The sequence below is a fragment of the Artibeus jamaicensis genome, unplaced genomic scaffold (genome assembly GCF_021234435.1).
Source record: "Artibeus jamaicensis isolate MK-2021 breed Jamaican fruit bat unplaced genomic scaffold, CSHL_Jam_final contig_729, whole genome shotgun sequence".
NCBI lineage: Eukaryota > Metazoa > Chordata > Mammalia > Chiroptera > Phyllostomidae > Artibeus > Artibeus jamaicensis.
In genome coordinates, this window is record NW_026521939.1 from 701,272 (window position 1) to 753,004 (window position 51,733).

Consider the following 51,733-nt stretch of genomic DNA (forward strand, 5'->3'; position numbering starts at 1 on the left):
ATCCACTTTTTAAAGATGGCCTTCAGAATCCCCTGAGTGGCGGAAATAGATAGGAGAGTATGTCCTTCCATCCAGTCACCTCCCTAGCCCGACACAGGTGCTCAACACACTTCTTTCTGCCTAGTCATGCCACTGTTACCTTGGTTGTCAGGCCAATACACACTGGTTCGCACAGCCGCACTGAGGCTGAGGCTGCAGCTCATACCCAGTGGTCTGTGCTTCCCAACCCTCCCCCTAGAAATTTCTGTGGAGTTCCCCCGTTACAATCGTGGACAATTAATTTTAAGTTTGTAAAGTTGTACCTTTTTCTAGAATCAGAGAGAAGTGTATAATTATAGGTAATCATCAGATGAGCGTTTTTAAGGCTCCTTGGCTCTGTTGAAGCCAAGGGGAGGGTGTATGTGTTTTAAACTTAAAAGATATAAAATTATTTCAAGCTATCCTGCATCCCACACCCACAGAAGGAACCACTGCTAATGATGGTTTTGCTCCCCCCAAATTACAATACATATTCAAACAGATATACTTATGTGAATGTATAAAATATATATTTCTGAGCTTCTCCCTTTTTTCTCACATCTTGAAAATCTTTCCCTGTAAGTATTCACCACATTCTTTTTAATAGCTACATAGCATTCCATTATATTAGTATGTTACAAAACTCAAGGGGTTCACTGCTTGGAGTTTCTATTCCAGAACAAGATGTAGCCCTGGATTGGTAGCTCAGTTGGTTTGAGCATCATCCCAGTACTCCAAGGCCCTGGGTTCGATCCTGAGTCAGGTCACATTCAAGAAGCAACCAACAAATGCATAAATAAGTGGAATAACGAATCAGTATTTCTCTACCTTCCTCTCTCTCTCAAATCAATAAATAATTTTTTAAAAGAACAAGATGTGGTTGTCACAAGGTAGTTTTACTTGCAGGAAATAAAGGAGACAGGAGGTTCACATTGGAAGCTCTGTCTTGCTGAAGGGACCCTTAGCTCTTCCTTATATATAGTGTTTGGTTAATTACATGTTGATTTCTTTTTCTATTTGAAAAAATATTTTCAACAGATTTTTTTCTAATGACTTCATGTCTTAGAGCGGTTTTAAATTTATAGAAAAGCTGAGAGGCAGGTACGAAGATTTCCCATACACCCATTACTCCCCACAAGCATAGCCTCCCCCCATTTACCAACATGCGCTACTAGATTGTATATTTGTTACAACTGATGAAATCTACATTGACACATTGGATATGCACTTTTAAAAGTATGATATATAACTAAATCTCCTCTCCCTATCCCAACCCCCAAGAAACCAATGTGCACCGACATAAGTGCAACCAACAGTAAAGTGGAAACAAACAAAAAAAGTGTTGTCTGCATAAAATCTAAAATTGAGAAAAGGACTAGGAAGAAATTTCAAGTAGTCTGTCAGTCCCAATACCTAGAGATAACACGTGCCCATGTGGTGAACTGAATTTCACTATTTTGAAGTGGATGTAGAATAAAAAGAGAAAAGTGGTAAAAGAGAAAGTACAATAGTTATACCAATAAATTAATTCATGGTCCTCTTTCCCACGAATCTTTATCCTGTCGGTGATGGGAGAGGAGTTAGTTACAGAATAGTCATGGGGAGTGTAAAGTACAGCACAGGAAATACAGTCAATAATGTTGTAATAAGTACTTATGATGTCAGATGGGTACTAGATTTACCAGGGTGATCACTTCATAAGTTACATAAATGTCTAATCATGGGGTTGTACGCCTGAAACTAACATTGTATGTTGGCTGTAATTTAAAATAAAAACAATGCAATTTTTTGAAAACCACACTGTCAGGATTTTTGAAAGAGCAATTTAGCATTCTCACCTCCATAGCAACCAAAGGCACTTCTCCATTATGGAGAAGTGATTGATATGACCGCACCCAATAGAATCTTTTCACTTGCAATTTTTAACCAATAGCGTGGAAGCAGGGGCGTTTCCACCACTGCAAACCAGGGTGGCGTCTTTCTAACGTGTGTCGTGCGTCATCAGTCTGCGCTAAGGGCATGTTTGTCCCTGGTCACTCCAGGTAGTGGTTGCTATTTGGTCCCAGCAATGAGCTGTACCCAGTTAATGGGGTCTTGCTTCCCGTGGCGGCTGGGCATGGGCGCCCCGCGGCACCTCTCAGGTAAAACAGGGGCGTGGCCCCAGTACTGCGCTGGGCGGGCTGGCCTGGGAATTTGTTCCTGGGGTTGAGGCCGGAGAGGTCACGGAGAAGGTGTTTGCGTACGTCACTGGGCCGCGACGGAGCGTGACTGCGAGACTTGAAACCCTGGGGCGCTGGCGGCGTGGGGGGGGTGTGTCGTGCGCAGCGGGAATGCGAGGCGAGATTAGGATGGCTTTCTGCGAAGACTTTGTAGGGCAGCCACTTAGGGTAGACGCATTGGGAAGTTGCACACAAGCCTTCACGTCACTGCAGGCGGTCGGAGTTCCTGGCAGAGGACAGTTGGCGACTTTGAAAGTTCAGTGCTTCGTGGGTGTCCTCGTTGCCTTCGCTCAGGGTCTTGGCAGGCAAAGTAATCACGCGACCAGCGTCTGTTCCACCCCCCCCCCCCTCGCCGCGGAGCTCGTTGGAAACGCAGATTCTCAGGTCCCTCCGCTGACCTACCGGGTCGGTATATCTGTCGTGTTTTAACAGCCCCTGGAATAAGACGAATACATTAGAAAGTTTGAGAAACACCACAGTGGTGGAAGGAACATCGAGTTTGGAGTAGGGAGACTTGGGTGTGGAGCCTGGCTTTTTAGCTCGGTTTATCTGAGTTGCCTCAGAAAATTGTAACGTCGTTTTCTCATTGTTTACGTACCACCTTCAGGATTTTGCTTTAGAGCAATAGCGCTTGTATATACTTTTGATTATTAAATGTGTTTTTTTCTATAACCGTTTTCCATTTTTAAGTTAAACAGCTTCAGGGAAACTAAATCCTTACGGTGAACACCACTGGCACCAGCATTTGCTGCCCCAAGTAGAGTAATCATCAAAAATCAATACGCTGAAAACAAAAAGTTATTGAATTGTTTTAGGTACTCTTGCCTACCAAGGCTTGAGCCAAAGACCATCTTTTTTTCTTCCCTTCCCCTGGGGAAAAAAAAAAAAAGGTTAGCTAATTTAGGAAGGTGTTCAAGATCTTTCATTTCTAAACAGACCAGTCTCCTTGATTGAGTCAAAAGGATTGGAAGAGAATTTAAGAGAATAACCCCTACTGCATGAATGTTATTTAGTGTACATTCATAAGCCACTTAAGATATCCCCATATACCACTTAAAATCTTACAGGTAAAATCATTAGTGTAGGTTTCCCACTTTGGAAAACAAATATAAAATGATACATTTGAGAGTTTCTAGTACTGGCCCTCAAGTTTATTTTTTAAAGTATGTCTCAGTACAGGCAAAACTCACAGGATTGTTGAACATGAATTTTCATGCTTTCTTGAGCAAATGATTACAACAGAGTAACAATCTTTTTTTTTTTCATTTATAAAGTTACCTTGCTTCCTATATCTCATTTTATCTTCATGATCCTCAGTAAGAAAGGTTTATTATGGTTTCTCTTAAAAAGGAAATAAACTAATTATTACCAATATTATATGTAAGAAATGGCAGTTCTGATTTGTCTGAGATTACATTTGAGATAAGACACAGTATCTGACTAGCTCTGTGCCCTTTCTGTGGTCCCTCCATAAGAGATTGTGAAAAGATAGAAATGGCAAATATTATGATAACTCAATCCTCCATATTACCCCCCATCCCAAATCATTTATTAGGTGCCTGAATCTGAAAAGGTGGTGTAGTGCTGGGGAACAGTCTAGCATGGTTCTAATATAAATATAATCCTACCCATCAAAAGTCAGCTGTATGTTTGAACTCATATACTCAGTAAATTTTTCAGTAAATATATATATTTTTAAATGAGTACTGTGTTGTTTTTTTTGGGGGTGGGTTGTTTTTAAAGTTCTTTCCCATTGACATATTTTGGGGTGGGTAACAAAGAAACAAGATTATTATAAGAAATAGAGCCAGCTGGTCATTTTCCATTTTAATTCTTGGGTTCCATCTTTTTGCAAGGAAGTGAGATTGATGAAAGCACCAGTCCTTGAACTGGGAGGCAAAAACTTGCAAGAGGCTACCTTGATTTTGTCAAATGTCTCAAATTGTCCTTTATATAAAAACATAGCCACAGATGATAGTGACTCATTGTCTAAAGGCACAGAACTGGGTGGTACTTTATACTTGGCAGAACTTGGAGTCCTCTTGAGTCAAATATGCTCAGTGAGATGGAGCAGGTTGTGCAGAGGAGTAGATCAAAGCTGGGTCGTGGTACTTCACACCTCCATGTCCTTAGCACAGTGTTCAGAGAGAGGCACTTTAAACTTGACCAAAAAGTTCAAATGCAGAACAACCCCAAATTCCACTAGGTCTACCCCATCACCTTGTGTCCAAAGCACTCAAGCCTTTTTTTTCTTTTATTTTTGATGTTTTATTGTTTGTGCTGTTATTACAGATGTCCTATTTTCCCCCTTCGTCCCCCTTCACTTCCATAGTCAGTCCCCACTCCATTGTTCATGTCCATGGGTCTTTCATGAATGTTCTTTGACTAGTCCCTTCAATTAGTCCCCACTTACCCCCTCCCCTCTTACAGCTGTCAGTCTGTTTCATGAGTCCATGCCTCTGGTTCTATGCTGCTCATTAGTTTATTTTGTTCATTAGATTCCTCTTATAAATGAGATCATATGATATTTGTCTTTCATAGACTGACTTATTTCACTTAGCAGCACTCAAACCTTTTTAATGAAAAAACCACAGATGTACCCAAAATGAAAATTTCCACACATTTTCTGGGTGTTGAAGTTAGTCTAAATAAAAAGTATCTATTAAAAACATGGTTGTCATATATAATCTTTGGAACACATCTCAAGATGATATCAATACAAGTCAGAGTTCATGTTATAAACTAAATAGTCTCAGTGTCCATTTCCATATCTGCAAAATGAAGTTAAAACACTTTACACACCTAGACACATCACAAAACCCTTTTCTTAGTGGACAAAACTTTTGGCATGCTATCATACAAGGCTCAGAGAATACAGTCCAGGTGCCATTAGCAGATTTTTAAAAACAACATTGAATCTGTCCTGAAGAATTTACATTTTGAAGGCAAGGATAATTGAGCTGAATTACTTATGTACCATAATGAGATGAAACCCAAGTTCTAAGGCTTATTTTTCAAAATAAGATACCCGTGCATGCAGGTGTTTCAAGAGAACTTCAACCTATGGTTCTCAACCTTGACTGCAAAGAAGATTTGTGCACAGAGCTTTTTAAAAATACCAGTGCCCCCCTCCCAGAAATTGACTGAGGGAGGAGCATTCATGGTTTTGAAAGCTCTCTACTGTGCAGCCAGGGTTGGGAAGAAGGTCAGGAGGGACGGGCGAACTGGAGAACCATGCCTAGACCTAGAGTCTGCTGCCATATTAACTGCCTGGAGAGAAGGCAGGCTCAGAATTTCCAAATTTTCATATGCTTAAAGTGAAACCAGAAATCCAGATATAGTATTTAGCTAAACTCTTCTGTTTTAACTGTAGGTAACTAATTAAAAACAAAATCCCCCGAAACACTGCAAGATAAACAACATACTTAAGGGCATGTTAACCCACAGGGAACTCATTTGCTACTTTTGTTCTAAGGTGCCCCTTCTGTCTGTAAAAGGAGACATCTCAGTTTTGCTCAAGAGTAATGAAGAATAAACACTTGCATTGCAGCTTATGGAAGAAGAATCAGTGTCAGATTTTGCAGCTCAGGAATGACTTTAGACAAGACCAGTCGGGCAGCTGTAGATCGAATCATACGGGTGGATCATGCAGGTGAATATGGAGCAAACCGCATCTATGCAGGACAGATGGCCGTCCTGCGTCGCACAAGTGTCGGGCCAGTCATCCAGGTGGGTGCTGCTTTATCTCTTTCAGCCTGGTCTACTGAACAGGGCTTAGGGGGTAAGGACCCAGAGACCTTCAAGTAATAAATTACTTTAGGTCATGCATTCTCAGGGGATTTACTCTTTGTCCTCCAAACAAGTGGAAATTGGATATTGGGGAGGGAAGAGTGAAAAGTGTATTCTTTCTATGTATGGAGCACAGGTAGGCATCTAGTACATAAACATATACACAGTATATCTATGGTATTAACTTTTCATGTGAAGATGGATGATCATGAAAATGGGGTTGAGAATCACATTAGGTAAAAGTACCAGTTGCTGAGAGGTTGCCTCCTGCCCTCAGTGCAGCTCAGTGGAGATATTTTATACTGAGAAGCAGAGGAAGATACCTGGGCTTTATAATCACACAGACCCAGTTTCACATTCCAGCTCTCCCACTTCCTCTGTGACCTTGGAGAAGTAACATAACCTTTGCACCTTCATTTCTGCACCTGCGAAATGGGCTGATAACACCCACCTCACTGGGTTTTGGTAGGTGTTATGGTGAAGAATAAATGAGCCAGTGTAGAGCAGCTGATACCATGCCTGGCATGTAACAGACGCTCAGCACAAGTTAAATTGCCTTTTCTGAGTACTCAGGCAAGTTGCTTAACCTCCCTATGCTTTACTTTCTTCATCTGTATAATGAGGGTAACAGTTTGTCCTTCACAAAGCAGTCGTGCAGCTTAAGTAAGTTGCCAATCTGAAACCATTTGACGGCGCCTGGCACTTAGGAAGTGCTGCATGCTAGCTGTTACCATCATTCTCTCTTTCTCCTTTGATGTAAATGATACTTATATGCTAGCAATCTGGAAGGAAATCATACGATAGCTAATGTTCTGCCCTCCTAATTTTGAAAAAGCTAAACATCACATTTCTCATGAGTATGGAGCCTCATCTTTTAATAGGCACTTTGTGGGTCTGTGGCACTTCTGTCAGAATCATGGTTCATGGATGGGGCGTGTAGCTTCTTTGGGATATAGCGGGCGGTGGCCTGCATAGAATGCTTACATGTCTTTATTGTTATGTTTCTTACAGAAAATGTGGGATCAAGAAAAGGACCACTTGAAAAAGTTCAATGAATTGATGGTTGCGTACAGGGTCCGGCCGACGATTCTGATGCCCTTTTGGAATGTGGTGGGGTTTGCACTGGGTGTGTGTCTGCCCATAAGGGCTTGTGGGAGCTGAGAGGTCGGGGACGATCATATTCTTTAAGTGCCACTTCACAAGTTTCACTGTGTCCTCCTGCAGCCTTTCTTTATTTACTTAGTATTTTCCTAAAGTTAAATTGGCTGACTTTCTTTTTGCTTAAATTTATTTAAGATAGAACCTTAAAATCAATAGTTTTATAAATAAAAGGTACAGTAAAAACAGATACAACAAACACAGCTAGACTAATTCAGTTGTAGCCAGATAATATTTCCTGACAAAGGTTCTCAACCTGGGATCTCACTCCTAAAAAAGAGAATAGTAAATACTATGCAAGATTCAAAGACATACCCCAGTTAACGACTTTCTCCTTGCCGTAATCAAGTTAGGGAGATCATTGAAAAGAGAATAACATTCTATGTTAATTAAGCTTTAATACTGTAACCTGGCACCACCTAAAATAGTGGTTTTCAGTGGGGTCAAGTTGTTAATGAGCACAGTTGGCAGTATCTAAAGACATTTTTGGTGTCACACCTGGGGATGCCATCAGCATCTAGTGGGCAGAGTGGGCAGAGTAGCCAGGGATGTTACTAAACACCCTGCAATAACAACAAAGGGTTATCAGCCCAAAGTTTGTAGTGCCGAGGTTGACAAGCCCTGACCTGACATGCCGTTCCTTACCACTGGTATCAGTCCCATCCTTGACTGCTCTGGGTTTGACGATTCCAGGCGCGGGAACCGCCCTGCTTGGGAAGGAGGGAGCCATGGCCTGCACGGTGGCTGTGGAAGAGTCCATAGCACATCACTACAACAACCAGATCAGGGCACTGATGGAGGAGGATCCTGAAAAGTACAATGAGCTACTGCAGGTATTCGACTACCCTCTGAAAAGGGCCTGATAAGGGGGAGCGGGGCAGACATGCAATTTAGTAAAAAGACACACAAAAACTAGAATGTTAGAGAATTATGGGACCTTAGAAATCTAGGTCAGCACCTCATGTCTTTGAAGGCATGCAAACTAAGGCACAGAGCTGAAGCTGTGTGCCCTGGTCACATGCTCGAGCAGAGGTCAGGAACCTGTGTCTTCTAAGCCTGGGCAAGTGTCCTCTTCATTTTCAGATTTGTGGTAGGTCTTGAGCAAACGCTATTAGCATGAACCCTTCAGATTAAATAAATGAACTAAAAGATACCCTCGGATAATTTTCTACAGCAGATAAGGGAACAGATATGGACTTGACTTTTTTTAAAGCCTAAATCAGGTTGATAAACTATGGCTTGTGACCGACCACTTGCTTCTGTAGAGAAAAGTTTTGTTGGAACTCAGCTATACCCATTTGTTTACTTGTCTGTGGCCGCCATCCCATCTACAATGGCAGAGTTGAGTAGCCGTGACAGGGACTGCACACCCTTAATGCACTGACTCTGTCTCTATAGGAAAAGTTTTCCTACTCCAGTCTTAGATAATAATATGAGTCTTTAGCCCAAAATAAGACGGAATGCCAGGAAAGTTAGAATGCTGACTTGCATTGATTTCTGTTTGTTTAACCAGGTGATAAAGAAATTTAGAGATGAAGAGCTTGAGCATCATGACCTAGGCCTTGAACACGATGCAGAGCTGGTGAGGACCTACCTTTACTGTTTGCGTGTGGTACTTTGGGCACCTGATGTGGCAGATGGAGGGCTGGGGAGGTTTCTGTTCCCAGAAAATAGGTTTCACAGGGACTGCCAAAGAAAGAAGACCAGTACACTGCTTTGCCAAAGAGCAAGCTCCCAATTGGGAATCTTGGTCCTTGCTTCCACCTTTCTCCCTTCCCCAGCAGCTCCTTTCCCACTGCAGTGAGAAACCAGGTGACTCTGTGCTTTGGCAGTAGCAGAGGCATCCTAATTCCAGTAGGTCCCCCCTCCCCAAATTAAAATGAACTGTTTCTTAGATCTTATTTCTTATTTCTTATCTTAGTGATGAGACTAAGAAGTCTCGTCACTGCCAGGCCTCTATCTCACCACCAAAAGTGAACATAGAACGTGTTTGCTGATTGTTGTCTTTAACAGGCTCCAGCTTATGCTGTTTTGAAGAGGGTTATCCAAGCTGGATGCAGCGTCGCAATATATTTATCAGAAAGAATTTAAGGTATGTCCACTGTACCCTGTTTATAAAGATGATAGTAATTTAACAAGTGAAATTGACAGAAAAGGAAAGGTACAATTATTACTGAGCAAGGGCTTACTGCCCCATGCGCCATGACATCGTCTTTGAGAAAAGAAAAGGTTTTAATTGCAAGGTCCACCAGCAATGAAGCAGGTGGCAAGGCTCAAATCTGTATCCCTACTGAGGGGTTTTGGGCTAAATTTAAAGGAAGAAGCAGGGGAAGTTGGGTATATTTAGAGTTACATTGATTCAACATGGGAGCCTAGTGCACGGGTTTGGGAGTCACAGCTTTTCATATGTTGAATGTTTGAATTCCGTGTTGGGGGTTTGCATGTCGTGCACAGTGGATTTTGACCCAGTGACTTTGAACGGTTTTTCTGGGGTAAATTCTTTCTCTAGTGCGTTGTCCTGCTGTTCAAGTGTGTGATCCTGCAGCCTTATTCTGCTGTCTCTGAAAAACAACTTAGTGTCTTGTTAGGAACGGAACAGGCCATTTTATGCTAGTTTCGTGGTTACATTATTGTTATGTGAATTTTGTTAATAAACTGCAAGTTTTTTTTTAATTCATAAAACTGTCCGGTGTTAATTTTTTTTTTCTGTGTATGCTGTAAGATTGGTAGTTCACCAGGTACATTCAGATTACAGCAAAGTTGGTCATTGTTTGGTCTATAGCTATTTTTTCCTAAAATATCATAAATGAATCATTCAAAAGTAATAGGAATCTAAAGAAAAATTTTGAGCTTACTGGTAAAAATGGAAATTGAAAACACAAAGGTGTTTAAGTTTGACAAAGCAAGACTCTCAAGTTCATCAGGCAAGTGGAAGACTGTCAGTTGTTTGTTTTGAATTTTGGACTGAGGGCGCATTACTTCCATTAGAGAACATACTGAGTTGCGGATTGTTTGTGAAGTTGCATTATATAGTTTTTTTTAGGTCTGTTACCAAAAGAGTGGACCAAAACAGATGGAACTTTTCATACCGTGTTGAAATCTTTTATGATTTGCATATTTTTAAGTAACTTATTAAAAACCTAGGTTAGTGATTCTCCTCTCTGGCTGCACATTAGAATGTCCTGAGGAGCGTTTTAAAATTTTTCAGTTGGTAAACCAAAAATTCTGAATGAAAATGGGGCCCAGGAGCTGAATAGTTTTCTAAGCCCCCAGGTAATTCTAGTGGGAGTCAGGACTGGGGACCCCTGCCCTAGACTCTAAGCTTTTGCAGTGAAGAAATTACATGACTAAAGCTTTGCCTTCCACCTGCATCCTGGGCTTAATCAGCATCGCATGACGGGGCATGACTTGCGTCCAGGAGGTCTGTCTAATTTTCAAGGACAGTGGACACCGGCATAGTTTGGATTAGTCAACTGCTGCTCTTTTCCTAACCCAGAGTGAGTTTAGTTTTATGTGATCAGTAGATTAGTCTTCTGATAATAAGTTGCAATAAATGAGACACAGGAGAGAAAGGTCAAAGACAAGTCGAGATTCCCAACTCTTCAGTGCTAGGTCACAAACAGACATCTGTAGTGTAGTAGATTCAGTGTAGTTGGTTAACAACTGGAAAGCTAAAGTCCTGCAGTGACTGCCTCACGTCTGCATTATTTTATAAATGTGCATTTTGTCTTTCCCATATGAGACCATGAGTTTCTTGAGGGCAAACAGTCTTTTGCAGCCCCTGATACATTGTAGGCACCCATTTAAAGGAAGGAAGACGGGAAGGAATGAAAGAGAAGGAAAAGAGAAAGTGAGGGAAGGGTCCAGATGTTCTTAAGCAGCTGCCAAGCTGCTGTGAAAACGGCCTCCCAGGCTGTTCTCCCACTCCTCGGGTCCTCCCCATGTCAGGGGTCCCTAGCTGCAGTTTTTGGCCTTGTCTGTCACCTTTTTCTTGGTATCTCGCCCTCCCTCGTGGCTGATTCCTTCACATGTGCACCTCCGCCCCAGATTTCTCATTTTTAAATAGCCCGCTTCCTATCTGACCCCTCCACTTGGAAACTGAGGGGAGTCCTAGGCTCTGCCTGCCCCACGCTGAACTCGCCTCCCCTTCCCTGAGTCCTGCTTCCCCGCTGGCTCTCCCCATCACAGTTAAGGGCAAATCCACCTTTCTGGTTCTCAGGCCAAAACCTCCAGAGTCACCTTTGACACTCACCTGTGTCATCATCCCATCTAATTGATGAGGGCATCCCGTGGGCTCTACCAGATCCTTTCTGTTGCCTTTCGTGCTTCCATTCAGAACCCAGCTCCACTCACCTCTCACCAGGATTATTGTAGAAGCCTCCAAACTATTCTTCCTGCCTTCCCCTTGTCCTCCCACAGGTCATTCTCAACCCAGCTGTGAGTCATCCTTTCCACCATGAGCCAGACCACGTTATTGCTAAGCTCAGAATCCCAGTTCCCAGTTCCCTCAGAATGAAAGTCACAGTCCCTAAATGGTTTACAAGACCCCCATGACCTAGCCCCCTAGCCTCCATGACCTCTTTCCCCCTTCTGCACTCAGCTCCAACCACACAGGCCTCCTCGCAGTTCCTCAAAATGCCAGGCATGCCCCTGCCCGTGGTCTTTGCAGTGGCTGTCCCTCTGCCCAGAATGCGCTTTCCTAAATATCCATGTGGGCAAGTTTCTCTCCGACTCCTAAAGTTTTGCTTAAATGTTACCTTTTAAAAGGACTACCTGTTTCAAAATTTCAAACACTACTGCATGCACCCCTCCTCTGCTCTGCACCCGTTGCCTACCGTGGCACTCACCACCATCTAGCATATTATATGATGTACTTACTTACTTGTTATGTTTCTTGTCTGTTTCTTGCTGCAAGAATGTCAGCTCTTGAGGGCAAGAATCCTTGTTTTAATCACTGACACATAATAGGTGCTCAATAAATAGTTTTTGATGGGAATGAATAAAGAAATCACACTCCGTTATTAGAAGTCATTTTCGCATAACGTAATTGAAGAGTACTCCTGTATGCTTCACAGCAAAATTCAGTGGAAACTTAATTGAAAGAATGCTACCCATCTGGGGTGGGCCCCTGGACCCATGGTCTGTACAGATTCTTTTGCTATAAAACGCAAAATCTTCCAGCTTGGGCAAGGGTAGCAAGCGGAGTGGATGCAAGGAAGAAAGGAAAGAGGCGCTACCAGGAAACCAAAGGAAGGCCATTCTGTGTGCCGCTTGCTGATGATTAAAAACAAAACAAAAACAGACTGAATATCCACATGCAAAAGAATGAGTTTAGACCCCTACATCCTAGCATATACAAAAGTTAACTCAAAATAAACCAAAAGTCTAAGTGTCAATGCTAAAAAAACCCCTTTAGCTCTTAGAAGAAAACCTGGGAGTAAATATGTGACCTAGGATTAGGCAGCAGTTTCTTAGATAGGACACCAAGAGCACATGCAACAACATTTTAAAAACAGGTAAATCAAACTTTATCAAAATAAAAACTTTTGTGCTTTGAAGAACGCTATCAAGAAAGTGGAAAGATACCCACAGAATAGGAGAAAATATTTGCAAATCCTATATCTTATAAGGGATTTGTATCTAGACAATGTAAAGAATTCTTACAATTCAGCCTTGACTAGTGTGGCTCGTCCCACAAAGAGAAAGGCTGCCAGCTCGATTCCCAGTCAGGGCACGTGCCTGGGTCGCAGGTCAGTCCCTGGTAGGGGCTGTGAGAGGCAACTGATTGATGTTTTTCTCACACATCAATGTTTCTCTCTCTTTCGCCCTCCCTTCTCTCTCTGTAAAAATAAATAAAATCTTTTTTTGAAAAAGAATTGTTACAATTCAACAATAAGACAAATAGCCCAATTAAAAACAGGCAAAGGGTTTGAATAAACAAGTCTCCAGAGAAGATGGATAAATGGCCAATAAACATTTAAAAAGATGCTCAACATCATTAGTCATTAGAGAAAACCACACCACTATAATGGCTATAATCAAAAAGACAATAAATCAAAAAGAAAATGTGTTGCTGAGGATGTGAGAAATTGGAATCTTTTTACACCACTGGTCGGAGTGTAAAATGTTGCAGTCCCTTTGGAATACAGTCTGGCAGTTCCTCAGACAGTTAAACATAGAATTAACCATAGGATACAGTAACTCCTCTCCTACTATACACCCAAAAGGGAAGAAAACATGTTCAGGCAAATATTTGTACATGAATATCCACAGAAGCATTCTTCATAATAGCCAAAAAGTAGAAGCAGCCCAAAGGTCTTTCAGCTGATAAATGGATAACCAAAATGTGAGACAAAATGTGAGATACATTGGAATATTACTTAGTCATAAAAAGGAGCGGAGTACTGGTACATGTTACAACATTGATGAACCTTAAAAACATGATGCTGGCTTTGCGCAGTGGCAGTATCATAGCCAGTGAGGTTTATCCAAGGCTCAATGATTGCTAATTGAAAAACACGACGCTTTGCGGTCCGAGTTGCAGTGTGGAAAGATGGAAGTAGTTTTGGATACGGATAAGGACACAACAGTGTCCTTAATGCCACTGAACTCTACATATAAAAATGGCTAAAATAGTAAATTTTATAATGTATACCACAAGTAATAATTTAAAAATTACACTAAGTGAAGGAAGCCGGACACAAAAAGGCCACATGTTGTATGATTCCATTTATATGAAGTGTCCAGAATAGGCAAATCCAAACAGACAGAAAACAGACATGGTTGGCTAGGGCTTTGAGGGTTTGGAGAGTAACAGCTAATGGATACAGGGTTTCTTGAAGGGGTCGTGAATGTTCTAGAATTAGATGGGGGTGACAGTTGCACAACCTTGTGAATGCACTGAAAACCATGAATTGTACACTTTAAAGTGGATTTTACGGCATGTGAATCACAGCAATAAAACAATACAGGATTTATAGTTTTATGTGATATCTGAAAGCAAACTTTGATCCAGGCTGTTAAGTGGGGAGACTTTCTTTAATGTATCCACCCTTCAAGCCCGCAGAGCGTTACAGGTGCCTTGATCTTTGCAATACTGGTGGTATTTGTTGCCCTCCTGTAGCAAAGCTAATTTTGTAAGTATTGCAGTCAGGAATCTTAGGCATATAAAGGCATTCTGTACAATCCTCATTAAAAGGCCAGATTTGTTGCTGTTTGTTTTGCATCCCCTTCAGAATTGATGGCTGCTGTTTTATGCTTCCAAGAGCTTCCAAAACAAGATCAGGTTTTTTGAATACCCTTCTGATTGTGTTTTATTTCATTATAGCTTGTCCTTGTGTATTAACAAGGTAATCTTGTCTTTCCCTTACTTGACTGCTCTGACCTTTCAGGAGACATGTGATTTTAAAATTGGACACCATCCAAAGATGATGCCAGCATGACAAAGGATATTATTCCTGCAAGCAGTGTAGTTCCAAAGATGTGATCTGAGCTGTCGTTCTTTGCATATGTGACTCCCTCTCAAAGTGTGGTCCGTGGACCAACAGAAGTGGTGTCGATAGTGAGCGTGTTGGAAGTGTGAAACTTTGGGCTCCTCCCCAGACCTACTAAATCAGAATATGCATTTTAACAAGATATGGTGGTTTTAAAGTATGTCCACAAATTCCTCAATACTCCTCTCTTCAGTGGAATCCACTTCTCCTTGCCCTGAGTGTGGGCTGTCCTTAGTGACTTGTTGCAAATATAATGGAAATTATGGAGTATACTTCAAGGCTGGTGGGTCGTCAAAACATTTCAGCTTCCACCTTTCTCTCCAGGATCACTCACTCTAGGGGAAGCCAGCTGCCATGTGATGAGGACACTTGGGCAGTTACTCTGTGGAGAGGGTCACATGGCCAAGATCTGGGGCCTCCTGCCTACAGCTGTGTTTGTGTGACATCTTGAAAGTGAATCCATCAGCCCCAGTGAAGCCTTCAGATGACCTCATGAAAGACCCAGAGCCAGAATCACCCAGCTAGGTCAGTCCTGAATTCCTAACTCTCAGCAACTATGTTCGATAATAAATGTTTATTTTCGGCTGCAGAGTTTTGGGCTGATTTGCTATACAGCAACAAGTAACCCATATGTAACACTTGCAGGTGACTTGGAAGCACAGTAAAGTTGGAGAAGCACTGAACTATACCATGAACTGGAAGGCAGAGACCAACTTTAGTTTTTTCCATATCTTCAGACACAGCTTAGCACAGTGTGTGACCATCAGCAATTTTTCTTAGATTAAATACAAAATTAAATTACCCTATTTTTAAAAATCTAAACTTTTTTGTAATAAATATTGCATGTAGGCACATTGTAAAATACTCCAACGTGCTAAAGTGCATTTACAGTGACAGGTAAATGTCCCTGTAGACTGCTTGTTGATTAACAGGAAACTGGGACCATTTGCCTCACTTTGTGATTACCTGTTAGCAATCTGCCACATAAGAGTATGTTTTTTTCTTGCTTTTTTTCCCTTCCAAAAGTAATGCTTGTCTCAAAATCAAACAATATAAACTGCATATAAATAAAATAGAAAAGAAAACACCCCTTCCAAACTTACTTCCTAAAAGTAAAACCATTACTAAGAATTCATTTTGTACATTTTCAGACTTAAAAAACAACAACAACAAAGCTTTTTATCCATATTATGTATACATTTGGGTTTGTATTGTTCCCCACATGGAATGAGACTGTGCATCTCAATCTGCAGTTTGCTTTTTTCATTCAGTGACCCACTCGGCCATCTTTCCAAGTCTTCCATGTGTAGATCTACCTCACTCTTTCAATTGGCAGCTGTTCTTCTGTGGTACAGCTGAGCTGCTCTACCGCACCAGCCCCTTACCTGCACTGACGAAGTACTGTTTTGACTGCTTTACCCCCCACACTCTCAGGACCACCTTCTGGAACGTGTGCTCTCCTTAGCCCCCCATTTACAGAGTCTTGTAGGTGCTGGGGAGGCTTGAACTTAATCACCAGGCCATCTAGCCTCTATTTCCTCTTTTCTCCTATCAGTGGACATTTGGGTTATTAATAACAGACTTTGGGAGACCTCTAACACTTCAAGGGGACCACATTTGAACATAGCTTCTATAGAATTTAAGGAGGAGGGACCCCTTGGTGTTCTTAATCCTTTTGGAGATACTATACCTTCTTGAGAATATGATAAAAACTTTGGACTCTCGCCCCACAAATTCCTAAAAGTCCTTCTTTAAGACCCCTGGATCCAGGTGATTTGCAGAGAAGAAAACATGACCTTTCCCAACCAAAGGAACAAAAGAAACCTTTCCTCAAAACCACCTTTTTCTGGCCCTGCCAGAGCACAAAGCAATTTTCTGTTGAATTTGTTTTCAAAGGTTTAAAAGGCACCTCTTGCCTTCAGGGATGTGTTTCCTCCCACTTCTTGAAATGGCAGCCCTGCAGGGCTGTGACTGAACTTGACAGGTTCTCTTATCCTTTCTGGGGAAGAACTATTTGCTGCTGAGCACGCCAAGGGCAAGGAAGGTCTAGGCCTAGGGCTTCCCGGCACTTGACTGGCCACCAGAGGGCGCCCTCGTCCAAGAGTCCTGAGTGTAAACCCCTACTAACCCAGCTGCTAGTCTTTTCCTGAATGTCAGAGGGACAGTGCCTGGAGAGCGTGAACAGGCCATTGCTAAGCGTTGTGATAATCTGGCCTTAATAATCCCACCTCCTGATCTTTGCTGTGAGATGAGAGTGGAACGTCACATTTGCACATTAAAAGATGAAGGCTTGCTTGGCTGGCTGTTCTACTCTGCTGGGCCACTTTCTTGAGCACCCTTATCAGGAAGGAGGCATTTTCTTGCTGCACTGACTACATATTCATTAGTTGGCACTGCTCCCTGCACTCACTGTGCTCACCCCCACCTTATTCCGATCCATGTACTCCGCCCTTGTGATGAAGGTCGCTTGCCCTTTCAACCCCGTATCTCTTAGGTGAAATCATTCCACACCCTGCCTCCTACCCCTGTATATTCTGGCTTCCTGTATTGGTATTGCATGGTTGTTACCTGCTTTCTTACCATTTCTCCAGCCTGGCAGCGAGCTTAAAATTAACGGCTGTCCCCAGTGCCTGGAATGTAGCAGGCTCTGGGTCAACATTTGATAAATGAATCAAAGCTAAGAAGGAATCATGTAGGCTTATAGAATGGAACAAAATGAGTTGAAATAGTAATGACAAACAGTCACCTACCTAATCTCAGTAGGAACACATGTAGAAACTTCTGGATGAAATTTTGTATTGAAGTGTGGAAGGAGGGTCAGACTTGTGAGTGTCCTTCAGTCCTCTTGTCCATCTGCACTGCAAACCCAGCATAAGCCTGACAGACATTTCACCCATAACCATGTCTCAACTCTTCTCCTTCAAGATGCTTTTTATTTATAGTTGTTCTGTTGTGGGCTTTTTTTTTTTTTTAAGAATTTCTATTTATGATATTTGGTTCCTTTTTGAAAAATCTCAACTATATTTCCAGTCGTACAGAATTTTCTAATGTTTAATTGTGGAATTCTTAAGTAGGTGTGCACATTAGACTAAACTCTTGAGATTAAAAATCTTACTGATGCTCCTGCTCCCCCGGTCCCACTGAAGCAGGTGGTATAGGGCTGGCCTAAGGGATGGATATGATTTAAAGCCTCACACAAGGGCTCGGCGGGCGCCCTGGTTGAGAATCAGTGGTTTAATTCCACAAGGGCTTTATTTTAAATCTGCCCCCAAATGCTTTTATTTGCTTTATATCCTACTTTCTAGGCTGATTGAGGATTGTCATTCTGTCCCACCTTTCCTGCCTTGTTTTCTGCTAACATGTGACCTCTTGTTCTGATTTTTCCCGCCCACTTGGTGCCATAACAGCTGGAAGCATGTCCCAGACCAAGTTGTCTTCATCAGGTGGAAACAATGGTGACAGCGATGCTCTCTGTTCTAATGAGGTTGGGCAGAGGGTGGTGGGGGCAGCCTTTGTGTGGCATTTTCCATGCCTAACTTCCAAGTGGCTTTATTGAAACAAAAATTACACAGAGATGCCACCTGTTGCACCCACTTGCTGATGCTCTGTGTATGTGTGTAAGTCAACATGGGCATTAAAAGATTAATTATCTCAGTTACTTATTTGGCTACTTTAAGGGACCATATTATTCTGAGTGCTGTGCAATAAAAGAATTTTAGAACATGAAATTCTCCCTTACATTATTTAGAAGAGACACAAAACATCTCAACTTTGCTTCTAATAAATATTAGCTCTGCTAAATGAAAAATCCAGAGGTCATTTTTTTTAAGGTATGATTTATCTAGGAGCTCAAACCAGATACCTGGCTTCTCTTCTATCACAGCTGTTCACAGTGTTGAAATTGGGCTCCCAGTGGCCGTCCTCACATGTGGCAGCAGGATTGCTGCAGCACTTCTATCCATCACCTCCTGACACTCCTCCATCTGCAGAAAGGGTGAGGGTCTCTTCCTGTAGCTTCTGCAGAAGAGAGAGAAAACTTGGGTTTCCCAGCATCCCCAGAACATGCCCCTCCCCTACCTGTAGCCTCATTTTTCTCCAATCAGGTCCTGTTCCTGGCCCATGACCAATCACTGTGGCCTGGGAAATTGTGCTGCTCTCATTGGACAGGCATGGTCACATGGTTGCTTTGAAGCTGATGGAGGAGAAACAACACTCAAGCCAAGTGGGTTTAGGTTGAGGTAGGGATGGTTCCCACAAAGAAGGCCAGAGTCCCCTCACCAGAAGAGAGAACAGATGGTGGGCAAGTAGGAAGCCTGATGTCCCCTGAGCCCAGGAGGTGGTGATGGAGACAGAACTTGAGTAGATTTAAATGGGGCAGTGGGTTCAGGATGGACTGGATCAGGGAAGATGAAAAGGGGATGGGGAAGAACATTACTATAGGGCTCCCCTGACGGTGGGTGGGACCTGGGTGAGGGCTGAATGGTGAAGAGCGGCAGCTTAGCATAATGGTATAAAACACCTGGGTGTTCATTCTTGCTCTGCCATTTACCAGGTATTACCTAACCTCTCTGTGCCTTCATTTGCCCTCTTGTGAAATGATTGTACCTGGGTTGTCATGGATGAACCTGAAAACATGCTAAATGGAAGAAGCCAATCGCAAAGGGCTGCATATTGTATGATCCCATTTACAGTGAAATGTCCAGACCAGTTAAATCCATAGAGACAGGATGTAGATTAGTGATCGCCTAGGGCTGGGGGAAGGGGGTGTTGGAGGCTGATAGCTAAGGAGTTTTCTTTTCAGGAAAATGTTCTAAAGTTGACCGTGACGGTGGCTGCACAACGCCGTGAATGTAATAAAAGCCATTGAATTATACACCTTAAATCAGTGCATTGTATGTGTGAATTACACCTCAGTAAAGACTTTAAAAGTAATATGTGTCAAGTGCTGTGAGTGTTGCCTGGCACAGGCCCTCTGGCCGCCCCATCGGACCTGGAGGCCCAGCTGCCGCAGGACCGTGGAGGCCTCACCGTCCCTCGGGCTTCAGGGTCCTTCGCCCTGCCCTCACCTTTCTGCACAGTGTCGTCATTAAAACTCCACTCAGTTTCCCCCGTGCGAGTGCCTCTGCTGCCTGGACCCTGACTGCACAGAACAGCTTTGCAGAAGAGGAGCAGGACTTGGCTCCTCATCAGCTGGACACGCAACATGGACTAGTAATGGTCGATGTTATGCTTCCACTTCGCTGGATTGTGGGTGCCCATTTACTCAAACACGATTCTGGATGTTTCTGTGAGGGTGTTTTTAGTTGAGAATAACACTTGAGTTGGTAGACTGAGTAAAGCACGTCTCCCCCCCCCCCCCCCGCAATGTGGGTGGGCCTCAGCCAGTCAGTTGAGGGCCTGAATAAAACAAAAAAGCGGACCCTCCCAAAAGTAAAAGGAGTGCATCCTGCCTGACTGCTGAGCTGAGACGTTGGTCTTTTTCCACCTTCAGACTTGAATGGAAACATTGGCTCTTCTTGGGTCTGGAGTTGCTTTCAGGCTGGAACTCCGCCATCGGCTCTCCTGAGTCCAGCCTGCCGACCGCAGACCTGGAGACTTGTCAGCCTCCGTAGTCATGTGGGCCAATTCCTCTCAACCTGCCTCTCTATACACACTCTCAGTTCTGCATTTCTCAGGAAACCTGACTAATACTGGACCTAAAGGAAAGATGAGTCAATGGTGAGTTTAAGGCTGAATAACTAGGAAAATGATCAAAATACAGGACAGAAATAAGGAAATAGTATCAAAGGAAGTGACTGGTTTTGGAAGAAGGGTTGGTTGGTTTTTTTCATTCACAAAGCATTGATTAAGCATCCGTCCTGTTCCAGATGAAGTACGAGCCACTGGGGATTGAAAGACCTACCCGCTGTGTGAGCTAGAGGCCAACGTGTAGCCTTCTGACTCTTCAGCCTCACCTGCCACCTGAAATTAATCTTTAGGTCTGCAATACCTCCTCAAATTGCTCTCAAAACCATTTCTTTGGCAGATAGGGAATCTTCCCATTTCTTTCATCGGAATCACCATCTTCTATCCTTTTAGGTATTTTGTAAAGATTTCACTTAGGGTTTGGGAAGAGCATGGACCTATTTGAGGTGTTTGAAGAGGTTTGTATGTGAAATCAGGAAATGGAAAGTCACTGGTATTGATCAAAGTATATGGGCATAAAGCGTATTTCCCATTTATTAAAGTGGTTCCGAAGAGTGCTGCTAACAATGTTAAGTGTTTATTGGGGGAAGAAGTAGTGTCCAAAGAAAAATCTGCAGTTTTTCTATGAATTGCCATTAGTCAAAATGGACTTCAGTGAAGAAAGATGGGAGAGGAGAGAGGGGATCTCTAGATAGGGAGAAAAAGACACCTATTCTGGGTGACTGCCAAGGCTGAGAGGGGCCTCCTGAGGGTCACTTCATACTTCATATTTTAGCCCCATCTGAGGGAAGGGAATCCTAAGAAAGCCACTGCAGAAAGTGACAGCGTGGACCCCTCCCACCTCTTGGAGTAGCACGGGACATTGCACTACCCACCCATTTCCACGAGAGCCCAGGGGAAGCCCTTACAGTGTCTCCGTCCACCCAGCAACTGGGCGTGCCCAGGGGACTGTTTGGGTTGGGGATGTAGAAACAGAAGTTCTTAGGTGGGGTTTCAGGAAAGCTCGGGAATGGGGCAGACAGCTGTGACCTGCTCTTGTCTTTCCCTAAATGTTGCATCCAGCCTGGGATATGGATATCAAGTCTGGAACTCCAGCATCCATTCTGAAGGTACAGTACAGTTCAATGTGTGCAAAATGACTTCTGTTCAAGGTATTCGCTGCAGCGTTATTTGTGACAGCAAATGAATTGTAACTGACCTCAGTACCCGCCAGCAGGGGGACCAGCTAAGCTACTTAATGATTCAGCCATAACAGAGATTACTCTGCCATGATTAAGAAAAATGAAGTGTCTCTGTTTGTTGTGATATGGAGAAATCTCCAACACTGACTAGTGGCAGTGAACCAAGACAGAATGGTGTGTGTAGGTGTAGCTCAAATCCAGATAAACTACTTCAGTGGCCTGATGGGCATGAGCTATTACATTTTAGGTCAGGAGTCAGCAGGTTGGTTCTGGAGCCAAATCCAGTTGTTGTAAATAAAATTTTATTGGAACACACTTTCCCTTTACATATCTATGGCTGCTTCCCTGCTACTGGCGGACTTGAATAGTTGGGACAATGTTTATGGCCTACAAAACGTAAAATACTGCTGGCCCTTTCAGAAAACATTTGCTGGACTCTGATCTAGGCATTACTCTCATTATCTTTAAAATGGGTTGAGCCCTGACTGGTGTGGCTCGGTTGTACATTGTCCTGCAAAGCACAAGGTCACCAGTTTGATTCCTGGTCAGGGCACATGCCTTGGTGGCAGTTCCAGTCTCTAGTCAGGGTGCCTATGAGAGGCAACCGATTCAAGTTTCCCTCCCACACTGATGGTCCTCTTCCTCTCTTTCTCCCTTCCCCTCTCCGAAAATAAATAAGTAAAATCTTTTTAAATGGGCTAAAAAAACACAACTTGCTTCATAGAGATTGTAAGTATTAAGAAACAATGAACATAAAAGCTATTTAACAAAAAGCTATTTATTGAGTAGTAAACTCAATAAATGTAGTAATGAGTATGATTTGGTTTTATTCTGCCTGTCTTCTAGTAGAAGTTTTCCTGTAGCTGTTTGACCAATCTAAGTTTCTTGCAAATCTTTGTGGATTGCCCTACATACTAAAGAGTAGCTTCGAAATCTAGTAAACACGTGGGTGGACCTGGTGGGGTGTTGGTGGCGAGTTGTGGGATGAGAAACCAGCGGTGGTTAAGCCTCTGCAGCAGGTCTTTGAATAACGTCATTTTGTTCAACATCGTTTTGTTACAACATCGATAAAATGCTGGGGGAACTTAACTCTTGTTCGTATCAATGAGCCTGTGGTAAAATTGCTTTCATCGTATGTCATTTCACTTAAAGTTGCAGAACCTATGGGCGTTGTTAAGTGAGGGCTAATTATGTGCCAGGTGTGGACTGGATCTGTGTGTCACTTCACGTAGTAACCCAGACTGCCAAGGAAACTTGAAAATCAAAAAGGGATACATAGTTGATGACAGTAAATCGCTGAGCTGAGACTCGAACCCAGCACTGCTTGCCTCCAATGCCCATGCTCTTTCTCATCAGCAGCTGTGTCTGCTACCAGCGAATTCTTGGACTGCCGCACACCTCCCCTGTGGTTTGCCCAGGATGGTTCTGGTCTGTGCCCGTTGTCTGACTTAGTGTCCATGGCAATCAGTTTCCCTCTCAGGAGTGTCTGAGTTTGGACAATAAATTCTTTGGCACCTACTATCACTAATAAGTGTCAGCTCAGTGAGGGCTGAGATCTTTGTTTTGTTCAGAATATATTCCAAGCACCTAGAACAGTATGGCACATAAGTATGTGTCGAATCAATGAATGTTGAGTGAATTGTCGGTAATCCACATGGGTACTTGTCAGGTGAGCAAAAGGCACACAGTGGGATGAGGACTGTTCTCTTAAAATAACTCTGGACACACACAGATGCCTGGCTCTTGGTCCCTCTGTGTGGTTACAGCAAGCTGTGCCTGGTTCGAGTCTGGTGTTTTAACTCATGCAAATCAATCACCTGTTTTGTACCAGAATGGTCCAGGTTCGTCATCCTGGGTGAAGGAAGGAAGTATTGTTCAAGGCCTCCTACAGGATGGGTGTGTTGTGGGGGACCCCTCATGCAGAGTCAGAAATAAAACACATCAAATTGAGCTGCAGGTGGCTTTGTGGAAGAAAACAGAGGTAGAGTATGTGCTCAGCACAGCCCTGATGTAAAAAGTTAAGGCTGATAATCGACCCTTTTTATGCACAGAGTGTCATGGGCCACTTCCAGCCCAGAAGAAAGCCTGACCTTTGGAGAGGGCCATAAAAGGAGCCGAATTCACCTCTCCCTGCACAGCATGGCTTTAACAAAGGAAGAAAAGTGAAGGGCTTTTGTGTCCAGGTGAAAGGTACACAAAGGCAACTCAGCATTTTGTCAAGCTGGTGGCCAGAGCACCGAGGCACAGACACGATGCTGCCTAGGTTCTGGGCAGCCAGATATGGCCAGGAGACCCCGACATTGTGGCAGTCAGCAGAGGGGCCTCCGTTCATACTGCCTCCAGCACCGTCAGGCTGGGACCTGGGGGGGCAGTTTGGGAAGCCTGCTTAGGAGGCCAGAGTCTGAGTTTATTAGAGATGCTGGCTTTAGGAGTCTTAGAAATCACAGCTACATTTGTGATGGGCTCTAGTGGCCCGGGGAAGGGTGTCACACCCTCCAGTGAGAGTCTTCAAAGCTGCACTGACAAAGACATTACAAAGGGTAAGAGCAGCAGGTTTCAGAGAACGTGAGTGACTTGTTCCGGTTCCCCATTCCTCCCCGTGTGGCGATGGGGTAGGGGAGGTTCCAAAGGCCGTAAGATGGTGAGAAGCATGTGTAGTTAAAGATACCCTCCTGGGAAACATTTCTAAGACTCCCTAGACAATACAGCATTGTGCCGTCTCCCAGAAGCTCCATATGCCTAGATGGTCTTTTTCCTGGTCTGGAACCCATCACTGCCTTTCTTGGGTTGAGCTCTACTGGAAGTTCTTGTTGCAGGGAAATGGCCATCTTTAGATACGAAATGCCCCCAGCAGGTGGGGATCGGAATGGAGTAAGGGGACAACAGCGTGTATACAACTTCCATCTTACACCCCGGGAAAGGCGTGTGCTCCTCAGCGGTAGAAGGGTGGTCCCCCTGCAGTGTTGGCCTTCTCTCTCTCTCCTCGTTTTTGTTCCCACCTCTGGCTGCCACATGCTGTGGTTGAATTCACATCAATTACAAGGGATGGGGCTTCTCTATTCAACCCCAACAGGAAAACTATAAGGCTAGAGATCGGGATGCCAGGGAGAGATTCAGATACCACCAAACAAGTGACCGATATTCAAAACCAGGCACATTTTCCAGGTGCCTGCTCATCGATAAATTAGTATGTTAACGAATTCCTGGCATCTTTCCTAAAAAATCCCTGCAGCTTTACCCTGTGCTTGTTGAAATCAAAGCAGACCCATAAAACCCACCGTGGTGATCATTACCAACCCGTCCCTCGCTCCCATCTCATGGCAGTTATTTCAGTAGAAGGACAACAAAAGATAGCCCAGGAGCTCAAATGGAATTCAAGGCAGAGTTTCTGCGTACCCCCAACTTTATATACTGAAATGAGTGTGTCCCCCCAGATTTATCTATTGATATCAGACCCACAGTGCAATGGTATTAGGAGATGGGGCCTTTGAGAGATGATTAAATCATGGAGGTGGAGCCCTCACAAATGAATCAGTGTCCTTGTAAAGGGGGCCCAGGGAGCTCCCTTGCCCCTCTGCCACGGGAGACACAGTGAGAAGACAGCTGTCTGTAAACCAGGATGTTGGCTCTTAGCAGACGCCAGAGCTGCCAGTGTCTTGACCTTGCACTTCCCAGTCTCCAGAACTGTAGAAGATAAAGTTTCGATGTTTGTAAGCCCCCGGTCTGTGATATTCTGTTAGAGCTGCTCAAACTAAGACAGCATCCAGTTATGGAGGGCAGCTGTTGGCGGCCATCTGAGAGATGGGCTTCGGGATATTTCGGGCGTCTGGGGAAGGCACTCAGAAGGAAGGAAATCCTCCGTTCTCCTACTTCAAATCTTGGAGGAGAGACTCAGACCAACCTAAGTATCGGCACGGCTGGATCCAGGAGCTCAAACGAAACCATCAGTAATTTCTGTCTCCAGTCTTGGCAGTCCTTTCCTCTCCAACAAGCCTTTCCCCTCCATTGGCAAAATGCCTGCTGCCTCTCCAGGCTTACAACCTAACGGACTGGCAACTCTGTTAGAAAAAGGACTTCTCTTCCTCAGTTTCCCAGTGAAAGTCCCAAGGTTGACTCTGGAGTGAATTGCAAGTGGCCTCAAATTCTTTGCAGCGCCTTCCACCAAGAGGTGGAATGTATTATATCATTCCCTAAACCTGGGCTGGATTTGAAGCTTGTGTTCACCAATAGAATGTGGTAAAAGTGACGATGTATGAGTTGCAAGCCCAAGTCTCAATCTACTTCTCAGTCTTTGCTCTGGATTTTGTCGAGTGCTGCTGCTGCAGCAAAAAGCCTGGAAGAGCCTGCCGGAGGACGAGAAATCACATGGATCGGGACATGCTGTCCCACAGGTCCCTGGGCAAGCCAGCCTGCCAACCACTGGACATCGAGTGGGTCCTGCTAGACCATTCAGCTCCAGGCAAGTCACCAAGAGACCACTGAGATCCAGACCAAGCTGGTCTACAACAGAACAACCACCCTGCCTGCCTACCCACAGAATTGTGAAAAATAATAAATGTTTGTTATTTGGGATGTTTGTCAGGTACCAAAACCTAACTGATACTTAGGGATCAACTTGGGTCAGCTTCTCACCCTGAATCACATAGTACAAGAATACTGTACTCTCGATGGACCGGCCTGGGTTATGTGTCTGCTCCTGCACCTGAGGGTTCTGGCAACTGCCACTCAAATCACACAAAGAGCTGGGGGAGGGGAAGTTCCCTAGAAAAACCAAGGCGCTACTAGCAGATGGATGCCAAGGCAGCAGACAACAGATACCTACTAGAGTGTTCTAGCCCATACTGACGGCTATGGGAGCTTGCATTAATGGTCTCAGTTCCAGCTCACACTTGCAGTGCAGTCTTAAGGACAACACTGCCTCTTTGACATTTCGTTCAGAGAGCTGTCACAGTGTAATGGCAAGGGCACTAGGGCGGGGATCGAGTGGAATTGAGTCTAATTACTGGTTTTATCTGCTCTTGTCTGGGTGGCCTTGCACATGTTTTGTAATCCCTCTGAATTTTAGTTTTCTCATCTGTAAAGTAGGAGACGGTATTAATACCCGCCTGTTATATAAAAGTTGGCTATGAGAATTAGTGACAACACAGATGGGAAGCACGTGCTTGACGCATAGCAGCGGCTCAGCAACGTGAGCAGTGTGGAGTTTGTAGGTGCACCCAGGTGCCAGGAAGCCAGGTCTCGTGGGTAAGTGGGAGAATTTCCCACGGTGCCCACCCAGAATGTGAGGACGTGTGCTCCCCAGTAGGGATCTTGGGGTTCCTTTCTGCTGTGCTCCCTCTCAGAGAGACGCAGATCCGAAGGGATCCTTTTTGGTGTCTGAACGCAAGAGTCGTCTTGGCTTCTGAGGCGCATGCAAGAGCAGTGCTTCCCCTCCTTGGGGGGAAGTTGTCCCAGGTGAAACGTGTGGAGGACGAGTTGCGCTGAGGGGACCCTGGCTGGGCTGCGGGGCTGTTCTTGCTGGTGGGAACGCCTTGATGACTCTTCCTTACAGGTGATCACAGGACTGCTGTGTGGGCGGGGCCCCAGAGCAGGCCCATCTGTCTATCAGTCTGTGGGTTTAGCAATGACTTCTTGCACTCAGGTGCGGGCTTTTCCCACCTCCCCAACCCTTTAGATTTCACAGTCTGGCAAAATGAATTCAGGAACTATTTATTTCTGGATGACACTTGTGCCAGGCACTGGGGAGGTTACGGGGCAGAAGCAGGCCGGCAAAGCCCTGCCCACCTACGAGCGGCAAATGAAGGGTTTGGGAGACTGAGCTCGGATCGCTGACTTTTCCTGTTGCTAAGATAGCACTGAAGGACAGGAACCAGCTTCCTGTGATTATCTTGACTGTCAGTGTCTCTGGAGAAGAAAATGGTGATTTTAACATTCAACAGAGTAGAAGGGCATAGTCTTAAAGGATTTTTTAAATGAGCGCATTAGAACCAAATCATGTGCAAATTTCAATGGTTGGGATTTGGCTACATACACAAAAATGCTTTGGGGTGTGAGAGAGAGAATTTTAAATTGTGTGGACAATACTGCCTTCCTTCGAGGACTGTTCTTAAAGAGCTGATCTCGTTGTCTCCCGTTGTCCGTGTCTTGCAAAGGCTCGCTTACCCTGCTGAGTGCTTGAAGATGTGTATTCTTTGCATAACTTGGCCCATAAGCTCAAACCGGTTCCTTCATCAAGTGCTCAACTGATGAAACTTTGACTTCCGTGCTGAAGAAAAACCTGCCTATGACGGCCAATGACAGACAAACGATCCGTTTCTAAACTAGCATCTTTTTAACAGTTTTTCAAATTCTCAACATTATATACAATTTTTTTCAAGCAGAGAAATCAAAAGAATCGTATAGAAAACACCCCTATATCAACCACTGAGGTTCTACCATTAACACTAAACTTCACGGGCTGTATAACATGTCTGTCCATTTATCCCTCCCTCCCTCCACCCAACAGTCCCTCTCACTTTCTGATGTTTCAGAGGCAGTTGCTGAGGCCAGTTCACTTCACCCCTAAACACTTAAACTTGCCTTCTACTCACTAGAATCTAATATGTGTTTATGATTTTTTTCAGACAAAATTCAGATACAGTGAAATATGTAAGAAGTGGCCAATTAAATGTTTCGACAAATGTGTAATCTACACTCCTATGCCAATGTGTCACGGGTAATTTGAACTAAATACAATTTTACTTTGCTACATGCTGACTTTGAAATGTCCCTACCCTGCAAGGGGAGACTCCACTATAAATTGGGCTTTATGAAAAATTCCCTTCACATGTCTTACTTTGATCTTTTCCCCCAGAGCCTGGAAAACATTATCTGATGCCTGTTTGGAGACAACTGGCTCCAGGCATCCTGCAAGGTTGTTAAAGGTATCAGCACGGGAGGCTGGGTTTGAATCTCAGCTCTGCGACTTACTGGCTATTTGACCTGGGGCAACGTATGTACCCTGCCTATGCCTCAGTTTCCCCATCTACAAAATGCAGATAAAAATAGGGCCCACCTCACAAGGTTGTTCTGTGTGGTGAGGGCTGAATGTGTGAAAACCACGTGAAGAATTTGATTAGGACATTGCCTGTGGAGCAGTGAGCACTCAGGACGTGCCGACTCTTATCTCCACGCTCACAGAAGGAGGCAGGAAAAAGGGACCTTGTATCTGACTCATTAGCTTTGCAGACAGTGGCTTTCTGAACTCGGTGATTTTATGTTCCACTCAGTGCCGAGTCTCTTTTGACCCTATTGGCCCTCTAACCAGAAATTAAATGACTGTCAAAATTCTCATCATGACATCACCAGACAATGCCAGTGGGAAGTCTGTGTCCATAAAATGACTCAAACCAGAAGGACTGGAGCAGGTGGGGAGTGGGAGTCCTACTCTGTAATTGTCTCGGGTTTATAGTGTAAATCCCATGGCCTTGAATTTGATGTCGTGCCATCTTATTGCACAGAAATTGCGTTACAGACTCATTAGCTCTCTCTTGGCTCTTCATCTCTGCCAGACCAAAGCTTCCCTTTGACTGATGTTGGTTTCATTATTCATGACTCCCAAATAAACGGCGGCTTTGGAAATGCAGACCAGGGAAGAACATTCTCTAGTGAAAAGTTCTTTTATGCACATAGGGCCACTTTGCTGGACTTCTGAAATAAGAATCATTCATTCATTCTTTCACTCAGTCAGTCATTCAGCAATTAGTAATTGAGTGTGTACAGGACAGATACGGTCCCTGTTTATAAGAAAAGCTTACAGTATCTTTAGAAACACAAACATTTAATTCATAATCATACAAATAATGAATCACAGTTAGGATAGAACTGACCCGGTGCAGCCCATGGAGTGGACATTGTAGATTGCCTACTACGGCAAAGGCTAATGATGGTCCCCTAGTATTTATTCTCTTTTTTTTCCATAGTAATTAAACACATTGTTAGCAGGATACATGCTGTAGGAAAATAACTACATTTCTTAGCCTCCTTTGCACTACACGTGGCCATGTGCATTTCTGGGACCAGTTCCAATGTGCGGAAAGGCAATTTTCCATGCCACCAAGCAATTCTTGGACACCAGCTGGGTGCCCTACATTTCAACGCAATTTTGACACTGTGTACCTAGAGATAGTGTCAGATCCCACAGACTAAGGGCTCAATCCCACAAGACTGCACCCTGATACCACTTCAGATGCCAATTGCAAGTCCAGGCTGTCCCCTATGCTTCTGACAGGCAATGACCACCCCTGTCCCCTTCCCCCTGGATTCAATTAATTTGCTAGAACCAAGAACCACTTACACAGAACTCAGAACCACTTACTTACTAGTTCACCAGTTGGCCATGAACCATGCAGAAAGTTTTGCTGGGGGATTTCTGTGAAATATTTTCTTGCTCTGAAATAGAGGGGACAGCCACCTCTATAAAGCACCAGCATGATGCTGGGTCCAACTTCCGTTGGATGTTCGTGTATCTGGATGTGATGCTTGGAACCATGGCAGCCATTCTGTAACCAGGAGGAGAGCTACTATATATATGGTAGAGCAGAAAGACGGAAGGAACCTTATGATGTGGTAGGACATTGAATTAAGCAGGCCTGGAGCCACTTCCCCTCCAGACTTCCATTTTGTGGGGTCCTGTGTTACTAGTAACCAAGAGCCTTCCAACCAAACAGCATGGAGTACAAGTTGTGACCAGATTTCCAGTCTCACCTCTCAACATGTCTCCCTTCAGACTCAAACTTAAGACCTACTGGCATCCAAACCATGCTTGTTTATTTGTCCAGGATTCCATACATGAAGGGACTTCTGCATGTTTGCCCTTCTCTGTCCCCTTTGTCTGGCAATGATCCATTCATCTTGCAGAATCAATTTAGCAGACACCCCAGCCCGCCGAAGGAGCATTCTGTACCAGACCAAGTGTATGGGCCACCCAAACCATTCGGTCTTTCCTACTTGCCTTGCTTCTTGCCCAGAGAAGACCTAGGGACAGCTCACTCCATTTTCACAACAGGAAAGAGACAGCTGCCATCACTGCCACCGACCAAGGACTTTCTTTACACGAAGCCGCCCAGGAAGGGGAGACTGCCTACATGCAGTACAGCTTTCTGTACTGCAGAGGCTGGCTTTTCCATCATCCTGAAGACCCAGCCAGGAAGTACAGACGTTTGATGTCCAGTGCACATACCTTGACAGATGAGGGACAGGAGATGAGAAGGAATCACCCATTGCATTGGCTGCCCTTTTTCTCCTTGGCTGTTCAGAGGTAAAGAGGCTCTGTGCAGCATCTTTGGAGACATTGGCGACTGGGGGGCCAGTGGTGTTTGCCACGGGGCTGTCGCCAGCTCAGGAACACACCACAGTGTGTGTATATCCTCTTCCTTCCCTGCTTCACTTCCCCTCTGTCCCCACTCTGGCTGTACTGGCTTTGCATCCTCCAGAACACATCCATAGGCAAGCTGTCCCCTTAGGTTCAGTTTTCTAGGGGACCAGGCTAAAATGCCCCCCATCTTGTGCCGCCGCCAGCCCTGAGTTTCACAGGGATTGTTATAAGGGTCCACTGGGGACTGAGGCAGCGGCTGCTCCCTCAGAAGGGAAGGAGATCTCGGCCGTCATCCGGGCACACACGGCAGCCCCGGCGCTCCAACATCAACTCTGATACCCACCGTTCTTGGGCTGGTAGCTTGTTCTTGCTTCTTCCTACCCTCCCCTGACCTGCTATGGTTTCTCTTTTCTCAAAGCCTTTGTCTATTCTGTGCCTTCAGCTGAATTCTGAGTTCTGCTTCCTCGTGGCTTCTGTGTCCCCTTCAGACTGGGGAGCCAGTTCTGTCTGCCGCACAGTGTGGCCGGCCCCACCCCGCGGTGTGTGCGCCCTCCCTCCTTCCTGCTTCACTTCCCCTCTGCCCTCACTCTTGCTTAGATGGGTTTGGGTCACTTGGTCACCATCCAATATTGGGTGGCACTGTCCACAAAGTTGTGTGTCAGGCCCCCTTGTTACTGGCTGCCCTGGTCCAGTCACTTCAGAGTGTTTAGAGACATCTGCATCAACTTAACATTGTTGCAACATCCACAAAAGTGTGATTGATGGGCTCATCTGTCTGAATTGAGGATACACCCGTGTGGGTGTTCTGAGTAGCATGTGACATCTGCTGTGTGATGTCATGCATAGTGGAACCAACAGGAAATTTTTAGGAAACAGCAACAGATAATTTATTAGAGACAGTTTGAAAAGCTGCAGGAAAGGACTCTGGAACTTCCAGACAGGATTCCTAAGTAGCACAGCAGACTGGGCCACCGAGGGAGCTGCTGCCTGTGCCTCCCCAGGGAACTGCCTGTGGAATCAGGGCCCAGCTGTGGGTCTCAGAACCACCCACCTCTGCTGCCAGCTGCACCAGCAAAGCAGGTGTCTTGGGCAGCTCCTGTCCCTGTGCCAGGGAAGGTGGGGATGTGTCTTGCTTTCTAGCCCCAGCTGCAGAAAAAGGCTTGCTGGAGGAAGGCTGGAATGGATGGCCAGGGAATGCCACAGCATCCACTCACCAACTCCAGACTTCCGCAGAAATTGGACCTTCCCCCTGAACTGGCACATGTTCCTGGACTTCTGTGCGCTTGCATATTTTGTTTCCATTACCTGGAATGGTCTCCCTGAATTTCTGCTGGTAAAAATATCATTCATTCAACAAACCCCTACAAAGTTCCAGGCAAGGTGTTCGATGCTTCTGATACCAAGATGACTATGGTAAAGTCACTGCTTCCAAGAACCTCATCAGCTGGTCAGGGAGACACACACAGACATAAACTAACCTGCCTTCCCAGAATGCTCTCTTTTCTTTGCAACAAAACCCTTTACAATATGAAAGAAAAAGAAGCACCAGGAATAAGGGCCCAGCTCGCAAGTAGCCTTGTCAGCTAAGTGACAAGTAAGTTACCCACCCTCACTCAGCCTCACCTTTCCCCTATTTGAAATGGCATTGATAACAGCACCTGCCTCACTGGGCCTGCTCCGCGCATTTCAGGTGCTACTGCCTGGGCAGGGCCAAGTCCAGGAGGCGTATGTTATATGAGATGTACACCGTTGTCTTTTCCTGTCCTCCAGAGCCTGGGCACACGTCTCCTCCCGCGAGCTTTCCCCAGGCCTCCGTGGGAAATGAGCCCCCTCCTCTTCCTCTTTCCTTCTCATCACGTTGTGCTGCCATTCTTCCTCCGAGGGACACACCTCTGGGATATCAGAAATGTTGGGCGGGCTGGGTGCATATATTTGCTAAGCTATTAAAAACAGGAGTGGCCTTTGTCAGGTATTAACATTAAAGGAAATTTTTAGTGAAATAATTATCTGAAGTCTACAAAACACCCTGCCTGGGTGGCTCAGTTGGTTGGAACATTATTCCGTACACCAAAAATGTTGCGGGTTCAATTTCTGGTCAGGGCGCATACCTGGGTTGCAGGTTCGATCCCAGATAGGTTCTCTCTCACATCAGTGTTTCTGTGTCTCCCTCCCTCCCTCCCTCCCTTTCCTCTCTCTAAAGTCAATAAGCATCTCCTCAGGTGAGGATATATATATTTTTAAAGCCTACAAAACGGTGGCAGTTTTCTGAACATACCACGCTGTGCAGCGATTTAATCCGACCCCTTGGAGCGTGCAGTTTTCCCTCAGGTTCCCTCCGCACACAGTGAGGGCCCACAGAAGGGTGCAGTGAACTAATGAGTAAGCGCCTATGTATTTGCTCTGACACGTACAGGTTTTCCGAGTGCACAGTTATGGGGCCTGTACCTTGAACTCTTTGGAGGAAGTGAGCCAAGGAAACCAGTCACGAGCAGGAAAAACAGTGACAGTGACACATCACTGACGCAGTGCAGCGGGGTGGACAGTGGCCCATGGGAGATAATAAACACTGCATAGATTGGTGTCCACTCCCGGTTTCTGGCCCAGAGCTCCTAACACCTGCGTAGTTTCCTCAATGATAAGAGAACTAGGAGCATCTCTCGTTTCAAGGAGGTGGGTCTGGGTGGGCTCCCCGGTGGCGGCCAGTCACCAGAAAGACCGAGCAATGGTTAGAAGCTTGGGGTTTCCAGCTCCACCTCCCCGCACTTCTCCAGCAAGAAATGGAATTATTGAGTGGCCGTGCATGTGTGAGGAAGCCTGCGTGAGCAAGCCTGCACAAAGTCCCGGTAGTGGGGGGTTCAGGGAGCTTCCAGGTTGGTGAGCACAACCACACACCAAAAAGGCGACGCACCCCAACTCCACGGAGATAGAAGCTCCTGTGCTCGGGACCTTCCCGGACCTCGCCCTTGGAGTCTCGTCAACTGACTGTTGACCTGTGTCCTTTCTCATGTCCTCTAACACGCTGGTGAATGTCCAGAGTTTTCCTGAGTTCTGTGAGTTCTGGACTGGCCTCCGGTGGGCTGGGAGCAGTCTTATGGATAATGTCAAAATCGAATTAAATTACAGGACACCGAGCTGGTGTCACGGAGAATTGCTGGTTGTGGGGGTGCGGAAGCACATTTGGGGACCAACGGGTCAGATGCAAAGTGCTCTGTGTGAGTCGTACAGGAGACACAGGAAGGGCAAGTGAGCTCTCACCAACACACCCCCACCAGAAGGTGTGTCTACACCCTCCCCTTGGAACCCGTTAATGTGATCTTTGTTGGAAAAGGGGTCTTCACAGACATAATTAATGTAAGGGTCTCTAGGTGAGATCCTTGGGATTACTGAGGCGGGCCCCAAATCCAATGACAGGTATCCTTCTAAGAAAAAGCAAAGCAGAGAGACGCAGGGAGGAAGGCCATGTGAAGAGGGAGGCAGAGGTTAGTTTGATGCAGCCACAGGCCAAGGGACACCTGGAGTCACCAGAAGCTGGGTGCTGCCAGGTAGGATTCTCCCCTCAAGGCCTCAGAGGAAGTACAGCCGTCTCGCCATTGAGAACTGTGAGAGAATAAATTCCTGTTCTAAGCCACCGGGTTTGTGGTGCTTTGTTACAGCAGCCCCAGGAAATGGATGCAGCTGCTTTGGAGCTACAACAGCCAACCCCAGTAGCTGCAGCAGAGACCTGTGGCCCACAAGCCTAAAATATTTACACAACGTGTTTGCCGACCTCCGAGGGAGCATTGCCCTTTTTGTATGGTGATGACGGCGCACCCACCGTATCTACTAGAGAAAAAGTAAGTCGCTCTGTTAGTATTACCCCCATCCGATCGATGGGAAAACGAAAGGGAAGTGAGATTAAGGGATTAGTCCGAACCTGGCGGCCACCGGTTGCCTTCAAGCACTGAAACATCGCTGCACCTTCTCCGGCACAGCACCCTTCCCTTGGGGGACATCCCACCCTCGGTCCGCGTAGTTTGGACGGGGCTCACCTCACCTCCTGGTTCCAGGGTTGGGGACCCAACTGTCTTAGCCAGCTGGGGCTGCGTATATAGCAAATACCACAGACTGGGTGGTATGAGAAATAGAAATTTATTTTCTCACAGTTCTGGAGGCTGGAAGTCCAAAATCCAGCTCCAGCAAAGTCAGGGTTCTGGTGAAGGCTCTCATCCTGGCTGGCAGGCAGTCACCTTCTCCATGTGTCCTCACAGGCCTTTCCTTGGGAGTGCGTACAAGGAGCACTCTCTCTCTCTCTCTTATAAGGATACCGGTCCTGTTGGATTAGGGCTCATCTTTATGATCTCATTTTACCTTAACTACCTCCTATTTCTATATATGGCTACGTTGGGGGTTAGGAGTTCAACCTCTGAATTTTGAGGGGACAGAGCTCAGTCCATTGCGTTACCATAGGCCAGGCTGGCCAGTGCATCCTCCAACTTGGTCACTTTTAGCGCATGACCCAAGGTTATCTCTAGGCATGGCATTTGCTGTGACTTTCAGGCAAGCCAAGCTTTCTTTTCCTCCACACACAGGGTAACATGAAGCTAGAGCAGCCAGGGGCATATGGAGAGGACTTGGCAGAGGACACAGCCAACTTAGAAGAAAGCAGCGCTAGGAAGCCTGCGAAGAGTAAGTAGATGCAGTGTTACTGAAGTAGAATCCCCTGGATGTCTGTTAACACAATACAGTCAATTCGTTTCGAGCTGTCCTTCCATCACTTAGATCCCAAAGAATCCCGACTGACAGAGATGACTGCCTCATAGCTAATAGCAGGGGATATGGGATCTGAACGGAAGTGTACTGAGCTCTAGGACTTCCGGGGAGTAATCTCGTTGCTTACCTTGGAAATCATGATCCTCAGCCTTGATTGCCAGGTGGCAGCTGGCTTCTGAACTTTTTTTTTTTTTGCCTTCACCCTTGCTCTTTAATTGATGGTGGGAGCAAAGTGTGCAATGAGTGTAAATAAACAAAGATAATTATTTAAATCCAGATTATTTCAAGGAGTACTCCCTAGTTACGCACCAAGACAAGCTTCCCTGGACTGAGGTCCCAGTGTAGGTGCTGACAAAGAACACAGACAAATTCCCAGGAGTTGGGGGACAGGACTTTCTGGTCCCGTCCCCGAGTCCCTGACCCTTGCTTTCTCTGGAGCCGAGGAGCTGTGCCTGTGTTCAAGGCACAGCTCTGCTAAACTCGGTGACCTAGGGCAAGCAGCTGACCCTGCCTGTGCCTCTGGATCCTCATCTGAAAAAGGGGGTACTGCCCTCACACTTCATAGGATCGACGTGAAGAGTGTACACGTGTAGTGTAATTAGCCCAGGGCTGACCCACAGTAAAGGCTGTCGCGGTTCTTCTCAAGGCTTGCTCTTCCTCATTCAGATCTCAGAGCCAACGTCACCTCACGGAGTCCCCAGCTTCCATGGGGCAACCCCAACTTCTTACTCCCTCATACAGATTTGTTTCATTCAGAGCATTTTCTGCTATGGGATCTCTTCTCTTTTGATCCTCCCCCCCCCCTTTTTTTTTAAAAACTGCAAGCTTTACAGTCAGAAAACTTGTCTATTTTGTCAACTGCTATTTCCACAGCACCTAGCCTCCTTCTTGGCACATAGTAGGTGTTCAACAAATACTGGTTTGTATAAAGGACAGCGGTATTCTGGCAGAGCCTCTTTCGTTGGGGGCCTGCCACACCACCAATACCACACCACCACGACTTGCTGGGGGTGGGGGAGGAACCGACAGTCTCCTTGTGAGCTCTTTTCTCCTCCTTTTAACTTTCCTGTGTAACTAACTTCTTGTGAGCACAACTCCAGAAGCTCCCTGGACAAGCCACCGCCCCAGAATCGGGGCCTTCCCAGTTATGCCTTAGGGGAGGGAGAATGGGGGTGGCCCGCAGGAGACCAGTTCCTAGCGCGTCCCGAAGTCCCTCCCGCCGTCTCGCGTCGCTTTAAGGAGGAGGCTTTGGGAGGGGGCGGACCTCGCCCGCCGGCTCGGAGCGCGCTCCAGACTTCGGCATTTCCTCCCCGCCAGCTGGCGCGGCCTCACCGCCCCTCGGAAGAGGAAACTCCCGGAGCCCAAGTAACGGGAACTAGAGCGGAGGGGAGCGGCTGGGGGCTCGGCGTCAGCAGGGCCGCCCGGGGTAGGAAGTGAGCCGGTCCGGGCCTGAAGCTGGCCGGGGACTCCGGGCCGGAACGCCGGGTGGGGAGGGCTGCGGAGCCCGACGCTTCGCACGACCGGCGCAGGGCGCGGCCCGGGGCCTGGGAGTCCAGGGCGGGCTGTAGCTGGAAAGAGAACTTGAGCTGGGAGAAGAGGCCGAGCTGGAGGGCGGCTTCCCCCGTTCCTGCGAGGGGGGAGCCGCCGCGGCGGCGAAGGAGACCGGGACAGCGGGGTTGCTGCGGCGCTGCGCGCATGCTGGGTCGGGGGCGCCGCCGGGGCTCGCGCCCTGGGCTGCCCAGGCGCCCGGCATGTCGGTGCACTACACCCTCAATCTGCGCGTCTTCTGGCCCCTGGTGACCGGTCTGTTCACTGCCATCGTGTGCCTCTACCACGTCCTACGAGGGAGTGGGGGCGCCCGGGCCGAGGCCCCCGACGGCGCGGACGTTGCTGACCATGAGGACGGAGGCTTCCCTCTTCTTAAGGTGTCTGTCCTGCTCCTCCTCGGCTACATCCTCTTACGCTGTCGCCACGCTGTCCGGCAGCGCTTCCTGCCCGCATCTCCCCGCCTGGGGAACCACTCCGCCTTCTCGCCAAGACATTTCCAGGAGCCGAGCCTTGGCATCTTGCTGGAGAGTTACTATGAGCACGATGTGCGCCTGTCCCCGCACGTGCTGGGCCACAGTAAGGCACACGTGAGCCGGATCGTGGGCGAGCTGGTGCGAGCTGGCCGCGCCCGGGGATCCTCGGGCCCCATTCCCGGGGGCACACTGGCCTTGGCCTTTCGTGGAGACTTCATCCAGGTGGGCAGTGCCTACGAGCAGCATAAAATTCGCCGGCCCGACGCCTTCGACGTGTTGGTGCCCTTGCGCCTGCCGCCGCTGGTGGCGCTGGAGCCGCGAAGCCTGGGCACCCAGCCCGCTTTGGCCCCAGCCTTTCATGGCTGCTTCGCGTGCGCACTCAAGGCGCCGCCGGGGGCCTCCGGAAGCCACTGGCTCCGGGACTGCAAACCCTTCGCCGACGGCTTCTGTGTGGACGTGCGTGGGCGGCGCCACCTCTCGTCCACCCTGGTGCTGCGCTGGTTCCAGTCACATCTGCAGCGCTCCCTGGCCACCGTGCGCTACAGCCTGGAGGAGCGCTGTCGGGTCAGCCTAACCTCGGGCGGCTTGGAGCAGCCTCCCACCCTGCACATCCTGCCCTGCCGCACCGATTATGGCTGCTGCCGCCTTTCCATGGCCGTGCGTCTCATTCCCGCCGTCCATTTGGGCGACGGTGTCTTCCTTGTGGCTCCACCACCACTGCCCTCGCCCTTTGGGCCCCTATCAGAGCTCCCGGGAGGCCTGCGTGCAGATGCACTGTGGGGTGTAAACACAGCGCGGCAGGAGCAGAAGCTTCTGGGTTGGCTGCAGGAACGGGCCCCTCCAGGTGCCTGCTACCTCAAGTGCCTGCAGTTGCTTAAAGCCCTGCGAGACCTGGGTGCCCACGGGCTGGACCCGGCGGCCGCTACCCAGTGGGGACGCATCCTGTCCTCATACGTGCTCAAGACCGCGCTGCTTGCAGTGCTGCTGCGTGAGAGGGCTCCGGAGCAAGGCTGGGATGAGGCGCACCTGGGCAAGCGCTTGGAACAGTTGGTGCGGTTTCTTAGGGACTGCCTGCTGCGACGCCAGACACTCTTCCACTGCGTCCTGGGCCCTGGTGGGGCGGCTGCCGAAGTGGGTCCACTGCCCAAAGTACTGCGTGAAGCTGCTCCAGTTGACCTCCTGGCTGCTTTTGATAATCACGCCCGGGAACTCGCAGCCTCAAGGTTGCTGTCCACATGGCGAAGGTTGCCTCAGCTTCTCCGGGCCTATGGGGGTCCCCGCTACCTTGTCAGGTGCCCCCCACCCCGGAGTCAGCACACCCAGGGGTTCCCTAAAGATGAACCGTAAACCCTGACAGTGGCCCCACCAGGCCAAATGCTCCTAAAGCCTCTCCTAGCAGCTGGGGGTGGGGGTGGCAATGAAGCCAGTTCAACTCCAGGAAGATGAGCTGCAGAAGGTGTTGGAAGATTCAGAGGATGACATTTGGTGGCATAAATGCCACCCTTGGGTCCACAGTCCGGTATAGTTATGGCATCTTTTCACATCCACCAGATTGCCATGGGCAAGCTTTGGAAAAACATCCAACAGCAGCAGCTAAGAGTTGGTCCAAATGCTGGTTTGTGTGGAATGACTGTGTAGAAGGATCCGTGGATTTTAGGGAAGTCCAGTTAAGGAAGCAAGCAACCAGCAGCAGAGAAAGTTCCCTTTGCTGGGTTTTGAGATGCAGATCTCTCTGACCCTTACATTTAAAGAAGTTTATGTTTTTTGGCATAACTACTTGCTAAGTCCTGGGTTCCTGATCATCTTTTTCTAAAATGAATATCTACAACTGGAACTGAAATTCTATTCTAGGGGCTCCGGATCTGAGGAGCATTGTCTCCACTCTTCAAATCAATATTAATGTATTTTTTGAATGGTACGATCACGGGTGTTTGATGGGACTGTGAAGAAGTAAGTCTCACAGGTTTTGAGGCCAAGAGTTGGTTAGAGAATCTTCCAGAGCAAATAGCACTTTATTTTGATCACTGGTGGTAATTGTCAGTGCCAAGTGTTGCATCTGAAAGGGAGGCCAGCTATATTTACCATTAAGAAATGTGCAGTCTTGAAAAGCAGGCTTGCTTTACATCCCTCCAGACACATGCCAGAATGTGTACCATCAACACCCATTCATTGAGTGCGTGCTGGGAGTCAGGCACAGTGCAAAGTAGCATCAACGTGCATATTTACTCACGGCAACGGTGGTGAGGGCAGAAAACATGTTGGATCTCGAGAAAGATGTATTTTAGTTTTTGCTTGTCCAGATGTCTCACTGGGATTTGCTGCTGGCTGGAGGTAGAAACCTTGTTTGTTTTAAGGCTTTTAAGCAAACTCCTTTGCATGAGATTTCTTTCTGAGTTTAATGAAATAATGAAGAGGAAATGCCCAGTGCGGTGCCTAGTATGTAGTTAGCACTTTCAGCGCTCAGTAATGGTTAGTGGTTGAAAAGTTTTTTCTCCCGATGCCCACGCTGTCTTTAAAGAGTGTTCCTTTAAGTGTTGGAGGAGCAGTTGGTTCAGCACAGGTCTTGCAAAGCATTCACTTATGTACATGTAGTTCAATATCTTGGGCTCTGTCCTTGGAGGCCAGTGTCTCCCTGATCAGTCAGCTGAGGAGAAATACAGCAGAGGAGAGCAAGAGGAGATGGGTGGAGATGGAGGGAGGGAGCCCTTGCCAGCAGGCAGCTCCTTTTTGTCTTTGCACAGAAATGCCACCAGGTTGGGTGTATTTTGCAGCCAGGAGGAGCCCATTATGAAATGCCTCCTTCTAAATTTCTAACAGCCCACAATTCCCAGTTTACAGTGGTCCATCATATACTCACCTAATAGAAGCTGCAGCCAGTCCCTGTGTTATACTTTGGGATTTTTTTTTTTTCAACAGACTTGTGCTCCCTTAGACTCTTAAAGATAAAACTTGGAGGACAGAAGTAGCCACCTGAATAGGGCCGTTGTTTAACTTCCGAGTTATTTTAAGGGAACTCTTTAAACTTTCTTTAGGGGACCTACTCAGCCACTGCAGGAAATCATTGTGAATAAAATAATTTATAGGAAATCCTCAGCAGAACTGCAGAGACTTCTTACGTACTTTGCAACCTTGGGCTGTAAGAGTTGCAAATGTGCTTTCTCTTTGAGGTTCTTTTAGGGAGAGTTCCCCTTGATACCACAAAGATTATTTCTAGTTTTTGAGGTCAGGGTTAGGTTATAAGGTACTGCATGTAGCGAAGGGATCAGTCTACCAGCTCCCTGCCAAGATATAAACTGCACAGTGTTTTTAAAAATTAACTTTTAAAGTAAATGCCAACAGGGATTAGGTCCGATATTGCTTCCTAGTAAGCCACAATTTCCCCTGTAGTCATTAAAGCTACTGGAACTGGGGTCAATGAGGCTCTCGGAAGGAATATAAAGCTTTAAAAGCTTAATTTTCCAAATATTTCTAGCTGAGTTGGTAGTTTTTTTTTTTATTTTAATAGTGTTTTGAACTTTAAATCTGATAACATACTGTTCTTGTAGGTTTTTGATGTTGTTTTTCTTCAGGTTAATTACCCAAAGCCTCATCCATCCTCAAGATTTTAAAATTTTATTATTTTTTTTAAATTAATGGGACATTGTGTTTGTGAATTTTTAAAATAGTACTGTTTTATTTAAATGCCATGCTGAGCAATTGTTCTCTGTACATGGTGACCAAAACTTGGAGTTTTCGATCAGTTTTGATCAATGTTTAGTAATCCCAAACGTGTACTGTGTACAAGTGAAATAATATGGCTTATTAGCCGGGTGTGATGGTTGCCCGAGGCACTTAAATTAAGCTCAGTTCTGTATTTTATTAGGGCTCCATCATGACCTTGATCAGAAAAGTACACATTTTTGGTGTATACCTGGTACTGGAAATTCATATTTGCAAATATTCTTATAGAGGAAGGCTCAGAATTCCTCGTTTTTGTTTTTGTTTTTTTTTAAAAAAGATTGATTGTCCACAGCCAGTGCCCAGAAAAAGTGTTTGGGGGAAGTGACTCAGCCGTTTTGCCACGAGACACTCTTCAGTAACTCCCACTGACCAGTGCTGGGAGCCGTCCTAGAATGCTCGTGGGCAGAGAGTAGGAGGTGGATTTTTTTCCCCCAAAATGAAACTGAAGTGAAAGAAGGAAAAATGCAAGTGAACCAAGAGAAGTATGAAGGATTAAAGAAGGAAGGCTCACGATGGAAGTGAAAGGAAGGAGAGATGGGGTGGAAATCATATGAGGGTGGGAAGGAGGTTCGGGGTAGGAAACCCGTTTTTAGGTATGTGCTATTTTTAAATCAGGGGTCGCAAACTCAGCAGCCTGCAGAAATAAGGTAGAGAAGGGGCGGGTGGGCCGTGGGGACTACTTGTCTTGAGGGCCATTCCTTGGCTCCCAGCAGGGAAAAGGGTGCAGAGGGGCTAGAAATCAGGATTTTTTTAAAGTGAAACTTTCTGATTTTTAAACAAAATAATTATTAAATGTCAGAAACACCATGTGGGCCAAACAAAACATTAGGTTGAACCTGCAGGCCTCCAGTTTCCGACCCTTGCCTTACACAGCTAATCCCCCCAAGTATGTATAAGGTTATATTTATTGTTGTGGATATGATGTTATACATAGTTGCGGAGTGATATTTGAGTCTCTTATCTCTCAGAGCTAAGCTTCATTGTAGAAACAAACCAAAAAAATTAACACAGCCACAGATAACGCATAACTCACAATTCTCAGAAGGACCCTGTATCCTGGGGCTGTTTTTTGCAGGCAGACCCTTCAGCAAAAGCCACGGGGGCCAGTTCTTGGCATTTCCTTCCTGGTGAGTGGGCTAAACTCCTAGGCTGTGTCAGAGTTGGAGGGTGAGTCATCAGGAAGGATTGCAGAATAACTTGTTTCTTTTTTATTTGCATTTTATTTTAAATTAATGATTATTATTATTATTTTTAGTAGTGTTCTTGCCTGTGCCTTAGCAATGATAGCCGGTGGCCTTGAACACCAGAAAAACAGTTCTGAGCCTTTGGGCCAAGCTGTCTTGGACTTGCCGCCATGTCCATGGCCAAGAGCACTGTTCTGATCAGATGTGTCTGATAAGATGTGTCTCTCCCTTTCTGACTCTGGGGCTCCCGCCAAAACCGACACCCTTGCATTCTGAAGGAATTAACCTAACTGCTTCCAAACTGTCTCTGTTACCCTCACAGAGTAAATCACTTTTTCTGTAAAATGTGACTTTTGACCTTGATGCCAAAGACGTAACTTATTTCACCAATGACGAGAGGAAGGTTATTGCCTCCCTCCCAGTAGTGGAAAAAGTGAATCTCATTAATGTTTCCAATGTCCTTTGAGAGGGAAAGAAGTTCAGTGTTATCGTGTGGCAATTGTTAATTTTTTTAAAATCACATGTCTATTACTTAGACCTACTGCTTATTTTTTTATACCTACATAGCACAAAATTTGGCGGGGATAAAGCAAGTATAAACTGGGAGCAGGGGAAGGTATATGCGATCATCTACACAGAGAGAATAGACCAAAACATGCAGCTAAATTACATATAATCTGATTTTTGAAGTATCAGGTATTCAGGAATATTTTAGCACCTTTTGCTTTTAAAAGAATGTGCCTTGATTTAGTCATTTGACTTTAAAACATTCCTCTTATTTTATTGTGATTTTTAATGTGTGTTTTGATCCCAAACTGGGTATTTTGACGCAGTGTGTCAGCTGCAGTCACGGCATGTTTTGTTCCGATAACAGAGACCAAAGAGTTCATCAGTGACGGTTCCGCTGCTACAGTTGTGTGATTAAAAGGGGTTTTAATCACAACGAATTTCCTCGGCCCGTATAGCTGAGGCCTGCCATTTGTTTTCTATTTCAGGTTGGAGTAAATTTGCACTTTTAATCACATGGGTCATTTGGGGACCTTGTTCTTTTATACTTTGCTTTGTTAATAAAGGTACCTGTAGAAACCTGTGGACTGGATGTCAGATTTTGGGAGGGGTCTCGTCTTCCTGTGATTCCTTACGGAAGCCTCACCTGCTCTCAGCTCCTGGGTAAATGGGAGCCTTTTCCCATGCAGCAACGCCAGGATCATTACTGGTGCAGAAAGGGCTCCGGACTCGGGTGGAAAGGAATGCCAGTTCACAGCTCTGTAGGCTCCCAGCCTGGGGTCCTTCCTTCTTTTTTTTTCCTTGCCTAGAATCTTCTGCCCATGTCCCTCTTCTACCCACCCGTCTACACACACATACACACACACACTCATAAATACAATTCAAGTCTTGGCCTGTGGCTAATTTATAGCTCAAATTTATAGTTCAAGAATTTTGCCCAGAAATCTCTTAGGCCCTCGGGCCCTCTCCAAATGGCAAACATTTGCTAATATGGAAAACTACCAGGCTTAGTAAGAAATGGAATATCGGAGGCTACGTGGGACTCTTCAAAGACTTGGAGCCAGATGGAGGTTGAGGGAAACTTGTACCCACAGGCTGATTAAACACTAGTTGGTAGGACTGTAGCCCAGGGGAAAGGGAGGTGGGGTGTGTTGCCTTTAATTTTTAACAAGTAGTTATTCAGTGGCTACTGTCCCTGGGCATTGAGGACACACAATGATGACCAAGACAAATGTGGTCTCTCTCTCATGAGCGCACAAACTGTTTTGAGAGACAGGCAGTCAAAGAAGCGGTCTGGATGTTGGGTGGTGGGTGGGGGAAGGGCTATGGAAACATGGAAGAGGAGCACCTCATGCAGTTCAGGGAGAGCTGCTTAGAACAAGCGACATCTACATCGAGATCCAAACACAGGTAGGGGTTTGCTAAGTGAAGGGACTTGGTCTGGAGAAAAATGCCTTAAGCACAGAGGTGAAAGGAGCATTGGAATTTGGCTAGAAAGTGAAGATGGGGTGAGAGGAGGTTTCAGTGGCTGAAGATGGGGCGGGAGAGGTAAGAAGGCACCAGGACAGCTAGAAGCTAGAGCTTCTCCAACTGGAGCGTGCAGATCACCTGGGAGTCTTTCTAGAATGCAAGCTCTTTAATTAATTTTTTTATTGATTGATTTTGAGAGAGAGGAAGGGAGAGAGATCAGTTGGTGGTTTCACTTATTTATGTACTCATTGGCTGAGAATGCAAGTTCTGATTCAGCAGACCTGGGTTTGACCTAAGACGGTATTTCTATTTTTTTCAATTTAATCTTTATTTTTTCCCCATTCCCATTTAGTGCCCTTATATCCCCCAGCTCCCAGGAACCACCACACTGTTGTCCATGTCCATGAGTCCTTTTTTCTTTTTGCTCAAACCCTCCGTCCCCTCACCTCCACTCCCCACCCCTGCCATAGCTGTCGTCTGTTCTCCATCTACAAGTTGTCTCTGTTTTGCTTGCTTGTGCAGTTTGTTCATTAGGTTCCACATATGAGTGAAATCACATGGTATCTGTCTTTCTCTGATTGACTGATTTCACTCAGCATAATGTTCTCCAGGTCTGGAGACTCTGCATTTGTAACAAGCGTCTCGGTGATGGTGATGACGGTGGTTCAGGGGCCATGCATTGATTGCAAGGCTGTGGACCCCTCTGCAAGTCTGTGCTGAGCCAGAAGATACTGGATGGGCATAAAATGGCAGAGTCAGCATTTGAGTTTGGTTCATTCTGATCGCAAGGTGGAGAACTGGATTAAGCCGGAGTTGGCAAAAGATTTATTTTTGCTTTATTTGTTTACATTTTTTATATATACAGTTTTATGGGAATGCGGCCACACCCATTCAGTTACATGCTGTCTCTGGTTCTCACCGAATGTTGGTGGAGTTGAGCAATTGGGACACAACACTGAAAATATTTACTCTCTGGCTCTCTGCAGAAAAGGTTGGCTGGAAGTAATCCAACTGGAAGTTGTCAGGTGCTTCAGTGATCCAGGCCTGGGTGAGGCGGGGTGGGTGGGTCTGAAACAGGGACAGAGAGACAGGTTACCGTGGATACAGAGCAGCACCAGAGTTAGGGCCAGCACTTTAATGCCGAGACCTGTCTTCACAGCCCGCTTCCTGCTCCTCATCTGAGCCCCTCTTGGCAAGTTACCTAATGCTCTCTGAATCTCAAGTCCCTCCTCTGTAAGTGGGATTCTCAGTAGAATGTTTCTCATAGGAGTAATTTGGGGTTAAATGAGCTCGTACCTCCAAAGTGCTTGACACATACTCGTATTAGCACCCAGTACAAGTCAGCACAGAAAGAATTTCCAGGACAGAATTGTCATTTAGTCTGTGTCTGCGGCCTCTTCCTCTGCTCCCCTTGCTGCTCATTCTTTTTCCACTGCAGGACTGTTTCCATCTTGTCCACCCAACCACCCCTCTGCTGCCAGATTTTGTTCCTCTCTTTCCTCGATGCCCATGGTGTTCCCCTCTACGAGAAGCTCTCAGTCTGGGCACTGAAGTAGAATGATTACAAAAATAGCCCCTGTTCTCCCACTCTTCCTATATCCACACCCTTTGCAAAGTGACTTTGCTGCCTCTCCCATAAAGAAGGGAGGTGGGAAGGGGACCTTTTGCCTGCCTCTCGAAACTAGACTGTGACTATTTAGTCAATAGAATGTGGCGGCACACATTCTGATACCACACAACACACTGTATTTTGCTGTGTATAATGCACTCCCGTGTATTATGTGCACCCACATTTTTGTTCGCATTATATACGGGATTCTTATACCCATGGTGTGTAATCATTATATCTATGTATAATGCGCATCCTTGTTTTTCCCTAAAAAATGTGGGCAAAAAATCTGCTCATTATATGTGGCAAAATATGGTAATATAAATCAATGTAATACTACAAAAGACATTGTGCTAGACCAAAGTTCCTGGCCCAGGCCTCAAGACACCTTGCCTGCACCTGATCTCTTGGAAGCCTGCCACGGCCACGTGAGGATGAGACCACGTGACCCAGCCAGCTCTTTCACCAGAGCTGATAGCCCGCCACCTGTGAGACAGGTGAGTGAGGCTGCCCCAGGCCAGCCCCACAACCCCTCTCTCCCCCACAGTTGATGGGTCAACAGACTGAAACACTTGTACGAGCCCATCTAAGACCAGCTAAACTTGGCCCAGGTCAGCAGAACCACTCAGCTGGACCATAGCGATAATAGACATTGTTTTAAGCTGCTGAGTTAGTGGTAGTTTCTCGCTCAGCTTACTGATTTGGAAGCTTTTTAAAAAATCTGGCATGCCGGGGCTGCCACTAGAGTAAATACAGGCTGTCCTTCACTTCTGTGCATTTAACTTCCAAACAGCCGGACTTTGATGCAAGCACTTGACTGGCAGTGAACCACCTTCCCCAGAGTGAACCCAGGTTTCCCTTGGCAGCTGAAGCACAGTGGGGTGTAGGCCTCCCAGCTGATGGTTGGTGGCGGCAGTATAGCCATCTTTGAGCACTGTGTTTACACAGCTGTTGGACCATGTTTCTGTATTTATCCTTACCTTGTAAAAGCAAATGGAAGGTGCAAAAACTAAAGTGCTGATTCAGGTGACGAAGTGCCACAGGTCTCAAAGGTTAATACAGTTAAGACACTGATTCAGTATCCCTGACATGGCTAAGCTTCAGCTGCAGTCAGATGCTGGCTGGTGTTAAGCTGGTGGGCATTGTGTTCACCTTCAAAGGAACAGAACAACAGTGATGAAGGCCATTTAGGCGGCAGTATCACTTAGGAATACGTTTGGCCACAACTTACAAAAACCTAACCTGTGGTGACAAACAAATAGAGGCTTATGTTTCCTTGTCAGCCAGAAGCTTGGTGATAGGCAGCCAGCAGTATGGGGATGAATCAGGGCATTGTTTTGCTCTGCCATTTTCATTTTATCCTTAATTTTCATTTTCCCCTTTATGCTTGTCATGTCAAGATCCCCTACTGCATACTACAGGCCTGGAGAAGAGAAGATGGATTAGGGAACTCTGTGGACTTCCTCTTACATCTCATTGGCCAGAATGGTGTCACATGACTACTCTTAGCACCCAGGGAAGCTGGGAAAGAGTGCCTGGCACCTGTCATACAGCAGCCCTAAGCAAAATATTTAGGAAGAATGGGTATTTGTGGGTAAATAAGATTCTGCTATATAAATGCTAGAAATAAATAGTAGATTATGTCAAAGAAGTGAGAATTAGATCATTTATAACACTGTAATTATATAATTTATATTTGCCTTAATTCTAGCATATAGTAAATGCTCCATAAATGTTAGGACTGAAGTCTCAGCTCTGTCATTCCCTGGCCATAATCTTTTAGGCAAGTCAGTTAAGTTGTCTAGACATCGGTTTTCTGATTTGCAAAATGAGGGTGATAGTACCTCCTATTATAGGTTTTATCGATTTGAGAGAAATTTTGTCATGCCACTTATTTATGCATTCATTGGTTGCTTTCTGCATGTGCCCTTACTGGAGGTTAAACCTGGAATCTTGGTGTATTGAGATGACGCTCTAACCAACTGAGCTACCCGGCCAGGGCCCTGCTCTGGAATCCATTTCTTAAGAGGCATCGCCCTTGGGCATTCTGCCCAGTGCCTCCGTGTCAGAAAACCCCCCTTCCCACAGGGCTGCAGTTGTGGATGTTCATTGTTCCTGTTCCCGGGAGGGAGGATCACTCCCATATCTCTCTTTCTTTCAAATTGTGTCATCTTCTTATAAGCTTTTTCTCCATATTATTTCTCAAATGAAATTTGATTTGCATTGTTTGTTGAGTCCTGGAAGAAAGCTCAAACGAGAGATTCTCAATCCTGGACCTATGATAATATACAAGGGGCTCTGTAAGATTATCCATGCTCTCGACCCCACTCTGGCCAAATGAGTCAGAGGCTCAGGGGTTGCAGCCCAGGCCTGGGTGCTTTTTGCAGCTCCCTGGCTAATTCTAGACTGCAGCCCAGGTTGTGAGCCACTGATGTAGGTCAGATGGCCCTTTCGAACTTTTCAGTAGAGAACCTGTGATTTCCACACCAGGTGTTTTGGAAACCATCCACTGGTGGGTGTGACGTTGGGTTTGTGGGAGAGACAGACAGCTGAAGGGGTGGGTGGAGGGGGGCAGGAACGGAATCCTAGGATGGAACTCTAGCTGAAGAGACACAGAGACACAAGGCAAAAATCTCGTTGTTAAGTAGGCACAGGATTTAAGCCTATTCGCAGCTCCTCTTCAACCGCCCGGGAGATGGAAACAATGAAAAGTATTTTGAAAAAATAAAAACCATCAGAGTCATCCTGATATTTCTCAGCAAAGAAAAGGCTCTATATTTGGAGGGACAGTAACCTCATTCTTTTAGCCTAGCCTGGAGAAAATACATATCCGATACAGATACTGTCTTCACAACATGCTGGCTCTTTCCATAAATATTCAATGGTTTTGCCCACACTTTGTCTCAGTCTCCTTCCCCTCCACCCCCACCATCTTTAGATGCAGGGACTTTGAGCTGGCCCTTTAAAAAAATTGAAGTCCATCAAGATACGTTCCAATGAAGTTGGGGTGGGGGAAATAGAGGGCCTACTGAGTGCCAGACTCAAACTAAAACCTTTTAAGGGCCTAATCTCATCCAAAATTTTTATCTTCATGGTTTATTTAATCATCGGTCTCCTTGAATTAGGAGCTACGCCACTGATGGGCAACTGTCGATCGTTATCAAAACAAAACCATTAAAATGTATTTCAACCCCGTAGAAAAATGGTGTGGCATTTGGAGACGAGGAACCCTCAGGGTTTTGCATGGCAAGAAACTGCACTGAAAACACTGCTCCATATTATAAGCAAAGGATTTGTGATGATTGATTATTTTTCCTCTGACAAATGCCTGGTTTTCAAAAGCAGTCTAATTAGAATTAGTAGAAATCTTCACTTTTTGAATCTTCCAAATGTATTTGGGTATCATCTTACCAAGCCCAGCCCCAAAGACCAGCCAAGATGTCTGAGTGCTTCCTACATGTGGCACAGGCACTTGTGCTTGCTTAACATCCTGAGGAACCTGCTACATCCCAAACCCCCTACAGTTAGTAGGGCCAAGTGACTGGTTCTGACCAATGAGCAGTGAGCAGAAGGGACTTGTGTGTGACCCTGCAGAGTCAATAAAGGCCAAGTGTGCAGATGGCAGCATCACAAGATGGAACTGAGTCCCTGTGAAGAAAACAGCTGCCCTTGGTGATCACCTGATTCATACTGGACTTTGCACGAGTGAGAAATACGCATTTGTGATGTTAGGCCTCTGAAGAGGAACACTGGGGTTCTTTGATACCATAGCATAGCCCCACCTAACCTCACTAACGCAACAGGATGCTGAAGAAGGCCCCTATTGTAACCTCATTCTGGAAGACCCCACTGGAAGCCCCTCAAATTGATGTGTTGATTAAAAATGATTCGAAAGTACTCTTCCCTAGGGCAGCAGGGAATTACAAATGATGAAGGGCTCCATCTCCATTCACTCGTTCAGTGAATAGTCATTGAGTGCCGTCTATGTGCCACGCCCTGTGCTGGCCCCAGGATGGAGTGGTTAGCAAAACGGACACCAAGTCATTTGTCTGCAGCTTCCCGTCTGCTGGAGGAGACATGCTTGTCAAACAAGCATGCCAATTAATGCTGAATAACAGATATGAATGCTTTGAAGGAAAAAAAAACAAACAGGTTTCTGTGAGACTGTAAATGAGAAGGGACGGTACTGAAGCCCCAAGAGATTAGGGCAGGCTTCTCTGAAATCTTGAAGCCCAGCACACTAAACCATGCGGGTCTGTCTCAGGGTGTCGCCCTGCAGAGCACTTACTGCATGCAAAGCTCATATTGTCCTCAGTTGATCATGGCAGTTGTCCAAGGAGGGGGTACTAAATATCATCTACATTTGACAGATGAGGAAGCTGAGGCTCAGCAAAATGAGGCGGCATGCCCCAAGGCCACTTTAGCAAAGTAAGTGCAGACGGGGATTGGAATCTTCATCAGTTGCTTCCTAAAGGAACACTTGCAGCACTTCTGGCCTTTGCAAACCCAGCCAAGGAGGTTAGTCATGCAGGAAGTAGCCCCTTATGAGTCCCACAGTGGGAGATCAAAATGAAACCAGCAGGCAGATGTTTACAAGTTGCCTGGAAAAGCCACCCAACCAAGGAGGAGGGATAGCTTTCTCCCCAACCCCCAAGCCCTTCCTTAAAAGCCCCAGAGTTCCTTTTTCAGTTTTACAGTGTCCCCTCCCTCTCCTCACAGAGGGTTGACCTCATTCTCCTTCTGCAGAAGAGGAGGTGTGGGCTTCCCTTCAAACTTAGCCCGGATGGACAGGGACATACCAGTTCTTTCTTCTCTCGGCTTTCTAAAATGCTTTCCTTTCTCCCCAGAACAGAAAGAAGCAGGAAGGCCAGAGATAACTGCCTTGAAATGTTGGCTGGTCCAAGCTTATTGCTTTGTTTTTACGGACTAAACAGATTAGGCACATAGACATTTATACGCATTCAGATATAATGCGTCCCATGCAGACGTGTGTACACATATGCGTGCATAGACAGCCATGTTCCTGAACTTGCACATATACATGGGTAGCTAACACTTTTATAGCACTTAATGTGTTCCAGGCAGTTTTCTAGGTCTAGGCAAACGAATGCCCATGGGCCAGATGTAGCCTGCCCAACCTGTTTGGTAAACAAAGTTTTATTGGAACGTAGCTGTGCATATTTATTGACACAGACCATCCTCAGTTGATCAGCACAACAATCCTAGTGTCATTACGCAGCATAGATGGTAGACCAAGGCAGGAAGGGGGAGGAAGACATGTCTTACCCATTGACTTAGCAGTCTTGAGTCTATTACAGTAAGGTTGACAGGCATTCTAAATATCATGACCAAAACTGTGATAGTGCAGGAGGAGGGGGAGGTCCTTGAAGTTCTGTGTGCTGGGAAAGGAAGCCTCTGTAGCAATTTCACTAGCTAAGAACCTACTTGCTGAGAAAGAAAGACCCTGTAACTGTATATTGATCTCAAAGTCTGGAAGGGGGAAGAGGAGGGGTGCCTAGAAGCCCCTAACTCGGGTCTTCCGAATAACAGTGTTACTGTAGGTAGTTAGCTAATT

At 46.0% G+C, this 51,733-nt stretch overlaps 2 protein-coding genes and 1 pseudogene across 4 annotated transcripts; all 3 read left to right on the plus strand.

Moving 5' to 3' along the window:
• Nucleotides 1–2,023: 2,023 nt before the first annotated feature.
• On the plus strand, nt 2,024–15,266 carry COQ7 (coenzyme Q7, hydroxylase). 3 transcript variants are annotated; one of them, XM_037153125.2, is made up of 7 exons: nt 2,024–2,159; nt 5,788–5,966; nt 7,038–7,152; nt 7,878–8,017; nt 8,698–8,766; nt 9,198–9,276; nt 15,002–15,266. In XM_037153125.2, exons 1-6 carry the CDS (start codon nt 2,087–2,089, stop codon nt 9,273–9,275), a joined length of 654 nt encoding a protein of 217 aa, XP_037009020.2. In that variant the 5' UTR covers nt 2,024–2,086; the 3' UTR covers nt 9,276; nt 15,002–15,266. The 3 variants fall into 3 exon arrangements, with proteins under 3 accessions (XP_037009020.2, XP_037009022.2, XP_037009021.2); XM_037153127.2 differs by lacking the exon at nt 15,002–15,266 and adding an exon at nt 14,576–14,989; XM_037153126.2 differs by lacking the exon at nt 15,002–15,266 and adding an exon at nt 9,694–9,858.
• Nucleotides 13,633–13,707, plus strand: LOC128628424 (uncharacterized; annotated as a pseudogene).
• Nucleotides 15,267–36,705: 21,439 nt separating the features above from the next.
• ITPRIPL2 (ITPRIP like 2) lies at nt 36,706–43,658 on the plus strand. The gene has a single exon (XM_037153100.2). The coding sequence runs from the start codon at nt 37,399–37,401 to the stop codon at nt 39,013–39,015; it is 1,617 nt and encodes a 538-aa protein (XP_037008995.2). The 5' UTR covers nt 36,706–37,398; the 3' UTR covers nt 39,016–43,658.
• The last annotated feature ends 8,075 nt before the right edge of the window (nt 43,659–51,733 follow it).

What these genes read in the sequence shown, in the direction of transcription:
- ITPRIPL2 (XM_037153100.2), top strand. Translation starts at nt 37,399, where the DNA reads ATGTCGGTGCACTACACCCTCAATCTGCGCGTCTTCTGGCCCCTGGTG.
- COQ7 (XM_037153125.2), top strand. Translation starts at nt 2,087, where the DNA reads ATGAGCTGTACCCAGTTAATGGGGTCTTGCTTCCCGTGGCGGCTGGGC. An exon ending in AGTACAATGAGCTACTGCAG is followed by an intron (nt 8,018 to 8,697) that starts GTATTCGACTAC and finishes TTGTTTAACCAG; the next exon opens with GTGATAAAGAAATTTAGAGA. An exon ending in TTGAACACGATGCAGAGCTG is followed by an intron (nt 8,767 to 9,197) that starts GTGAGGACCTAC and finishes TGTCTTTAACAG; the next exon opens with GCTCCAGCTTATGCTGTTTT.